This window comes from Macaca nemestrina, chromosome 6 (assembly GCF_043159975.1).
Source record: "Macaca nemestrina isolate mMacNem1 chromosome 6, mMacNem.hap1, whole genome shotgun sequence".
NCBI classification, from domain to species: domain Eukaryota; kingdom Metazoa; phylum Chordata; class Mammalia; order Primates; family Cercopithecidae; genus Macaca; species Macaca nemestrina.
Genome location: NC_092130.1, coordinates 178,251,763 through 178,323,851, shown reverse-complemented (window position 1 = coordinate 178,323,851; position 72,089 = coordinate 178,251,763). Strand labels below are relative to the sequence as shown.

At 45.8% G+C, this 72,089-nt stretch overlaps 1 long non-coding RNA gene across 2 annotated transcripts; it reads left to right on the top strand.

Moving 5' to 3' along the window:
• The first annotated feature begins 20,390 nt into the window (after nt 1–20,390).
• On the top strand, nt 20,391–66,576 carry LOC105489441 (uncharacterized). 2 transcript variants are annotated; one of them, XR_011624374.1, is made up of 4 exons: nt 20,391–20,883; nt 34,567–34,643; nt 65,610–65,679; nt 66,215–66,576. It is a non-coding gene; the product is annotated as an uncharacterized lncRNA (long non-coding RNA). The 2 variants fall into 2 exon arrangements; XR_011624375.1 differs by lacking the exons at nt 65,610–65,679; nt 66,215–66,576 and adding an exon at nt 53,406–53,614.
• Nucleotides 66,577–72,089: the final 5,513 nt, after the last annotated feature.

Sequence of the window (72,089 nt, the reverse complement as noted above, 5' to 3'; positions counted from 1 at the left end):
CCATAAGCATGTGAACCAAGTCCTTACAATAAATCTCTTTCCAATCAGTTCTTTTTCTCTGGGGAACCCTGATAATACACTCGAGATGTTAATAAATAAAAATACTCATCATCATTTATCACTGGGCAAATGAAAATGGACCCTTTTCATTTTACTTCACATTTTAAGTCAGTATACAAATCTTTTACAGTTATATGAGTAAAGGGATACTACTTTTTAAAAAAATAAACTTTAGAAAAATTTTAACATGGCAAACCCAAATTTTTATTTCATGTTTTCCAGGCTTGAAGGTCTATGTATGTGAAATGGGCAAAGTTCTCTGAATATACTATCTGCTCATAAGCCTTATTGTATAAATCTGGAATGCAACTTCCTTGTAAAAATTGATTTCAGATTTCAGGTTCCAAACATTTTGGGATAATTTTTAGCTTGTCTTTATTTCAAGTTTTTCTTTTTTCACTTGCATCATCAAAGCACAATACTTAATACTTAATTCTTTGACAGTTCATAATTTTTTTGAAAAGAGAGTAAAGCTTTCTTATTTGCTCCATAATTAAAAATAATTTTCATTCTTAGTTTTATTATCAATAATTAGAAAAATAAACCCTTTTTTATTTTTACATAATCTGTTTTCTTCTGATCACTTTGTATACTTAGCTACATTTTGTCCACTTAGGAACCATATTAAATAGATTTTGGTGCACAAACAAAGAAGTTGAAAGAATACTGTCACCTTTCCATTTGGCAAAACAAGAAGGTGTATGTTCTTGCCCCAATCAACTGTGGGATGGAGTTCTTCCTACTGAATGACTAAGTGGGTGAAAGTGTCCTATTTCCTTTTTGTCTGTAGAAATAAGTTGCTGATGTAAACATTCTTGAGTTTGAGAAAATTCATCTGGAATATCTAAAGACCACACTCTGAGATTTCACTTATAACATCAATTTCATGATCATCATCAGAGCCTAGAGAGCTGATATACGTGTCTTTGTATTAACCTTCTGATTTGCCTAAGGATTGTAAGATATCCTCCACGTTCTTTTCTTTCCTCTCTACCATTACAGGCAGAATCTGAAAAGTTCTAAATTTTCAAATACGTTCAATAAAACTAAAAATAAACTACAAAGAATGTGCCCCAAGTCATTTTAACGTCTTTGAAAAAGGAGATTTAATATTTTGGGCAACATAAAAAGAAAAACAAAGGATAAGGAAACAACTATTTATTTCATTATTTTTTATCCTTCTATGTGATTGTTTTATTGAACAATCGTTCTTTTATTCTTATTCTCTTGGTGTTTGTCTTTTTAAAGCACATTTGAAAGTAACTAATGAGTAATGATAAAATAGTTCCTAGACTGATAAAATAGTCAAATTCTTCAAAATACAAGGAAAAATAATCACAATCCTTTTATCTTAGATTTCAGAAAAGGACCCAAAGGACCCAAATGTTAATTACACAGAAAACAGAATTTTATTCCATTCAAAATAACATTAAATAATGTCATATAAGAGGAAATAATTTTTTAAATAAGTACATTTTATTTCTTCTCTGGAAAACCCCTACCAAATAATAACGGTTATGAAATATTAATTCATACAAATGGTTAGAAGTGCTCTAAAAAACCTCAAAACTAAAAATGCTGTCGACTGGCCACTGACAGCGCGCTGAGGGTTAGACGTCCCACTTCCTGGCAAGTTGCTTTCACTAAGACTCATGGTGCTTTTTCCACGTGAATTTTAACGGGTGAAAATGTGATAATTCCCTAAAAGAACAAGACTGCCAACAATGTCATCAGAGCATGACAAATGAGCCCTGCACCATCAAGTAAGATGCATTCATCCCAGCAGGAAGCACCGTCTGCGGCACTTTGGCAGGTGCTGAGTGAGAGATGCTGTCCTGACACTGCCCACGTCCAAGTGCTTTTCCTGAGGCCCCACCTCCACCTGGATTTATCCGGAAGCCCTTCTCACTGCCCTGCAGGCAGGGTGGCCACACCCATGCAGGGAACTGCAAAGGAAGACCAGAAACATCTAACTTCCTAGGACATATTTGTCCCTAGTTTCTGTATAATTTAAATAAAACTAGATTTTGGCTCAAGTCTCATAGATTACTTAATTTGCACATTAATGGAATCAAGTGCAAGCATTTTGATTAAAAACTAAATTCTAAGACAAACATTCCTTTCTTCTATCTCTAAAGAAGTGAAGCAAGAAAAACCAAAGGCATCTTGCAGGTACAAACTCGCTTCTTTGTTCCACTGAGCCCCAGCGGGGAGGCGTGGTTGCCGTTGAGGCTGGCAGTCCAGTTGCACAGGACAGGGAGCCAGACACTGCAGCACCTGCCCACAGCCTGGCGGGTCCCCAGGCTGCACACGGGAAAGGAGAAGAGGAGATTTTTTTCCAGCGGTAGCAGAAGGCATGCAGTTTTACAGGTCTGGTACCTGCACACCAGACTGCAGCTGCACACACTTGCTCTCATATGACAAAGTTTTCACAGCTGTTTTATACACAGTTGGTTGGGGCAAAAAAAAAAAAAAAAAATCATGGGTATGACTTAGATGTGTCCAAGAGTTCTTCTAGACAGTTCCCCGAGTTGCTATCAAACAGTTCGAATTTCACCTCATCTTGTGGAGGTGATGCCTCTGCGACAGCTTCTCCAAGACAGTTGATTTGCCAGAATCGCTTTTATGAAGCAAAGAGGGAAGAGAACATAAAAGAACGAATCTGATGCTTTTACGAATGAGTTTAAATGAGCTTGTTTCAAAGAGTCACGTTTCTCCACATACTACCAGGCATTAAGGCCATCTTGCCAAACAGGCCGTCTTTGGAAATTAGTGTTCTTGGAACAGATGCCTTCAGAATCAGGGAGTCAGACTTGCTGGCAGTGACACGCTGTGGAGGAGTGAGTGTCATTACTCCTCAGGGCAAGATGCAAAGAAAAGTGAGACCCGATCCACAGGTGTCCATGGCTGGGTTTCAAACACACTTGTACGAACCGTCCTTGAAGCAGCCCCTCCTGTGCATCATAGATTACCCCAAACATCCCGGGATAATATATACACTAGAATAAATATTGGCTTTATGTAAAACAAAATTGTGTTAACATTTTGGGTAATTAAAAGATAAAACATGTAGGGCTTATTGAAGCCCTACTTACAAGGAGAACTTTTTTTTTTCTTTAAAGTATTGAATGTAAAATCCAGTCCTTTCAAAACACAGGAGCATTGCAGCAGCTGCTTGGAATGCCATCGTGAAAGACAAGGCTACCATGGTGGGGAAAACGTCTGTGTCAGGTCCACGGACTGCTTGTGGCAGGTGCACGTCCACAGACCTCACCATCAACAACAGCCACCCACAAAAACCATCAGTTGGGTGCAATGAGTTGATGACATAATTTCAAAATAAGAAATAATGATACAATTTAGCTTTTGTGTAACTTATCTCTCCTCATAAGCATAGAAAAAATTCACATTACATTTTCATATTTCATATTCATTTTCAATTAAAAAACTGTAGTTTACATACACTTACCATTAACGTTTTTGATATTATAAACATTAAATAACAGTGGGAATATTGAACTTCTATTAAAACAAAGAGAACAGCCATGGACTTTCAGTTTTGCTGCTTACAGTTTTTTTATGAACTAGACATCAATAATAAACAGATAAAACAGACCTGTATAAATAAGTAATTTATTATACTGTATAATAAAAATAAAATAGGTATTATGCAGCTGGGCTAATCTTTCCATTTCTGAACTTTTAAATTTCATATTTAAACAAAATAATATATGAGAATTTGAGATTTAAAATGGCTCATTTTATAAAATAAATTATATTAATTTTACATCTCTCTGTCTCTCTCTTGCTCACTGTCTATATGTATATCTGTAACTATATTTTTAGCTGTATCTGATCTATACTTAAACCCATATATTTCTTACCATCCCTTTCGATTAGTCTGTTAAAATGTTTCTGTAGCTACTCAGAATTATTCCGTTAGCAGAAGCATTTTGCTCATTTTGCTCCTGGCAGTCACGAAGATCAAAATATATTTTGCGTGTGCCTTTTCCAAGGTTTCCAAAGAGTTGGATGAGGTTCCTAATGGAAATCGGTGTTTGCTCAGCTAAAACAAATACCTCTGGGCCTTCTCAGTGCCTGGTCCGGGCATGGTGTGGACATCCACAGATAAAATGAAACGTGGGGCTGTTGGCTGAGTGCCTCGAGCATGATGCTATGCAAATAAGTCATCAGTTTTCTAACAGGTCTGAAACAAGCCGTGTCCTACGAGCTGCCACCTACTTCATGAGGACGTGCCCTGGGAGGCTTTTCCTCTCTCGAGCCTGGCAGGGTTGCCAGACAACGTGCTGCCGCTCTGCAGTGGCTGCCGGTCTTCAGGCATCATTGTTGAACTTTCGGCAATCACCCATGTGCTCAAAAAGCCCCTTCATCAAATCCACTAACCCTGCCCTAAGAGCAGGGCCTCATCTTATCTACACAGGCGTTCCTGGGAGGGTCACACTAGTCTCCCTCCAAGTACAGCTTTTAAAAAAAAACTCGTTTTCAAGCGGATTCATCTCGAGACAGGCAGAAGGAAAGAAGTACGGTTTGCAGTCCATATTCACATGCCGGGCGTGGTCAGCGATTACCCATAAGGGCTTCCTTTTGTTGAAACAACAAAGAGGACTTTTAAAAATTTTATACATGTTATATTAATAAAAATAATAAAATTCCTTTCATGTGAAGTTCAATCTTTCAACGGGATGACTGTATCTTCTCAGATATTACTAAGGTTTCCCTGGAAAGAAGAAATTTGGCCTGGAGACCACAGCACCTGCCTGAGTTTCCAGCCTGTGGATTTCAGACTTGTCAGTCCCACAATCAACCATGTGAGACAATTCCTTCAAAGAAATTTCTTTAAAAAAATACATACGTATGTTTATCTCTGTGTGTGTGTTCATATATAACCTATGGGTTCTATCTCTCTGCAGAGATCTACCCAAGTCAGACAGAAGAGACCAGGCAAAGAGCAGATGTTCCTCACTGTTCTTGGAGGGAACCTCACCTGTTACATTGCAAAGTATACTCAGAGCCCTTGGACTTGGCTGCAGCCATTCAGGACTGCAGAGGACGGATGTCTGGAGGTGGAGGGCAGGTGTCTGGAAAGGAGAGGTGGAAGGCAGAGGATGTCTGCAGAGGAGAGGTGGAGAGGACGGTGTCTGGAGGTGGAGAGCAGGTGTCTGCGGAGGAGAGGTGGAGGGCAGAGATTGGCCACCCTCCGTGTCCCCAGGGACCTTGGCTATGTCAGGGGTGTCCAGTCTTTTGGCTTGCCTGGGCCATATTGGAAGAAGAAAACTGCCTCGCGCCACACATAAAATACACTAACGATAGCTGATGAGCTAAAAGAAAATGACAAAAAAACCTCATAATGTTTTAAGAAAATTTACGAATTGCTGTTGGCCTGCATTCAAAGCTGTCCTGGACTGCATGTGGCCCACGGGCCGTGGGTTGGGCAAGCTTGTTTTATATCAAAGGCTTGAGAAGACATAAGCTGCAGAGCAGGTGGAGAACGCAGCACCCTTTCCATGCTCACAGTCCTGAAGCGCCCCTCAGTCGCTCCCAGACGTGTCTGGACATCCCCCTCTCTTCCGTGGGGAATGCCTGAGCAATGCCTGCAGATAGAATGGACTGAGGATTGACCCAACGACTAGAGGCTGTTTCCAGAAATCCTTGACCATGTATGTTTTCCTGGGCACATGGAACGGAGCTCTTCTGACTCAGGACTCCAGGAAGAGGGAGTCTCATCTGAGCACCCAGGTGTGGCCTTCATATCTACTTGGTCTATCCAAGCCGTACACCCCTGCCTCTGCAAGCCCAACCTGGTTTTATTTCAGAGAATTAAGAGAAACCATGAAAAGATAGAAATGAGTCATTGATTAGGACCAAAAAAAAAAAAATAATCAGATGACCGTACATCTGTGGCTGATGTACACTGCCCCTGCGTACAACACATGTACACTGCCCCCGCGTACAACACATGTACACTGCCCCCGCGTACATCACATGTACACTGCCCCCGCGTACATCACATGTACACTGCCCCCGCGTACAACACATGTACACTGCCCCCGCGTACATCACATGTACACTGCCCCCGCGTACAACACAGGTACACTGCCCCCGCGTACAACACAGGTACACTGCCCCCGCGTACATCACAGGTACACTGCCCCCGCGTACAACACAGGTACACTGCCCCCGCGTACAACACAGGTACACTGCCCCCGCGTACAACACATGTACACTGCCCCCGCGTACATCACATGTACACTGCCCCCGCGTACATCACATGTACACTGCCCCTGCGTACATCACATGTACACTGCCCCTGTGTACATCACATGTACACTGTACACAGGTGACTGTACACCTGTGGCTGATGTAAAAAAATTGCCACAAACTGGGTGACTTAAAAACAGAATTGATTCTCTTACAGTTCTGGAGCCTAGAATTACAAATCAAGGCTTCGGTGGGGCTGGCGCTTTGACGGCACGAGGGAGGCCTCCTTGCGCTGCTGCTGTGCCTTGGGATTCCCTGGCTTGTGGACACAGCTCTTGTCACATGCTGTCCCTCCGTGTGTCTCTGTGTCTTTGTGTCTCTTCTCTGTCTTCTTATAAGGACACCAGCCGTGGGATTAGGGCTCATACTAGCTCTACATAACCTCATCTTAACTAACTGCATTGGCACAGACTCTATTTCTAATTAAGTAACATTCTGAGGTTCAGGGTGGACATGAATTTGGAGGGGCACAGTTTACCCCTGTTCTGTGAGTCCCACGTAGTTTCAAATGTGAATCCTGGGAGCTTCTGCTCCATCAGGATCAGGGTGGAATGAGGAGGCCCCACCTTATTATTTGCCCAGGACGGAAGGGGTCCCAGAGCACGAACTTTTAGTGCTAGGGCTGCAACAATCCCAGGCAAACCAGGACAGTTGGCCACCCCAGCAGGCCCTTCTTAAGCGCATATAGACACAGGCAGTCTCTGTCCAGCCCTGCCCCACTCTCCTCCTCTGGGGGAATTGGTTCTCTCTCTGCCCCGCTGTGTCCCGGCACAGGCCTCTCAGCTTCCTCCACCCTCTGCCCTGCTCTGCCCATCACTGGAGTCTCCGCCAAGCTTTGCTGGTTGGCTGTCGGCATCTGGTTTCCTTCCTGTAGAATTCTCAGCTGCTACTGGAGTTTTCTTTGTCATCCTATCATCTTACCAAAACCTTCATCCCCTTCACGTTTCCTTATTTCCTACAGGAAGGCTTAGAGTCCCGCCATGCTCAGCCCTTTGAATGCAAGGACTTGTTTGCTTATCTGTGGCGGTTGCTATCACAAAAACCATGCGCAGACTTGCTGTTTTGTTTGTAGCTCATCAGCTGTCATTGGTGTTAGTGGATTTTATGTGTGGCCCAAGACAATTTTTCTTCTTCCAGTGTGGCACAGGGAACACCCGTGGCTCAGACCATAGAGTCCATGAACAGATTGAGCTAAAAGAAAGGATAACCTCTCAAATTCTTTCGTCTTCACATTTTCATCTGTTCTTCTTTCATCGTCTTCAGAGAAAGCTAAGGACATATTTCCTCTGTTTTTCAAAGGGAGAGCTTCATCTCTGTATCTAATACTTAGTAATTCCAGTTTAGAGAATGATCAAGACCTAGTCTCTCAGCTCACGGTGCTAGATCAGAGTGTAGAAACCCTGATGAACCCTTGCTTCACAAAAGGCCATTAAAAGGGGTCTTAATATCCAGTAGGTCCAGGCTTCTTATGAGAAGGAGTTCCCTCTCGCCCCAGTTACAGTTCTCTAGGGAGTCACCCCTCTGTTCTCTTGTCCCACCCGCCTGATGTAGCAGACTCTACAGCAATGTACAGTAGGGAATGGAGACCTCATAGGAATTCTGATCCTAGGACACGGGCTTTGGACTAAATAGTACCACAGGCTTAGGCTACTGAAATTACAAATCCTGAGCTCTTAATGGAACTTCTTTAGGGTACGCAGCTTGCTGAGCTGAAGCCCTCCCAAGTTCTTTGACTTTATGGGCTCCTCCCCAAGGTTAAAGAAACCCTCTCGTGGGCCCAGTGGGTGGTCTACATTGACATCCCCACAGCTGGTCCCGGGCACACTCCACTCATATTGAAAGACTGCGTTAGTACTGTGCAGAGTCGGTCGGTGCAAGGTGAGAGCCAACTTACGACGGCTGTAGCTTGTTCAGATAACAAGTCTTTTCAGCTCTAGGGAAATTAAGAACATACTAATTTACATAATGTGAAATCAAGGAGCAAGAACACCTGTGGATAGTAGCTTTGCTGGGTTCTAGCAGGATGCTTCAGCCAATAACTCACCACTGGGGCAAAAAGACCCGACACCAGTGAATCCTAACCGCGTCCTATGCCCAGAGGAGGTGGAGCCACAGGGCTGCCCGCGGCTTCTCACAGGTTAAAGCTACACACAATGCCTGGTAGCAACCAGGCAATCTCTGGAGGTGGCAACCTCTGAGAGCAATGGGCAGAGCTCCTCAGGGCAGTGAGGGGAGGCAGTGGCCCACAGTCCTGAGTAGTCTGCCCGCTGCCGTAAGAGGGGACTCTTTTTCAAACGAAAGGCAGAACTTTCCAAACGACAGTTCCTCCAAACTGCCTTGTAAGCCGCTGGCCAGGGATACTGATAGTGCCTGGAAATCCAGGCCATCTTTCCCTTGGATCAAGTTTACTGTCTGGGGCGGCACCTTTCCCCTGTAGTGTCACTCTGTAGCAACTCGGATATTTCAATATTGACAATTTTTGGTTTGTATTTTTGTCATTTCTACTAATTGCTAAGGTTTTCAAGAGGATTTAGGGACTGCAGATGTCTTTCTTACCTATCACTGTCTCTGGTTCTCTGGACAGTCTGTCTCTAGTGGCCACTTCAAGAGTGAGGCATATAGTTCATGACTCAGAGACGTGATGCAGACAGCAACACCGACACCAGGGCCGCCTCTCCCATGGCAGAGCTGTGAGGGACCCAGCCAGCTCCATGAGCTGCTCACCGTCAATCCCAGGGTGGAAATGGATGGACACAGGCTGCAGCCCACCTTCCCTGTGGCGTGGCGGGAAATGAGTCACAGCTAGGAGAGCCCGGGCACTGACCAGGCCAGGGGCCAGCCTTCCACACTCTGGGAAGTGCTGAGGCAGGCCAGCCTCAGCTCTGCACAGTCCCACAGCCCCAGCGCTTGACACAGAGTCTGTGTGGAGCGCCAGGACGTTCCCACTGCTGGGACCTCGCAGGGACGCATGCTGCTCTGGCTGGCAGAAACGCAGCAGCGCTCTGCCTGGAACCTGCCGTGGCAGTGCTAGCCCAGGCATGGACGGTGGTAAGGGTGTGGGGGCCGCAAAGGAGACCTTGGCCAAATCAGCTCAAGAAACCTGCATTCAGCCTGGTTTGACTGACAGTCTGGCTGCAGGGTTCCTCAGTGCCTTTGCTCTGGTGACCAGCATCCGACCCTCCAAGGGGGTATGGCTGCACAATGCTCTCCAGGTGCTTCAGCTGCGACTCCCGTGGTACAAAGCACAGCCCCGGACCAGGGTGCAGGAAACCAGCTTTGGAGGACACGGGTCCCCCAGGTCTTGCACACTTTGGAAAGCAATGCGTGGCCATGACGTGGTTCTTGAGAGAGGGGAGGTAAAGTGAATGGAAAAGAGGACAGAAGAAAGCAGAGAGACATGGCTCCAGGGTCTCCTGCAGATGGCCAGCCCCTCACAGGCCTTCTGTTGACCACATTTTAAAAAGGACCCAGGGCACCGTCTGTCCTTTAGGCAGCCCCTTTGCTCTTGGTGCTTTTAATCTTCCGTTCTTAAGTGTGAGCGTGTGTGCGTGTGTCTGCAGACAGTAAAAGCTGACGCTTACTGCAACACGAGACTGACCCTCGAACCTCAAAGGGATCGCCAAGAGAAGGCAGAAATGGCAAGGGAAAGCCACAGTTTCCAGTTCTCCCTCCCAGGCACCCGCACCTCCCTTGAGCACAAAGGCTGCTGGGTGTTGTGCATTTGATTGCTGTCACCGAAGGGAAGCCCGCTTGGCCTGGACAAATTATTTGCGACAGACTCTTTCCCCCCAACTCAGACCGTATGAGCCTGACATTGTCAAAAGAGGTGACCAAATCTATATTTTGTACCTGCTTTCCTGTGTATAACTGCATTTTCTAAATTTAGAGCAGCCTTCAGATTAAGATGAAGACCGCTTTGACATTTTTATCTTAATTGTCTCATTTCTACTACGTTGTTTAAAATATTACAATGAAACACTGAATGCAACCGTGGAGGGATTGGGTTAAATTGACAGTAATATAAATGAGTTTGTCCTTTCGGGCAAAGTCTAATTATTGAAGATTAAATACTCTGCTACTTTCTAAAAAATCCTAAGCTGGAATTCAGAAGGAAGATTCCCGGAATACAGTGACAATAGCTGACAGCAAAGTGGGTCCTCCCCTGTTTTCCTCAAGGTGCGTTCTCATTAGAGCATAGATTCATGCTGAACTGGGGAAAGCAGCCTGGAACAGAGATAGATAGAACTCAGCAGATGGTAATGAAAACAGAATATTCTATGGAGTTAAAAATCAATAGATTTTAGCCAGCCTTATGCTAATGAACTACTCTGATTTCCTTACCAATCTCCTGGGGGTTGGAGAAAATTATAGCAGCAAAAGCTCAACCTGAAGACAGCTCAGCACTTTCCCAGTGGGCTCTTCCTAATGCCCCTTTGCAGCCACGGGTGGTGGTGGGTGAAGTCGAAATGCTCCGATATGCCATATTGATTTAAAGACATATTTGTTCTCCTCTGGTCAGAAAGAGTACTGAACCCAAATTGCAGGATTCTCATAATTGGATTCAGCATGTTTTGTACTAACTAATTAGGAGTTTTCCTTTTTGGTACTTGCTTCTTTTTGTCTGCTCAGCTATTTTAATCCTCTTTCTTCTGTGAAGCGTGAATGCAAGATTCATTATTTTCTTTTTAAATATTTGACGATGCAGTTTCAGCCCAATGGGGGTGACTGGGGATACATTAAGAGAAACACAAATCTAATTCCTCTCTCCGCTGTCTATGTTCTTTCTGTAAGCTTGTCCTGTGATGCTCCCCGCCCTCATCTGCCTCCAGCACACACAGGCAGGTGCACGTGCAGTTCCCGCTGAACTCAGGGCACACATTGGTGTGTTTCATGACTCAGTCAGGTCTTAAACAGGTAATCTTGTATTCCATTAATATTATACCCTGGTTTGCAGAAGAGACAGGCATTAGTGCAACCTGCTTGCTGCACCAGTCTCAAATTAAACACAGGAGTGACCTAGCATTCTTTGACCTAGCATTCCAGAGGCATTTGATCTGAGTGGAGCGCATGTTTTGGAACTAAGAAATCTTGAGTCCAATTCTGCCCCACCTTGGTGCTCTCTGAGTTAGCAAAAGCCCAGAGAGCTTTTGAAGTCAACAGATGCCCTGAGCCGGGTTAGTTCTGCAGAGACAGCAGGAGAGAAGAGGCCTTGATGAGGGTCGTGGAGGAGAGAGGAAGAACCGCAAACGATCCCAACTATTCCGGGTCACAGTGTGGAGGTGAGGCACCCTGGAGACACGCCTGCTCCGTGGTGATGATGGCTGGGACGGAGAATACAGAAACTGAAGCTCCCCGTGCAGTGTGGTTGGGGTACCTTTAAGCGAGGAGGACCTTGTAAATCAGGATATTGAGTATTGATGACAATGAAAGTCTTACAACACTAAAATCATCTCAGCATTGCTCTGTGTAGACCACATTCCCGGGGACTTTCATATAATTAAGGGACCATGTATTCCTTCTAATTAAAGTCTGATGTAGCTGTTCAATACAATAAACGTTTACATGCCCCCAAATCAGCAAGTGCTGAGATGTGGCTCTTGGTGTCCCATGTGCCATTTTCCTCCCAGGACCAGGAAACTCCTTCTCTACAGGCGGGTTGTGAGTAGAGTGAAAGGATGGCTGTGCTTTTATTAAAAAGCTCCAAACAACGAACCTTTCAAAATCAAACTGTAATCCTTATACCTCTACAGACAACACAGAAAATGTGGATTCCGTGGCCTGCTTCTGTGGTTCCTGGAGACAGAAAACAGGCTAGGGTGAGGGTTAGGGTGAGGGTTGGGGCTAGGGTTAGGGGTAGGGTTAGGGGTAGGGTTGGTGCTAGGGTTAGGGGTAGGGTTAAGAACAGAGTTGAGGTCAGGGGTAGGGCTATGGGGTAGTAATATTAAGAGTACCATTATGTTCCTGTTAGGTTTAGGGCTAAGATAATATAATAAACACTGTATATAAAAAACCTCATTCCCTTCCAGAATTCAATGTTTTAGCCTAGTGAACAAAGCACAGGACAAGTAGGTAAGGACAAAAGAAAGAAACGGGAGGACAGAGGAGCTTCTCCAGCAAATTCAGCACCTCTGTCTGTGTTGAAGGGACCATCCCACCCGCCGTTGTCTCTGGGCTGGTGCTGAGTTTTGCCTGTGCATGGAATCACCCAGAGCTGTTTGGCGGGACTGTGGATTTCATGTCTTTTACCTTTTCCTTGGAGAAGTAAATTGCACGAGGCCAAACCAATATCTTTGTATGGACTTTAATAAGAGGCTGGAAATACTATAGACTCAACACAAAAACTAAACATGTAAGAACATGGCCAGGTTCCTCAGGATGGTTTACATCTTCCAAGACCAAAGACATTTGTCTCAAAGCCCCATCTCCTGCCACCAGGCGACCGGCCATTTCTGCATCACCCACTTCCTCCACACCGTCACTGAGGGCCCCGGCCTCCTAAGGTGGCCAGCAGCCCCCACAGGAATCCAATGGAAACGGCCTGTCTGGCTTCCCTACTTCCCTCTTTCCAGGTCCCTCCTGCATCCTGTGGCTTGATTTCTTCCCCCTCCCATGAATGTGGAGGAAGCCGACTTTGAGAGATGAATGAACCGTGTCAGCCCTGTCTTGAGAAGCCCCCAGTCTAGCAAAGGACATAGTCATGGAAATTCATCCATGCAGCGCAGCAAATTCCAGGTAACAACCACCCACAGGGCACGAGTGGGGAAGGAATTCACACAGGCTCTGTGGTAGGCTATGGAGGAGTAGGGGTGAGGGGGAGAAAGCAGGCAGAGGCCAGCACAGTGGGAGGAATGAGACAGCCTGTAGCAGGAGTATGCCTTGGGGTCTGGGAGGCACACACCACTGTGATGCATGGTCTGTGTGCACATATCCAGTATGTACCAGAGAGGTGAAATATGTCAAATATTTCTTGCAGAGAAGTATAGCGAAAAACACAGCAAACACCCACATGCCCACCAAGTGCACTTAACATCCTGCAATGTTTCTCCAGAAAAAGAACTCTGATGACATTTGGCACTAGGTTGTGCATAGAGAAACAAACTCCCGTGTCTCTGCTAAGCCTGGAAACTTGTGTGACCACTCTAGAAAACAAGGGCACAGAACCCACCCTGCCATTCTGCTCCCACAGGCCCCCCTCAGTGACTCCAGTGCAAAAGTACCTGAGGTCATGAGGTAAGGTAGAGTCCAGATGAGGTCCGGGTGAGGCTGTGGACACCAGCCAGGTTGGGGAGGACCTAGGACTTGCTTTGGGACTTTGCATGGAAGTCATTGCAAGTTTCCAGGCAGGAAAATACATTATTTACTGTAGTAGTTCATTTTCATATTGCTATCAAGAAGTACCTGAGGGCCAGGCGTGGTGGTGGCTCACGCCTGTAATCCCAGCACTTTAGGAGGCCCAGGCGGGTAGAGCACAAGGTCAGGAGATCGAGACCATCCTGGCTAACACAGTGAAACCCCGTCTTTACTAAAAATACAAAAACACAAAAATTAGCTGGGCGTGGTGGCGGGCGCCTGTAGTCCCAGCTACTCGGGAGGCTGAGGCAGGAGAATGGCGGGAACCCGGGAAGCAGAGCTTTCAGTGAGCCGAGATCGCGCCACTGCACTCCAGCCTGGGCGACAGAGTGAAACTCCATCTCAAAAAAAAAAAAAAAAAGTACCTGAGACTGGGTAATTTATAAAGAAAAATGTTTAATGGACTCGCAGTTCCACATGGCTGGGGAGGCCTCATAATCATGGCACAAGGGGAAGCAAACGTGTCCTTCTTCACGTGGTGGGAGCAAGGAGGAGTTCAGGGGAACTGCTTTCATAAAACACCGGTTCTTGTGACACTGATTCACTATCACAAGAGCAGCATGGGAAAACCTCGCTCCCATCGCTCAATTATCTCCACCAGGTCCCTCCCACGACACGTGGGGATTAAGGGAGCTACAATTCAAGACGAGATTTCACTGGGGACACAGCCAAACCATATCAGTGGCATTTTGATTTATGAAGGTGTACCAGTCAGGTTGTGCCATATTCAGCTGGGTAACAAGCATCCTCACAACTTCCAAACCAGGCAGGAGCACAGGGAGTGTTGCAACATGCAAGGTTCTTCTAGGGGGCTGTTGGAACTCTCATTTTAAATCACCCTCCTGAATTCTATGCATTTTTCCTCCTTTGATATTTATCCCTCCTGCTGTACATCCTGTGGTGCCTAATGAAGTAGTCCCCAGTGAATTCGCAGAATCCTCAGAAAGCGGAGATGACGAGGAGCACAGGAACAAGGGGATGGCAGGGGCTGGGGAATTCCTGAGACCTTCCTAATCCTCATAAGTGAGACCCAGATTCAATTCAAGGTTTGGACAAATGTAGCCGTCTATTTTTTAAACCACAACTGAAGAAATAATTTCACTGTGCTCTATACCTAACAAACGCTTTAATGATGAGGTCTCCTGAAACTGAGTGTTCCTCTCTGGGGACTCCTGCGAAATACATGACGGTGAGCTCATGACGTAGATGAAGTTGGCAAGACAGCCTCGGCGCTGGTCTTGGAGGACTGTGCTCTGATGCCAGGAAGCAATTCCGTCGTGCTTATCTGGAAGGCAGGACAATTTTAGAGCAAATCCGATGAGTCCTTGCTTTTGTGAGAAAATGAGTTAATGTCAATGTACACTGAAATAACCTCAGAGAGTAAAACAAAGGCATAAATACCAAAACTAGACTCTCCTCTCCGAGGTCCAAGAAAGCACATTAGTTTTAAGGTAAGTCGGAGTTCCATTTCTGTCCTTGGGATGTGTTGGCAAGGGGGTGGTGTTTCCAGACAGGACACTGCTTTGCCTGTCTCACTACCTACAATCCAGGGGCTCTCTTTCACACCCACCTGGTTCCTGCTCATTTATTTCTGGCCCCTTTATGTTGCAAGATTCCACTCATCACCCCCGAGTGTCAGCAGCTTTATCCAAATGTGTTATATCACAAGGTTTTTAATTTTAATGGGGAAGAGAAAATGCACACGGGAGAGTCAGTTGCTACTGTGAAGGGCCACGCCTGGGGAGGAGACGGCGCTAATTACCCTGATCGGAAGACGACATTGCCAGGGTAAGGACTAAACAAGTGAGTCAGTGAAAGAAGAGCCAAGATATTTATGCAAATTAGAAAAAGGTAAGAGATGCTTATCGTTTATAAGTCACCAAATAAATCATGTAAATAGGCTCCTTGGTACATGGGAAAAAGAACAGCCCAAATCACAGCCAACACTGAATAAGTTTAACCAGGTTCCTTAGGCAGGCAGGAAAAGCATGCATTTGCTCATGGACAGAACTTTAGCAACGTGCTTATGACGGTGGCTGCTTCCCACCCACAGCTTTTTGCATGACGTTTCTGTAGAGGGCTTGGTGGCCAAAGAAATCATTGTTGCACACCCTTTCTTTCTCTTTCTTTCTCTTCCTTTCTCTCTCTTTCTTCCTTCCTTCCTTCCTTTCTTTTACTCTCTCTCTCTCTTTCTTCTCTTCCCCCCCTTTCTTTCTTTTCTTTTTCTCTTTCTTCTTTCTTTCTTTTTCTTTTTTTCTTTCTTCTTTCTTCTCTTTTCCCTCCCTCCCTCCCTCCTTCCTTCCTTTCTTCCTTTCTCTCTCTCTCTCTCTTTTTTCAGGCTCTTGCTCTGTCACCCAGGCTGGAGTACAGTGGTGCAATCTTGGCTCACTGCCACTTCCGCCTCCTGGGTTCAGGTGATTCTCCTGCCTCAACCTCCAGAGTAGCTAGGACTACAGGCACATGCCACCACACTTCACTAATTTTTTTGTATTTTTAGTAGAGACTGGGTTTTGCCATGTTGGCCAGGCTGGTCTCGAACTCCTGACTTCAATTGATCTGACCACCTAGGCCTCCCAAAGTACTGGGTGGGATTACAAGCATGAACCACTGTGCCTGGCCTCTCACACATTTCATCAAAAGCAAATATCTAATAACACGCAATACATTAATTTATATTAATGAATTTAAAGAAAGCCACAAATAAGTCTGCTAACTTGTGTATTTCTAAGCTGAAATTTGCATTATACTTATGGACACAGCAGAAATCATTAAGTCTCAATGATGTATTCTAACAAATCAAGACAATCTGCATTGTCGTGAAGTCTGAAGTGGAGAAAATTCAGTGAAGATTATTTTTTAATTGATAAAAGAGATGTCTCTTGGGGAATTTGCTTTAATAAAAATGAAGAATGGTTAAGAATGAACTAATGAAGTAAGTTAGAATGTCTGAATGAACGTACTTTATTTTGCTAGGTGCTACACAGAAACTTCTCATCTTATATGCTTTATTGATTTGTTGAGTAAATTGTATTACTGTTATTGGATAGCACTCAAAGCCCACCCCAGACCAGGCATCCTGCACAGCTCTCTGGAGGGCTCACGGTGAGAGAACGGGCTCAGAACAGCCATCTGCCGGGTGGGTCAAGTCTGGCACCAGGCCACAGCAATTTGCTGGGGAGTTCCACTTTGGCTAACAGGTTAGTTTCTAACTCAAGTTTCCATTTAATCTCATAACTGAAAGGGGTTGCCTATTCAATTCAGGGTAATTTGGTCAATCTAGTTCAGGGTTTCCTTCCCATCCTCCTGTTCTCCCACCATAGAATTAGAGTTCCAAGGGCCTTTGAATATTGAGGTGTCAGGGAGAGAGGCCCCTGGGGTGGTCACCACTCCTGTATCCTCGTGCCTGGAGTGCCCATTCCTGCAGGAAGCTCAGTGACTCCAAGCCATGTCTACAACACCCTGGGCCCGGTCCCATCCAGACCTGGGGCTCTTCAGATTGGCCGGTTCTTTCTGCCGATGCCTATGTCCCTCTTGGAGAATACAGGAACACTGGGCGCTCCCCGACCCACACAGGAGACAGGAAAAGCGGGAGCAGGGCATGCTGCCATGACCCCCTCGCCCACCCTCTCTCTTGTGGCACAGACAGAGATCTGATCCTCTCACCTCCATTGCCTGGAGGCTCACCATTGCCTGGAGGCTCACCTTTCCTAACCTCTCAGATCCTCCATCCCTTACCCTCCACATACTCCACCTGCACAAATGCTCAGGCTCCCGCCAGCGCCCCCACCAGCTCAGCTGCTCCCTTCCAGTCCAGGAAGAAGCAAACGGGCTCCTCCTCCTTTTCCCCATGTCTGTGGGTGAGGGCAGAAAGGTACCCAGCCTCACTCCCAGGTGACAGGAACTTGCAGTGCTCAAACCATTTACAAAGCCTTATCTTTCACAATGATTGCTCCTGCCATACATTTCAAAAGCCTACGTTAGAACTCAAAGCCTGGTGCCTCCATGCTTTTCCTGAAGCTGTGGCTCAACAGGTCTCCACCTCCAAGACCATCTGCAATGGGGAGGAGGCCAAGAGGCAAATACCCCAGGGGGTGAGAAACACCTGCATTCACACTTACCACTAGCTTAACTTTGGGACTCTAGTTTCTTCCCCAAAACTCTGCCTTTAAGTGAAGAGCAAATATGTGAAAAAAAGTTTCCATTCATTGAGTGGGATAAATTAGAATATGTTCCGTTCCAACGCAAGGGCCTCAGACAGCTTTCCCAAAGAGAATACAATTCCACAAAAAAGCAAACTTACATAAATGACCAACGATAATTCCAAAGTCAGTGCATAGAATTTCCACATGAGATATCATGTAATAAAGGGAAATTATATTGTTGTTCTTTTTTTCTCTCTGTCCAATATTCTTCACCAATTTTTTAGCCAATTGGGCTCATGGTTATCTTGCCCTTAGTCCACAATGAAAGTGTCAGTGGTGGACGTCAAACGAGTCACATAGCACCAGAACATGTTACCAGTAGCCGGTGTCCCACTTACAGGCGTCGGCGGCGGGTCCCTGTGGGTCTGCAGCAGCCTCAATTCTTGCCTCCTCAGATGAAGAAATTCAACTGACGGGTAGAAGGCAGAAGGAGAGACCAAGGCAAGTTTCAGAGCAAGGGTGGACATTTATTAAAAAGCTCTAGAGCAGAAGGCCGGGCGCGGTGGCTCACGCCTATAATCCTGGCACTTTAGGAGGCCAAGGCAGGTGGATCACGAGATCAGGAGATCGAGACCATCCTGGCTAACACGGTGAAACCGCGTCTCTACTAAAACCACAAAAATTAGCCAGGCGTGGTGGTGGCGCCGGTAGTCCCAGCTACTCGGGAGGCTGAGGCAGGAGAATGGCGGGAACCCGGGAGGCGGAGCTTGCAGTGAGCTGAGATCGCGCCGCTGCACTCCAGCCTGGGCGACAGAGCGAGACTGTCTCAAAAAAAAAAAAAAAAAGAAAGAAAAAAAGAAAAAAAAGAAAAAAAGCTCTACAGCAGAAACGAAAGGAAGTAAAGTCCACTTGGAAGAAGGTCAGAGCGCAGTTTGACCTTTTGACCTGGGGTTTTATATGCTGGCGGGCTGCTGGGGTCTTCGGTCCCTCCTCCGCTGATCCTTCCCTCCGGGTGCACCGTCTGCAAGCGCAGTGGCCGCGGGCGTTTGTGACGGGAGCATGCGCAGTGTGTTTCCTGGAGTCCTACGAATGCTCGCTTCCGGCGTTCTTCCCGCAGCAGCCGAAGGTCCCCGGGAGGTTGTACACAAGTTCAACGCCGTCATTTTGCCTCTTAGTGCGCATGCTTAAGCCCACTCATCCCACTCCTGGGATCTTACTGGAAAGCTGCTGATCACCAGTTTCAGGTTTTTTCCATCTGTAGGGAGGCTGCCTTTCCCTGGCGCTGGCTGCCACCAGTTACTATTTTAGAGAAACAGTTAACAACCACCTGACCATCACCTGATGGCCGTCTGACTTTCCTGGTTAGGGCGGCTTCTCCTGCATCGCTCATGCCTGCCTAATTATCTACCGTAACAAAAACAAAGATTATAGCACAGAAAGTCAGTTAGGGCAAAATAAAAGCACAACGCAAGAGATGTTTTGTTGTTGTTGTTGGCGGTGGTGGTGTCTTCGATTGAATAATTCCATCTACAGGAGTTCATACTCAGACCTCCCATTGTGAAAAGTGGTTCCCAGGCCTCCTTGTGCTGGGGGACCGCGTGCAGACATCCTGGGCCCTGGAAGTCAAGTCGCATCACAGGGTCCCACTCTCCCTGCCCTGAAACCTGCCCTTTCCATTATACGTAAGTGGGGCAAAGACCAAGTCAAATCATTCCACTTTTACCATTAAAAATAAATGATTACAAGTTGTATTAACAAAGAAATGAGGATGCCTCAAATAATTGAATGAAGTCAGAAACTGAACAATCAAAGATTTCTATTGCCCTATTATGGGAACCAATATTTTATGAAATCAACATTCAGGACACATCCCCATGGTCCTTTTGAAGGACCAGGAACAGAGACAAGGGTCAGCTTGGAGTGGCTGTGTCCACGATGGCCTTGTTGCGTGCTCTCAGGGTGGTTCCTTGTGATGAGCACAGGTCTCCTTCCATGCCCCTGCAGTGAGAAGGCCCTGTGCTTCTGTAATTGCACAAGGGTGCACGAGGCTGAGCCTCGCAGTCCCTGACAAGCTTATTGAATATTTGCATCTTAGCTACTGCAATAGCCATTAACATGGGAAAAGAAAAATCAGTTTGGCTCTTCTAGTTAGGAAAATTGTAGAACCCGGAACTGAACTTGGCTCATTTATGTCTGAATTTTCATGAAGACTCCGAGCTCTGTTGTTTCTCTCTAGTGACATCATGAGGCAGTTTAGCCCAATTTGAATAGCTCTGGGTGTTTGCTTCTAGCTCAGAGTAAAGGAAGGTTTCTCTCTTGCCATTTCCTCCCCTCGGCACTGTCCCTCCCCAGAGACCAGGAGCGCTGGTCTGAGCAGCCGAAGGCAGTCAGCTCCAGCCTTCTCACATTCTCCTGCAGCTAGAAACCCAGGCGCACCTGCCTCTTGTAACAGACGGGTGGGGCCTTCCTTACCAGAACCCAGGTCTATGACCTCTGAATGGTTCTGGAATTCCAGACTGTTTTCTAGAGCATTGTTCCTGGAATGATCCCACCGCCCAGGGGGCTTGGACACAGGGAGGAGGCAGAGCAGGCCATCCGCCTGCTGTCCAGGTGCATCATTCTCTAACACAAAGGGGAGGAGCATCTTGGCTGTGAGCAAGACTTGCCTTAGGAACTCTTTGTTCTAAAGCCTTCGTGGCTGTACTATCCCCTCTTTACCTAGGAAGGGGCTAAAACATAGCAGATGGGGAGAGATTTACCGGAAGAGGGTTGGAGACCCACAGGCTGCTGGTCACCCTCTCAGAATGAGGGCAGGATATCTCAGCCCCCTGACTGTGCTGCACCTACATGGCAGCAATTCAGGGAATAAATGCACTTGTGGCTAAAGTACCTAATCTTGGAACAAAGGTGTGCCAGCATCATGAAGAACCTGGGCATTTCCAAGAAATTGGATTAACTCATCATAACACAGATCTTGGCATCTATGGAGTGACTGTTTCAAAAACTTGAAATTGACCCTTAGGGGCACACGTGACCTCATTCAGCAGGAGAGGTGAGAGGGAACCACCTGTTCTTCTCATTTGCATGGCAGTTCCAGGATGGAGTGCCATGGTGAGCCCACACATGCACAGGATCAAAATGGACTGAATCCTGGGAGCAAAACACATACTCTGTAACTTGTTTTGCATATTTGGTGGTACTATTGCAAAGAAACACTACCTTAAATGATAAATGCATTTTTAAAAAGCTAGTTTCACATTATTATGGAAATATAATTGGTAATAGCTGTCCTCTGTTTTAGGAGAAACGTATTGATAAGGGTAGGATGCAGCAAGTTCTTATGTGATCACAGGGTTTGATTGTCCTAATTCCAAGGACAGTGCGAGGCATTGTTTTGTGGGGATGTTGAATTTATGTATCTGAATAAAGGTAGAGGAAGAGGACCTCACAACTGGGTGCAGAGAGGAAAATGATTGACAGACTTGGCTTAGTTCATTTTAATCTTTGTTTAACTCAGAGAAGTTCTAGGTAATTAACGGAATGGGTTTAGAGAGAGAGAAAGCGTGTGTGCATGCGCACAAAAGCACACGTTTCCCCTGGGGCCTCAGCATTTTGTTCTTCATGAGCAAATACAGTACAGAATTCCATCTTCTCCATGGAATCTCTTTGGACCAAGCACATCCAAAATTAGGGCTTGGAGGCTCTGATGGCTTTGCTCTCATGTGTGGTGTATTCTTCCTTAGGTGTTTCCTGTGTGGATTTATTTTTAATGGATGGTTTTCTTTAAAACCAGGTTTTAAACCCCTGAAGTACAGATGTCTTTGACCTTTGTGTTCTTCAGCGGGAGACCACAGAAGGTGCCAGTTAGTTGGGTCCACGGTGCTGGGCCGGGGCTGGGCAGATCCTCCGTAGGCTCTGGCCCATCTTACTGGAGCAGAGCCATCTACCTGCGCACAGGTGACCCTTATCACATCAGTAAGGGCAAAAGCAACCGTTTGGAATTTTGCTCATTCTTTTTAAGTCTGTTTGCCTGTGATTTAACACTTAGCCTTCTTTAGCCTGAGGATGAGTTATGGTAACTCACTCCAAAGTTCATGGGGGGAAAGGAAGACCCATGTTGAACTTAGAGCGGGAGGGCCTTGGGAATATACCTGTGACTCGGGCACCCCCAGCAAGACCTTATTGCTGAGTGGGCACCTTGGCATCAGTTGGCCTGATGTCAACCTGGTATGGTCATCACAGCCCCTCTTGCCTTGGTTTTCATACCTGGAAAATGGGAAAAAAGATAGACCCACCTCAGAGGATTAAATTAAGTAATACGTAAAACATTAGAGTAAAAATAGCCCCCTGAAGAATGGTCATGCCAATCCCCACAACCTGTGAATATGTCATGTTACATGGCCAAGGAGCTTTGCAATGTTATTAAAGTTGTGAGCCTTAAAAAGAGAGGAGCATCCTGGGTGACTCAGGTGGGCCCAGCCTACGTCCTGGGTCTGCTGTAACACAGGGGGCCGCAGGCTGAGGACTGAAACACTGGAAGTGTGTTATCTCACAGCCCCAGAGGCTGCACGTGGAGGTCAAGGAGTCATCACGGTTGGGGCCATGACGAGGAATCTGCCCCAGTCCATCCCTGGGCTCTGCTGGCTGCTGGTCATCTTTAGAGGTCCTTGATGTGTAGAAGGACCACTCTGATCTCTGCCTTCGTCTTTGTATGACGCTCTGCTTGTATGTGAGTGTGTGTTTGTGTCCAAATTTCCTGTTTCTATTAGAACACCAATCATACTGTATTAGGGCCCACCTCAATGACCCATTTGATTTGGATCATCTACTATGACCTTATTTCCAAATGAAGTCATAGTCACAGGTCCTGGAAAATAGACTTCAATATCTAGGGGCAAAATGCAACCCACCACAAGCCCTGTAAAGCAGAGAACTTTCTCTGGCTGGCGTCACAGAGATGCAGCAAAGAGAAAGGAAGAGAGACTCAAAGAACGAGAGGGGCTCAAGGCACTGTTAGGTCTGCAGATGGAGGGAGCCGTGTGACATGAGGTGCAGGTGGTCTTGAGTTTCAGGCTCCCAGCTGACAGCCACAAGGAAATTGGAACTTTAGCTCATGGGCTCGGAGAACCGAAAGCTGCCAGCAACATTTCTGGGCAGAAAATATGTTCTCCCCAGATCTGCCAGATGCTGACCGACACCCTGATTTTGACCTTGAGGAGCCCAGAGCAGAGAAACCAGTGAGCCCACGTGGCACTCCAACCGGCAGACCGGAGGAGAGAAGAAACTCAGGCTGTCTTAAGACTCTAAATGTGTGGTCACTTGTTATGGAACAACAGAAAACTAATGCAGACAGTATAGAAATATTTTTCACAGTGCCTGACTCTACAAATGTCAACTACTGTTATGTAATTATTCTTTTCTGAAATAGGAATGCATTGCCACTTGCTTAAATTCCCTGGATTTTTGTTTTTAGGATAAAGGTTTCTATGTGCACATACAACACACCAAATCTACACTGATGTCCTAAAAATATAGATGGAATAATTTGGTCTATTGGCATATGTCCTGTCTGCTTTTAGAAGAAATGGAATAAAATAATTGCATATGTTACTAAAATGATTCTTTGATGATTAGATGCCCTAAGCATGTTCAAGCTATTATTTATCGAACATGATCTTAGAGAAAAGCTGGTATCTCCTCTTTAAATGCCATTTCTTTCTAGAGAGGGAAGCCTGCTGGCCTGAGGGCTTGGGTTGGATGTTTGTTTATCGCAGTCATAATTTCCAAGTTGAGAGGCACTGTCGTTGAGTGCCCACGTCATGACACCTGCCGGGGAGGTACCTAGGCTCCAGGGAGGTGAACTCAACTAGGAGTCAGGACCAGATTTTCTCATTAAGCACTTTGGCTTCCCATCAGCAAAAGGGCTTAGGTGTTTGTGAGAAATAATGACCACACAACATTAATCCATATTTCCAAGAGTTAAAGGGAACAACAAGTCTGATGAGGCTGAGAAATACATTTCTTTTACTGAAGAGAAGCCAGAACAGATCCGAGCAGGTCCTACACATTCCTCAGCTATGGAAACTTGTTCTTAATGGTGCCCAGCTTCCTGTCCTGTGCCCACGCAGTCCCTAATGTTCTAAGCCCTCCCCACACTCCCCAGGCTCAGGCGTAAACCCTCCGCTAGTTCAGTAAAATTAAAAGATCCACCACACTTCAAGGAAAAGTGAGCTGCGCTGAGTCAGCCTTGTTGCCGTGAAGTGGACGGTACTTTCATAGGCACCTACTGTGTGTTTCAGGTTAAACTCACAGCTTTATTCACATTATTTAATGTAATCCATTGATGACAAAGACGGAGTTGCTCTTCCCTCCCTGAGCTAAGCCATTTCCTCTTTCTATGCTGAGAATACTGAGACCAGATGTCAATCACTCCACTGTTGGTTCTAGGAAGACTTTCTCCTGGAAGGCAAGACTGCTAACTGATTGAAGTAGCTTATTATGGAGACTAACCACTGACCCTCCAATGCCCTCTCTTTGCCGTATCAACCGACACAAAGCTACTGTGCCTCCCTGGTGCCCATGTTCAGCCAGTTCCCTTCAACGCAAGACCTGCCTCTCAGGTGCCCAGCTCAGGGTTCTGACCCCTGAACATCTCCTGCCTGATATCCCCCGTCCTTTGGTCTGTCAAGACAGCTTCCTCCCTCCCTGCACTGAGCCTAGTAGCCTTGCTTGACTGACAGATTCTCTCCTGGCCTTATGGGAGGTCGGCTGTGGACCTCATCTGATGCTGAGAGGCTAATGCGATTGTCCCCACTTCACAGGGATGGAAACTGAGGCAGAGAGAAGAAAGTCGCTCACAAAGCCTGGGTTCTACTTCTCCCTCACACCTGGTTTTGGTGGCCCGGTTTTTGTTTCCTTGAGCAAGTCTAAGTTTTCAACAGGCCAGTCTCACCTTTGAGTCTGTGTGTCTGCACCTCCGGCTGGGATCCCACTTCCTGTGCACTAGACATGAGTCTGTCTCTGAAGCCCAGTTAGGCTGGCCCAGGGCACACCCCTTCCTGGCAGCAGCCTGCCTGCTGAGTGCCAGCCCGTGGCCGCCTGCCTGCTCCTCACTGCAAGCTCTGATCTGGGACTCACTCTCTTCCGTGGTTCCCAGTGCTGGGCATGTCTTGGAGCAAGGTCCAGTCCTTGTGGTGTGGCCCCAGACAAAGCCTTGGTTTTCACCTTCTGAATTTTTAATGCCCAATGCTGGAAATCTTGACAATAGTCACTCTCTAGATTTCTGAACCAGATCACACTGTAGCAGCAATGGCAATAAAGTTAACATTTTCTTATGCTCTTAACTTAATAATTTTGGGACAGTTTCTGTGCCTTGCAACCTTGATAATTGCAGTATTTTTCTGTTGCTGCTAAACAAACTACCGCGATTGTAACAGCTTTAATAACACCTTTATTATCACTGAGTTTCTGGGGACTGGGAATCAGGATCTGACTCTGCCAGGTCCTCCGCTCGGGCCTCAGCAGGCTGTAGCCAAGGTGTTGTCCACGAGTGGGTTCCCATCAGAGGTTCAACCGGGAAGGATTTGCCTCCAAGCTCTCTTGGTTGTAGAATTCATTTCTTGTAGCTATAAGATGTTAAGAGTGTATAACTCTGTTTTCTGAGATTCTGTATTTGTCTATTTGGCATCCATTCATCGCAGGGCCAATTTATATTAATGAAATTTTCTTATTTTCTGTGTTCTTGATACCAGGGCATGTGAGGGCCTTACAGACCTAGGGAAAGACTGCCCTTCCCATGGCTGGCTAGTTCCTAAATATAACTATAACCAATAATAACCTGCCCACAGCGTGCCTTTCATATGCAAATCGATCCATCCCGATTCTACAGACACAGCCATCTGTTTATCAAACACCCGCATGCCAACCCAATAATATTCCTGCCCTGAATTAACCCAAGGCCAACTACCAGGCAACTCAGGACAGCCCCTGTGACCCAAGGCCACCAGAATTCTGCAAAGTAGCCAGCTCTAAACTGTTCTCTTCGCTTTGCTCCACCTTGCCTTTCCCATGGAGCCCCAGCACAGGGTCTGGCTTTGGCATTCCCTTGCTCCTGCTTCTGCCTCCCTACGAAATCTGTGCTTCTCCCTCCTGTGGCCCTGTGTGGCATGGCATGGCATGGCATGGCATGGCAGGGTGGGTAAAATAATAAAAATATTATTTAGTGGCATTTGCCTCTCCATATAATCACTCAGTCGTACCTCTATAAACTAAATCCTGGGTAGCTTTATAACCAGGATTCATGGCACCTTGCATTTTGAAAGCCAGATACAGAAAGGGACTCCAGGGTGAGTCTACGGAAGATGAGTCTGACCCATGGCAAAGCCATCAAAGGTCAGGACCAACAGCCCATTGCCACTGCCAGATGCCATTGGCTAGAAGCACATCACGAGTCCTCCCAAATTCAAGAGAATTGGGTTCCCACTGGGAGGCAGGGATTGGGGGGCCACCTTCAAGTTTATCCAGCCCAATACATGCATTTTCAGCAAGATCATGTGAATTGAGTTTTTTAAAACAAAGCAAAACAAATACATACATTTTACCAACTAGCTCATTAACTTCTTAATGCTTATGGTTTAGTAAATCTAAGCTCTAAAATACTGTGCACTGCTAATTTGTTAGAAATACATGAGGCTGCACGGATGCATGCAATTGCACAGTCATGTGTCTAACTAGGTGATATGCCTGGCTCAGTAGGTGTTCACTTTGATTTAGTAGATTACATGTCTGATTCAGCAGAAAATTCATGTTGTGTCAACAGGTAACGAGCACATCTGATTTCATTCTTGATATATATGGCTCAATTGGTGATCTATTTCTTTTTAGTTGGTGTTTATTTTTCCTATGAATGATTTATCTGTTTTAGAATGAACTGTGTCAACTACTGCACATGGTATATTAATTTCAGTGTGTTATGCAAACATTTCCTGGGTAATATACCTTATTCCATCTTTATTTGCTCTCACTAGCAACGTCATATCTTTTCTTTATTTGAATTAAATAGCTTTTCAAAGAAGGCTATTCTCCTTGGGGACTGCAGGGTGATGGGTGATGCAGGGTACATGGAAAGGGAGGTTTCATTTAGAGAACATTTTTTATTACCTCTGGCATGAGAGTGTTTAACACATTAAGCATTTAGCTCCAAACACTACAGAATGTGCCATCATGTAATTATATAAAGTTGGGTTACATATTTTCTCTATAGTTCCAACCAAAGATTGAATTATTGAGATATTAAAGGAGTTTTAAACTATTTAAATATATATAATATAACATGTGGCTTAATGAAGACACAAGAGAATAGATATGACTATTCACATTTCACAGCAGCAAGTGAACACAGCAGCAGCCACGGAGAAACACGACATGGGCAGGCGGCTCATCAGAACACCAGATCCCTTCCATTGAGGGAAAACTCTCAGGCCTGTTTCCCACTGCCATTGTATGCTTTCCCGCTCCATCCTCCAGATTCCAAAATCACACTACTGCCTGATCCAGAGCTATCACTGTGCATCAGGCTAGTGCCTGATCTGGAATCGTCAATGTATACCAAGCAGTACATGATCTGGAACCATCGCTTTACACATGGCAAGCGCCTCATCTGGAACCATCACTGTACACCAGTCAGTGCCTGGTCTGGAACCATCAATGTACACCAGTCAGTGCCTGATCTGGAATCGTCAATGTATACCAAGCAGTACATGATCTGGAACCATCGCTTTACACATGGCAAGCACCTCATCTGGAACCATCACTGTACACCAGTCAGTGCCTGGTCCGGCACCATTACTGTACACCAGTCAGTGCCTGATCTGGAGCCATCACTGTGAACAGGGAGCACCTGGCCTGGAACTGGCTAGTGCTTGATCTGGTTGCATTTAGGAAATAGTAAAGGGGTTTTAAACTGTTTAAACATAGCCTTGACTGCAGACACCACTGAGTGGCTGACATATATAACATAACACAACATAACAACACAACACCACACCAGAATAATGTCAGATCCAGAACCATTACTCCACATACGGCAGTATCTGATTTGAAACCATTACACTATACTAGGGCAGTGCCAGGTCTGGAACTACAACTCTATCCCAAGCTGCTGATCAAACTCATCATTATTCTCTGTGTGTGTGTGTGTGTGTGTGTGTGTGTGTGTAATTTCTGGTATAATTTACATACAATAAAATGCTCTGCTCAAGTTTAAGTGCATCATTTGATCAGCTTTCATAAATGTGCTTCTAAATGCACAACATATCCGTCACCCAGAAAGCTCCTTCATGCCAATTTCTACTCGATCCTGCTTACCTCACAAACACTCGTATATCTGACATCTACTACCATAAGTTAATTTTGCTTATTTTAGAGAATTTCATGAACATTGAATCATGTAAGTTTCTTCTCATGTTCAGTTTTTTTCATTGAGCATAAAAGTGTTGATATTCATCTATGCTGTCACGTGTATCAATGTCGTGTTCCTTTTGATGTCAAAAGGCACCCCCTTGCATAGAACCCACAGCGGATGCTTCCGTGCTACGGTGGTTGTCATTTATGGTTTAGACTAATATGGGTAAAGCAGCCATGCACATTCTTGTGTAACACTTTCTGTAGGTGTAATTTTATTTCTCTTGGATGAACACTTAGGAATTTAATTGTTGAATTACAGGAGAGATGTATTTTAATTTTTTTAACTGCCAAAAAGTTTTCAAAAGTTGTTTTGACATTTTGTACTCTAAACAAATAAGAGTTCTAGTTGTTCTACAGCCTCTTGAACATTTATTGTTGTCAAACTATAAAAATTTCATTCTTTCTAGTGGATATACAGTCACATTTTATGATGGTTTCAATTGGCATTTTCTCGAGACCTAAAGATATTCATCACATTTTCATTTGCTATTTTTATATTTTCTTTTGTTTGTTCCTGTTCAAGACTTATGTGTATTTTTATTTATTTTAATTGAACTGTAGGAGTTCTTTATGTAAGTATTTTTGAAGTATAGTATTGCTAATACATCCACCACTTTGTGACTTTATCATCAAGATTTTTTTTTGATGAGCAGAAGTTTTTAATTATGATAAATTTTAATTTATCATTATTTTAAGATTCAACCCTTTTATTTTAATTCTGCAGGAAATCTTTGCCTGTCCTAAATTTAAAAATAGACTATTCTGTTCTGATTTCTACTGGAAGATTGAATGTTTTCACTTTATATTGTGCATAGTGCAAGATAAAAATATACATACTTTCTTTTTTTTTTTTTTGCTTTTACATATTCAGTTGTTCCAGAATCATTTGTTGAAGAAATTTTCTTTTTTCCATTGAGTTTCTTTGGCACCCTTGTTGAAAATTATTTGATTTGATAAGTGTTGGTCAATTTTTGGATTTCCTACATTGCTACATTGTTATATTTTTAAATCACTTTTTTAATCCCACATTGTCGTAATTACTGTACCTTTGTGTTTTCTTCAATGTATACAGATGATGTCTTTTAATTTTGTTTTTCTCTTTTAATCTGGATATCCATATGTTAATTACTATTTTTGTCCTTTGTCTTTCCAAATAAAGTTGAATAATCTTGTCGATTTTTAGAAAAAAGCAATCTGTAAAAAATTTTATTGGAATTGCATTGAAATAAATCAGTTTTGGAAAACCTGACATCATCATAATGAATCTTTCAACACATGAACATGGTATATCTCACCTTAATTTAAATTTCCTTTAATTGTTCTCGTCAGCACTTTACATTTCCCAGTATAGAGTCCTACATAATTTTTTGTTACTACAGAGTTGACATTTTTGATGCTATTATAAATGATACTGAGTTTTCCATTTTATTTTCTAATTGTTCATTTCAAGTATATAGGAATTTAATTTCTTTCTTTTTTTTTTTTTTTTTGAGACATAGTCTCTGCTCTGTTGCCAAGCTGGAGTGCAGTGGTGCGATCTCAGCTCACTGCAATCTCCGCCTCTCAGGTTTGAGCAATTCTCCTGCCTGAGCCTCCCGAGTAGCTGTGATTATACGCATGCGCTACCACATCCAGCTAATGTTTGTATTTTTAGTAGAGACGGAATTTCACCATGTTGGCCAGGATGGTCTCGATCTCTTGACCTTTTGATCTGCCCGCCTTAGCCTCCCAAAGTGCTAGGATTACAGGCATGAGCCACCGCACCTGGCCGGAATTCAATTCTTAATACTGAATTCTGCAACATTGTCAAATCTACCTATTAGTTCTAATAATCTTCTTAGATATTCATTAGCATTTATGCTACACAATTCTGGGCTCTGTGAATAAATCCAGTTTGACCTCTTTCCAACCTGAATGTATTTTATTATTTTGCTGTCCTGGCTAGAGTTTCCATACTCATGTTGAATAAGAGCAACGAGTGTGGACCTCCATGTGTTGTCCCCGAACTTAGGTGGAAAGCACTTAATTTCTCACCGTTACGTGTGAAATTCGCTGTTGATCGTTCAGTTAGTGCCTTAATCAGGAATTAAAGCAAGGCTCTTTTAATTCCTCACATGTACAGTGTTATCATAAACACTTTTGTATTTTGGTAAGTGCTATTTTTCTACATTTATTAATATGATTATATGACTTGTTTCCCTTCTCAATCTATTAACGTGGCAGATTCTATTGATTAACTTTGTTAATATGATTATATGACTTGTTTCTGTCCTCAATCTATTAACGTGGTAGATTATATTGATTAATTGTGTGCATTAAACAGATCTTTCACCTTTATAAAGGGCACCCAGCTTGATCATGGGACCTATTGTTCTGTACATATATTACTGAGCACCCAGCTTGATCATGGGACCTATTGTTCTGTACACATATTACTAAGCACCCAGCTTGATCATGGGACCTATTGTTCTGTACATATATTACTGAGCACCCAGCTTGATCATGGGACCTATTGTTCTGTACACATATTATTGAGCACCCAGCTTGATCATGGGACCTATTGTTCTGTACATATATTACTGAGCACCCAGCTTGATCATGGGACCTATTGTTCTGTACATATATTACTAAGCACCCAGCTTGATCATGGGACCTATTGTTCTGTACATATATTACTGAGCACCCAGCTTGATCATGGGACCTATTATTCTGTACATGTATTACTGAATTCAGTATCTAGTTTTTTTTAGGGGATTTTTTGTCTATAATCATGAGAGACACTGGAGTTTAATTTTTTGGTTTTGTTATCAAGGTTTTATCTGATGGCCTCACAAAATAAGTTAGATGTGTTTTCTCTTCCTCTGCGTTCTGAAAGAGTTGTCTGTGCTTGAAATTATTTCTCCCTTAAATGTCTGATAGAAATATAATCAGTAAAACAAGCTTGTTTAACCCACGGCCCATGGGCTGCATGCGGCCCAGGATGGCTTTAAATGTGGCCTAACACAAATTTGTAAACTTTCTTAAAACATTATGAGATACTTTGGTGATTTAAAAAAACTCATCAGCTGTTGCTAGTGTTAGTATATTTTACGTGTAGCCCAAAACGATTGTTCTTCCAGTGTGACCCAGGGAAGCCAAAAGATTGGATACCCCTGCAGTAAAACCTTCTCGGTTAGAAGTTTTCTCTGTGGTAAGATTTTTAATTAATAATTTAGCATATTCAATGGACATGTGGCTACTTAGATTTGCAATTTCTTTTTCATGTTTCTTTAATTTATCAATTTTCTCTACGTTGCTTAATTTATTTACATTAATAAGTTACTTAGTTGCTGTTGTATATCCACTAAGTTACTGCTATATACCCACTCTTATCATTTTCATTTGTGGGATCTCTAATGATATCTTCTCTTCATCATTTGTACAGAGAGCTTCATCATAAATGCTGTGTCCTCTTTTTCCCTTTGGGAATCTTGCTAGAGGTTTCCCAATTTCATTTATATTTTTAAGGAAATAACTTCTGGCTTTGTTGAACTTTCTCATTGTTTTTCTGGTTATCTTTTTACATTTCATTGACTTCCACTCGTATTTGTAATATTGCCTCACTCCTTTGTATTTGGAATTTAATTGTTTTCTACCTCTTTAGGTACAAATAGAAGAAATTTATGTTACACCTTTCATCTTTTCTAATATAGGCATCTAAAGCTATAAATGTACCTCCGATGACTGATTTAGCAGCATTTCAAAACTTTTGATGTGTTATGGTATCATGAATCAATTACATTTTTGTCTCTTTTCTGTTGTGGTTTCTTCCTTAATTCATGAGTTATTTAGCCTTTTAAATATTTAATCTCTGAATATTTAAGATTTTCTAGAAATCTTATGATTATTGCTTTTTATATGACTGCCACTCTTTCCAGAGAACATGCTTTCTATTATTTGGATGCGATGTATGGTCTCTGTAGGTGAACATTCCCTGTGACTCTACTCTTGCTGGGTATGGCGTTCTATCATGAACAGATCAGGTTAGTTGGTTGATGCTTTACTATTTTAGACTTTTGGAAAGTTTTGGTTTCGGGGTGCTGTCGCAATCTTTTATTGGCCAATTTATGGACAGGTAAAGAAAGCTTTTGTGAAAGGGGGCGCAATCCGATGTGGTGAAGTCACTGGCTGATAACAGAAGGGAGGTGTGTGGTGAGGTGGAGAGTGGAGTGGCCCCCATCCCTGAGGAGTGGCCCCTTCTTCCAGGCACAGATGACCTTTCTCCACCCATCCCTGGGGAATGGTCCCTTCTACAGGCCACAGATGACCTTTCTCTACCCATCCCTTAGGAGTGGGCCCCTTCTACAAGCCACAGATGACCTTTCTTCCCCCTTGTAGTCTGCTCTAGGGGTCAGCAATCCTTTTTTTAAAACAGCCAGGGAGTAAATATTTAACATAGTAAATACTGTGGGCCAAGAGGCAAAATTAGGGCTGTTACATAAGGTACTTATATAACCCTACATACATAGGGTGCTTTTATAATTTTAAATATATTTAAAATTTTTAAACAGTAGTCTGTAATAAAACAGATAATTGGCCAGGTCTGGCCCACTGGCCATAGTTTGTCAACTTTTGCATCATGTCCTGAGAACATTCTGCTCAATACTGGATCAAAAGGATAAAAACAGATGACAAACTGAATGAGTTTTTCAGCCAAATTTGAGATTTGGGTGAAAGGCAGTTAAATAGAAAGTTTTTATTGTGGAGTTTTCTGGGTCTAATATGCAACATAAATTGGGAATCTCCAAAAGGGACTTAAGAAAGTACTGGCCAGGCGTGGTGGCTCACACCTGTAATCGCAGCACTTTAGGAGGCTGAGGCGGGTGGGTCATCTGAGGTCAGGAGTTCAAGACCAGCCTGGCCAACATGGAGAAACCCCGTCTCTACTAAAAATACAAAAATTAGCAGTCGGGCGTGGTGGTGCAGACTTGTAATCTCTGCTACTTGGGAGGCTGAGGCTGGAGAATTGCTTGAACACAGGAGGCGGAGGTTGCAGTGAGCCAAGATCACATGACTACAGTACAGCCTGGGCAACAAGAGTGAAACTCTGTCTCAAAAAAATAATAAAATAAAATAAAATAAAATAAAATAGAAGAAAGTACTTCCACTGTGGTTTGAATGTGTATGTCCCCTCTGAAATTCATGTATTGAAACTCAGTCACCAATGCGATAGTATTAAGATGTAGGGCGTTTAGGAGATGATTAACCCAGGAGGTCAAAGTGTAGAGAAGGGCATCCGGGTCTTTGGAAAGGGGCTTCACACAGCACTCAGTTGTCTTCCGCCTTTCTGATACAGGAGGTAAAAAGAAATGATTTAGGCAGATAGTGAGGGTAAGAGAGTTCTCAGTGAAATTTCCTTTTAATAAAAAGCAGCCTCGAAATCATTTCTTTCCTAATAAAAAGCAGCCTAAAGTATCAAGCAGCAAACATAGATGAGCAAGCTGGAAGCCTGCATGGGTAAATGCCGGCAGCTGCGCCAGGAGAAAGGGGTACCTGAGAGCCAGGTATGTTCAACATGGAGGCTCCCTCTGCTCTTTTCTTTGGTGCCACATGTGCAGAAAAGCAGCAGGGAAGATGGTGCAGGCCAGTTAGAGAACGCATCTCCATCATCAAAGCTTAGGATGGGGTGGCCAGCTTCTTCTCACATTATAAATGGCACACCTGGTCCAACCAATCCTTGGTGCCCTATGTAAATCAGACACCATCTCCTCAAGCTCATCTGTAAACCAACCACAGTTCACCGTGAGCTGGGGAAATCTGCTCAGATCCCCCTCCCTCTGCACAAGGGAGCATCTCTCTTTTGCCCATTAAACTTCCTTGGCACGAGGCAAGGAACTTCGGGTATTACCCCAGATGAATGACGCCACGGCACTTCCATCCCTTCCACCCTGTAAGGACCCAGCGCTCCTCCCTCCTGGGGATGCAGAAACAAGGTGCCATCTTGGAAACTGGGATACTGATACATTTCTGTTGTTTATAAGTTACCCAATCTCTTTGTACTGTTTTGCTGTAGCAGTGCAAAGGGCAAAGGCAATAGATTGGTTTTATTTTGCTGAGGTTCTTGTGGGTCTGGGGGTCTGGTGTCCCTTTAGACAGTCTAGAAAACATGAGTGGCAACCTAGTTTTCAAAAACTAGCTCTCCCTTTTCACTCTTGGTATTCTAAATATGGAGATTGCTGTGATCTGTTGTGTTTTGTAAATTTTAGAAATTAATTTCTCTTACTTCTAATAGGATATCCTGTGCTGCAAAATGTAAGCTATGACTGGATACAACAGGCAGAGACACAAACAAGGCTACTGCTGAATCTCGTAAGTTGATGATGTAAAATACATAGAAAATGACAAATCCTTACAAACTGAGTTATACAAGTCAATGCCAGCAGTCTCTCAGCTATTATGTTTCAACCACTTCACCTCGTCTGTATTTCACTTGGGGTTTTAAGTTTGGGTGCAGGTTTTAAGGTAAATAAAGCCTGAATTCCAAGCTGCTTCTGTACTCATGATGACCCTGACTTTATTAGTAATGGGATCTAATGACATCACTTTTTGACAGTCATGATCTTTAACCTAGTTTGATCTAAACCAGACTCCTTGGGAATGATATCATTAAGGTAAATCCCTGAAAGGAGACCCCAGTCACTTTAGTATGAACCATTTAGAAGTATTAGGTTACTGGGAGTGACTTCACCTATCACTTTTTTTCTTCCTTGGGCAATACAGACCATATCAAAACTGCAGAGAAGGGCAGCGGATAATTGTTGTTTTTAGTAATAACGCTCCCTCCAGGTCATACCAGAATTCTAATTATGCATATGGGTAGACTTATTTAAATGTGGTTTATATATTTTTTTCGTTAGGCCGATCTTAACTCTTAGAGTCTACACTTCCCGCAACGTTTGAAAAAAAAAAAATGTGTAGCATTAATGCAAAGGTAATTTTAGATACACCTTGTGTTCACGTGTATAGGATGAAGTACCAGTGTCTATATGAACATGCTCCTCGCTGTAGGAAAAAGTTGTGAGAATTATCGGCAAATATTTTATATATGAACCAAATCTGTACATGCAAAAGGGTACGTCGGGGCCCCTACCTGCCTGTCTTCTTCGCTGCTGTCCCAAGATCTGGTCATGTTTTCTGTTCCTGCTCCCAGAAGCCTCCTCTCTGGTCTTCTGGTTTCTACTGATGTCCCCAAAAACCATTCTCTAAAGAGCAGCAGAGTGTTGACCTCACACGTCAAGACTAAGATGAAACTACCTCCACACCCAGCTATGCCAGCCAGTCTTACAACATTTATCACTGTCGGTGTTAACATGTATATAAACCTAACACTTGTCAGTAGCATCAAATACTACCTGGGTAAACTATTTCCAGCAAGAATTACCACTGTTTTCTTGATCTGACAGAGGTATCAGACTTCATTTTCTTCCTCCTTTTAAATCTCTCACTAGTTCATACATCTGATTCTGGGGAAAAAAAAAATCAGCAAACTCTTCAGAGAAGAAAATACATCTCAAATTATTACTAGAAAAAGTACTTTATATTCTAGATAAACGTGAACTTCATCATCCTACAAAGATACACTGTAACTCATGGTAAATTATCCCATCCACCTTTGCAAGGCTACTGAGTGAGTGCTATGCTAAGCTGGTTGGGTAGGACAAACCCCTCAACGTTTGGCTTATGTAAAAATGAAGGTATGAGCTCCTGGGTGTGCCTGGCTTCCGGTACAGGTGGCCATGTTTCCAAGAAGAGAACCCAGGTTTGTTTGCCTCAGCTCAGTTCGTGCTGCTTCTGCCCCGGGTGCTGTGTGTAAAGGAGAGGGTGGTCGGGATTCAAGGCCTGTGGGCCACAGCAGGAGACCTGATACTGGGAACCTGGACAAACTCCCATTTCCCTCATTGGCTCTGACTGGGCCCAGCCACTTTCTCACCAAACACTCCCCGTAGCTGGGCTTGTGATGAGCTGGTTTCCTCCAGGCTGCTCCTGGCTTCACCTGTGGGGCGTGGTTGGGAGAGTGGACGCTGGGATCAGGCATGGGGAGGGCTGGGTTCCCCACTGGCGCTTTCAGGAGCTCTGTTAGGTGTTCCTAGCAGAGCCAAGTCTCACCCACAAGACCCACTGGGAGTGGCAAGCTTTGGCGCCACCTCGCCAGCACCAGGGCAGAGACCAAGGTGGCAGCCACTGTCTGCCGGCCCCTGGTTAGGTGACGTGGTGGCAAGTCACCCAGCGTCCCCAGGCTGAGTTTCCCAGTTTCCTCCTCTGTGAAATGGGAATGATGCTTCCCATGGATGCCCCTCTAAGAAATATAGTGAGACTGGGGGGACCAGTCCATGAATCATATCTGTGAACTGTCAATTGATGGCTGTCATAACCTTCTATTGGAGGACTGAAACAGAATTCCAGGAGCAGGAAGGCAGGAGGAGGGAGGTTAATATGTGTACGTGAGGCTTTGTCTGTCTATGGCTGGCTGCAGCTCCTGGATTGGTCTGCCGTTTGCCTGTGTTAACATGAGTTCCCTTCTTTTAAAGTCAGGAGTTTCCAACACTTAAAAAAGTGTAACGGGAGGTAACTTAATAATGTGTGATTTATGTAGCCATCAGAAGAAATATCAACGTCTCCATCCTGGAAACAAATCAAAGTTCAGATATGGATGCAAACACTAATTACTTTTAACAAGTGCAAGGGAGAGGTGAGCGGAGGGCAGGATTGAATTTTGCACAGCCAGACAGCCGGGCGCGTGATAACCTGAGCTTTTGCAAGGCCCAGTGTGGTGTGCACAGGAAGTATCAGGATGTGGGCCATGTCGGCCGGGCCCTCATCCGCCCTTTGAAGTTTCCAGAGTGAGAAGGGACGAACATCCATCTCCAAGCGCCCCAAGTCCTGCGGGCTGCTTTGGGTTACTGAGGAATGTGCACTTATTAGAAACCTGAGCCCACGGTCCCTAAAAAGTTGGGCTGTGGCGGGGCAAGGAGTGACCCTGTCAATTTAGACAGCTGCTAGACCACTGCTCCGAGCAAATTATTACAGCAGCGGTGATTTTCCTGATGGGAAAAAAGCAAAGGGCATCTCTTTAAGCCCCATTGGGTCAGCTTTTGCCTTGAAGATTCGTGTGAGAACGAGAGCCTCGGGAGAATTAGAGCCATGCCAGGGCCGAGGCTGAAGGACGAACAGGCTGCTAGGTAGGGGAATGGAGACTCAAACACGGATAAACCTAAAAGACACTGGCCTCTTTCTGCGTGCATCCATTACTGTCCCGCGACAGTCTCACGTTTGGAAAACTCCAAGCTCACAACATAACTCACGCAGCAGTTCCTTAGGAGTGATTCTGCACCGGATGGTCAGATGGTTCCACCCACTGTGTCCCAGTGCCCACTCCCATCCACCAGCACCTGCAGTGCATTTAAACGTGGAATTCCTTCTGCATGCAGCTCAGCTGCTGCAGAAATCAGGGTGTGGGTCTCTCATGTGTGTTCACTGCAGAGCAGCTTCAAATGGGTGTGAATAAAATGCTTCTTTCAATCTTAAGGCTTGAGAATGAGAAGCAAGCAGGATTTTACAACACTACTTTAAAGGTTTAACAGTTTGAGAATGGGAAAAGGCAGGTTTCCCAAGGGAGCCAAACTTGAAGCAAAATTTGTTCCCTCACAGCTGGTGGTAGAGCAGGCTGGGGGCCCCTGGGCCAGCAGCACGCACCCCTCACAGACCAGCCCCACCCCCCACCCCACCCCACCCCCCAGTACATGTGCTTCATACCTGGGAGAGGCTGCTGGCTGCACAGTCCCATTGCTAGCTTCTCCCCAGGCATCCTCTCCCTTCAAGAAATGATAGGGAATTCTAGTGAGCAATTACATCCTTCAGCAGATGAGGGCCTGGCCACAGCAGTGTTCTCACTGGGGAGGGAAGCTTAGTGGGTGGCGGCAAGAGAGGAGAATTCCTTTCACACACATTCTCATGCCTTTGGAACTTGGTCCACAGATTGGCCATTTGAAGTATCAGGGAACTCAAATGTTTAGAAGTTAAACTTCACATGCTTAAAATATTTCATATGAGACCGTATGACTGTCAGTGCAGCAGTGCCCAGGGGACCCAAGCCATGGAAGTTTCAGGAACACTTGGAGAGGGGGAGCCAGGCCTGCTGCGTGCAGGTGCTCCAAGCGGAGTCCGTGAGCACCCCCAGCAGCGAGGGCTGGACTCTGTAGGCACTCAGGCTGCCTCAGACCATCATCCAAAGGCCTGGAGAGAGCCGGGATGCTCACTTTCAACAAGCACCCAGGGGATTCTGAGGGAGAAGTTCCCAAGACTACTCTGGGAGGAAATATTACTCTTTATTCCAGTTGGCATAATGTTAATGACAAAACCCACGTCACAGGTTGCAGTGAGGCACAAATTAGAATAAACGTGATAGCACTTTAAAAAGTGCAGGGGTGTCCTGCAACTGCTGTAACAAATGACAAAAAGGTGGGCAATTCACAAAAGCAGAAGTTCATCCTCTTGAAGCTCTGGAGGCTGGAAGTCGAAAAGCCCCATGTCTGCAGGGCTGCAGTCTCCAAAGGCTCTGAGGCAGGAAGCACCTTTGCTTCTTCCAGCTCCCCTTGGCTGCCGTGCTCCTGGGCTCCTGGCCATACTGCTCCAGGCTCTGCCTCTGGGGCCACGCCGTCTCCTCCTCTTCTGTCTGGGTGAAATCTCCTCTGCTTTTCTCCTATATAAATATTTGTTCTTGAATTTAGGACCCACTTGGATAATCCAGGGTGATACCCCCACCTCAAGATCTTTAACTTAACGTAACCTTTTTTTCTAAATAAGGTCACATTTACAGGGATTCAGACGGGGACATGTCTCTTTGGGGCCACCAACAACCCACTATACTCAGTGCAGGACACACAACTGCAACAATACGACTGTGGCTACTATCCCGTCACATTCTTCGGTCATGAAAGCCGAGCCGTGTGCACTCCTCTCTGACATGCTTGGCTTGGCCAGTTGGCTTCTTCCTGCAGACCGCAGAGTGGCTGCTCTGGGAAACTCCTTTCTGCCGCAGAGACACAGCCCTTCCCGCACCAGGCGAAGGGTCAGCTCAGCAGGGGCCTTTTCTGGGGAGGGTGCAGTACTCCAACGGTCAGCCGGGCTCCCAGCACTGTGTCCATGGCTGGCTCTGCCTCCTGCTCACCCCTGCCTGCCTGGCCTCTCCCTGCTTCTCCTCCTGCTGACCCCTGCCTGCCCCACCTCTCCCTGCGTCTCCTCCTGCGCTCCCCCTGGCCTGGCCCTGTGCGTCCTGTGTGTGCCTCTCACTCATTCTTGGGGCCTGCCCTCTGCAGACCTTGCTTTTGAGCCCAGTGCCCCACTGTGGGATCCTCACTGTCCTGGTGGAGGCTGACAATCATGAAACTGCCCAGCGACGTCTCGTGGTGGGGTGGCTGCTCCGCAGGGCCTGTGTGGTGTCCCCTCACCATGTCGTGACCTTCCCTTCCATGGGTGGCACTGGCATTGGAGACAGGCCCAGCACCCTCAGAGACCTCCACACACGCGGCCCTGGCTCCCGTCTCCGTGCGGAGCCGCCTCACCTCCCTGTGCGCTCGCGGCCGTCTCTCTCCGTGCGGAGCTGCCTCACCTCCCTGCGCGCTTGTGGTCGTGATTCTTCTCTCTGTGTGGAGCTGCTTCACCTTGCTGTGTGCTCGTGGCCGTGGCTCTCCTCTCCGTCTGGATTTGCCTCACCTCCTTGCGCATTCGTGGTCGTGATTCTTCTCTCTGTGCGGAGCTGCCTCACCTTGCTGTGTGCTTGTTTCCTCCTGTGGCTTACCAGAAACTCCACTGTGAAGGAGCAGAGAGGTGTGTGGAGAGGGAGGACGAGGTGCATCCCACGGGCAGAATTGCCTTTCTACCCACAGGGCCATTTCTCTGCACTCTCGGGAGACCCGTCTGCTGACTGTGACCTTACTGAGCCTCTCTGTGCCCCCTGCCTCCAGCCCTGAGCGCCTGTTCCAGGGGAGGAGATGGGCCCCATACCTCAACCGGGTCCTAGAGCAGCTTTCATGGCACCCAGGGCAGAACGTGACCTGAAAGGCCGCAAGTTCGTCGTGGTTCCCAGCAGACCCCTGCCTGGTGGCCTGAGCTCAGACCCTAGCCCTGCCCTTACTGTGGGCTTGTTTCCTTAACTTATTTGTGCCTCAGTTTCCTCACCGTAAAATGGGACAATTTGCTAAGAGGTTTAATGAGTTAATTCATGTAAAGTGCTTTGAAGAGTACCTGGCTCAGAATGCACACAAAACATCATCTGTGGTGGCGGTGATGGCTGCGATGGTGGCTAATAGGCATGCCAGTCGCAATGACATACAGAGAGAGGAATGGAGAGCTCAGAGGAATACGGAAGGGCAGCCCCCGTTGCAGGGAAAAGTCGATAGGGGGATGTGAGCAGGAGCAAACGCACACCCAGCAGTCGGGAGGGGGAGTCTCCTGACCCGGGATTCAGGAGAGAGAGCCCCGGACCACACTCACGGCCTTGATTCCGGAGCACGTTCTCGGTTTCATTTTCTGGTGTGAGTTTATGGAATTCACCGCTTTCTATTTGTCTCAGTTTCTTGTGACAAATAATAGCTGCCTCACCGAGATAAGAAAATGACAAAATGAATGAGAAACCAAATTGAGAAGCTAAAAGCATTGTGTAAATTTCTACCATGAAGGCCACAAATTTAAAATCATCCATCAACACTTTAGACAAAAGCATAAAACATCCGTGATGTGAAGCCCCGGTCTGCGCCTCCCCTGAGCCCCCAGGCTCTGCCAGGACGAAGGCTCTCTCCCTCTTCTCAGGAAGTCATGCCCTCTCCTGGGTATGGTGCTCCCAAGTCACGAGGGGCTGCTGCCAATGGCCCCAGAGTCATCGGGAGGTCGCGGGGCAATTGCAGAGAAAACCTCCTCCCTGATCCAAGGACCTCGGTGGAAACAGGCCACCTCCTTCGTGCCCTGCACACCTGAAGCTGTGGGCGGAAGAAGCAGAAGAAGTGAGGAAACTGGAGCTTGGGCTGGCCCGAGAGGGACAGGGACCGATGCCTGTCTTGGTCATGGCAGAGTGAAGATTGGAGCTTTCCCTGCAGAGGATGCGGGTGGGCCTTCAGGTGTTGGAGTCCCTCAAGCCCAGAGGCCCGGAGATGGTGCAGGGTGCCCGGCTGAGGACTGTTCCCCCTGGGAGGACTCTGCAGGTGAGCAGCAAAGGCAAAAGTCGACTGGTGTGGGAGTGTGGAGGGGGCTGTGCAGGAGTGGCTCCTGGACTGAACAAAGACAGCAGCAGAGGAGATGTTAAAAGGGAATCCAGCTGGGCACAGTGGCTCACACCTGTAATCCCAGGACTTTGAGAGGCAAGGTGGGCAGATCACCTGAGGTCAGGAGTTTGAGACCAGCCTGACCAACATGGAGAAACCCCATCTCTACTAAAAATACAAAATTAACTGGGTGTGGTGATGGGTACCTGTAATCCTAGCTACTCAGGAGGCTGAGGCAGGAGAATCACTTGAACCTGGGAGGTGGAGGTTATGTTGAGCCAAGATCGCACCATAGCACTTCAGCCTGGGCAACAAGAGCAAACCTCAAAAAAAAAAAAATAAATAAATAAAAAAATAAAAAAATAAAAGGAATTGAAATATGCAGACCTCCAGGAAGGGCTGCCAGCACCATGAGAAGCTCTCCTTTTCCATGATCCTGCCTTTCAGTGGGAATGCAAACTGGCACAGCCTCATCGGAAGTCCATTGGCAGCTTCCTACGGAACTAAGCACACTCTTACCACACACTCCAACATTCCTGCTCTTCGGAAAACTTCTGTCCACCCAAAACCTGCCCATGGATGTTTATAGCAGCTTTATTCATAATTACAAAACTCAGAAGCAGCCAAGATGCCCCTCAGTCAGCGAAGGGGTGAATTAAGCTGCGCTGCATCCACACAGTGGAATGTTACTCAGCACTAAAAGGCACGAAGGAGCCTCTCATGAGCACCCCTAAGTGCTATGGACTAAAGGTTTGTGTTGCACCCCAAATTCCTCTGTTGAAATCCCCATCCCCAAGCCGATGGTGCTAGGAGTGTGGCCTCCGAGAAGTCATTAGGTCATGAGACTGGAGCCCACAGGACAGGGTTCGTGTCCTTCTAAGAAGGGGGGGCTTGTGTCCTTAGAACACAGCAAAGACGGCCTCCTGCAAACCGGAAGCCCTCACCAAGGACAGGAATGGCAATGCCTTGACAGTGTCCTTCCAGCCTCCAGAGCTGCCACAGACACACGTCTGGTGTTTAACTTACCAGCCTGTGGTATTTTGTAACGGTGCCCTGAGCTAAGACACTAAGCGGAAGAAGCCAGTGTGAAAGGACAGCATCCCGTACATTGGACGTGCCCGTGATGGTGAATCTTACGTGTGTACTTGTCCATCTGTGGGGTGGCCTGATATCCAGTTACGCACTATCTTGGGTGTATCTATGAAGGGCTTTGGAGGAGAACAACTTCGGAATCAATCAATGGGGTCAAATAGATACCCATCCCAGTGTGGATGGCCTCATCCCACCCCTTGAAGGCCTGAATAGAGAGAAAGGCCAATCCTCCAGTGGGTAAGAGTGAGCTCCTCCTGTCCTTCCACTCCCTCCCTTTCACTCCCTTCCAACACCTCCCTTCCACTCCCTCCCTTCTACTCCCTCCCTTCCCCTCCCTCCCTTCCATCCCCTACCTTCCAGCCTTTCCCTCGCACTCTCTCCCTTCTACCCTCTCCCTTCCACTCCTTTCCTTCCAACCCCTCCCTTCCACTCCCTCCCTTCCACCCCTTCCTTCCAACCCCTCCCTTCCACTCCCTCCCTTCTACTCCCTCCCTTCCCCTTCATCCCTTCCACCCCCTCTCTTCCACCTGCTCCCTTCTACTCCCTCCCTTCCCCTCCCTCCCTTCCATCCCCTACCTTCCAGCCCCTCCCTCACACTCCCTCCCTTCCACCCTCTCCCTTCCACTCCCTCCCTTCCACTCCCTCCCTTCCCCTTCATCACTTCCACCCCCTCCCTTCCACACCCTCCCTTCCACCCCCTCCCTTCCCCTCCATCCCTTCCACCCCTCCCTTCCACTCCTTCCCTTCCCCTGCCTCCCTTCAACCTCCTCCCTTCCACTCCCTCCCTTTCACTCTGGCCTCTCCACTCCCGAAACAGCAGCCTCCCAAGCCCCACCTCGCTGACCACAGAGCTGTGTCTCTTCAACCTCCATAACCACAGGAGCCAGTCACCTGTTGAAAATATGTATGTGTGTGTGTGCATGTGCGTGTGCATGCATGTGTCTGTGTGCATGTGTGTGCACCTGTGTGCACGACTGTGTGTGCCACGTGCATGTGTGTGTGCACCTGTGTGTGTCTGTGTGCCTGTGCGTGTGCCTGTGTGTGTGCGTGTGTGTGCCTGTGTGTGTGTGCGTGTGTGTGCCCATGTGCCTGTGTGTGTACACGTGCATCTATGTGCATGCCTGTGTGTGCACACGTGTGTGTGCACATGTGTGTCTGTGTGTGTGCCTGTGTGCCTGTATGTATGTGTATGTCTGTGTGCCTGTGTGAGCATATGTGTGTGTGCGTGTGTGCCTGTACATATATGTATGTGTAAGTCTGTTTGCCTGTGTGTGCATGTGTGTGTGTGCATATGTGTGTGTGCCTGTATGTATGTGTATGTGTATGTGTGCCTGTGTGTGCATGTGTGTGTGCGTGTGTATGCCTGCATGCCTGTACATATGTGTATATGTATGTTTGTGTGCCTGTGTGTTCATGTGTGTGTGTGCATGTGTGTGCCTGTGTGCCTGTTCGTATGTGTATGTGTATGTCTGTGTGCCTGTGTGTGCATGTGTGTGTCTGTGTGCGTGTGTGTGTGCATTTATGTGTGTGTGCCTGTGTGTCTGTAGGTATGCATGGATGTGTGTGTGTGCCTGTGTGTGTGTGTGCCTGTGTGCCTGTACCTATGCATGGATGTGTGTGTCTGTGTGCCTGTGTGTGTGTGTCTGTGTGTGCGTGTGTGTGCCTGTGTGCTTGTATGTGTGTGTGTACGTGTGTGTGCCTGTGTGCCTGTACGTATGCGTGCATGTGTCTGTGTGCCAGTGTGTGTGTGTGTCTGTGTGCATGTGCATGTGTGTGCCTGTGTGCCTGTATGTATGTGTGTACCTGTGTGTGTGTCTGTGTGCCTGTGCGTGTGTGCATGTATGTGCGTGCCTCTGTGTGTGTGTGTGTGTGTGTGTGTCCTATTGGCTCTATTTCTCTGGCTAACCGTGACTCATACACCAACTTGATGACTTTCCAACAAAGGCAGAACGATAGAAACGGAAAAGAGATCTTTGGCTGCCAGGGGTTGGCGGGGGAGGGGTGAGCAGGCCAAGCACGGAAGGTTTCGAGGGTGGTGAAACTGTTCTGAGCAACAGGTAGTGGGGGACACATGTCATGATACATTTGTCCAAACCGTAGAATGCACAGCACCAGGAGGGACCCGCATGTGCACTGCGGCCTTTGGGTGACAATCGTCCGTCACTGCGGCTCATCCATTGTGAACAAGCTGCTGCACAGAGCAAGGTGTTGATAGAGAGGGGAGGCTCTGCTTGTGTGGGGGCTCTGCACCTTCTGCTCAATTTTGCTGCGAACCTCAAAGTGCTCTAAAAAGTAGTCTATTAAAAAATGCTACTGCCCTTAACCCTTTGGGTCATGGAAGTTTCTGGAAGAGAGGGCATTGGGTTAGATCTTCAGGGGGGAGGCTGCATCGGCATGCTGTGTGCTGGGGAGAGCGTCGGCCATGGAGGGGATAGGCAGGCTCACACCTCCCACCCACTGTGTGCAGGTGAAGGGGGAGACAGTTGAACACTTTTAGTTTTCTTAAGAGAAATTGGAGTACCTCCGGCCCTTTCTCGGATCTTGGAAATTGGGGGAAAATCTGGAATTTATTTCTTAGGTAACATAAATGCATTGAGTCATGTTATCCCAGAAGTAACTCCCTACGTTTGTCTGCACTGAAGTGTTTATCATACCTGTGAACAGTGATAGAAAGAAAGCATAAAGCTAATATTTCAGAAATTTGTCCAAACAAATGTATTAAGATGGATTTATCTGACTTATTCTCTTTCCAGGAAGTAGAGGTCCTAAATTTTGCGTTTGACTTTTCCTTGGCATCCACATTCCTGGCCGCTAAGCCCCCTGTCAGATTGGAGCTGGGTAATCGCGCTGTGCGGCATGACTGTGATATTTTACACCCTTTTAATTGGACACACAGTGGCAATCTGACTGCCGTTAGCAGGGGTGGCACTGCCAGAAGTGTTTTGCTATAATTTATGTGTAAACAGCAGAGCGCGGCCTGGATCTGACCGTGTGGCCTCCACTCTCTCTGCTAGGGTGAATAAAACAGTTTTGAGAAAGCTATTTGTTTTTAGCTTTTTGAAGCCAGGGCAAAATAAATACGCACCATTATCAATTAGTGTTTCTTACCACTGGTGCTGACGAAAATGGAGAAAATAACTGGAAATTAGACCGGATGTAGGAAATGGAGGCAGAGTAATCGCACTCCTCACTGCCCTGAGTGCCGGTCGATGGCGGTTCCCGACCCTCATTTAAACAGTTTGGTTTCATCCGAGCAGTGTGTTTTGAAATAAAAGTTTTTCAGTGCCATTTTCAAATTGATTTTGCGTAGTCAATTCTAACAAACGACATTGCAGCACAGCTTTTAACTCCTGCCAGGCTTCGGTTTCATGTTGTGTAAATAGATTGTAGTGTCTGTGTTATTGTTGTAACCGGAGCTGGTGCTTGCAAGGTAAAAAGGTTTTAGGCCGCTCTGCACACACCCAGCCCAGCCGTTGGCCCATTGCAGCCTCTTCTAGCTTCCAAGGGAATGGATCTCAATCTGTCTGACTACAGAGGTGTGTATTTGTCTCTTCACTGGCTTAGACATTCTTGCATTACATTAAATATCCCTGGTGGAACTGGTGGGTTATCCGGGGCCCTCCTCCATCGATTATTCACACTTCCTTCAGTCTCCCTGTTTACAGAGTCCCTTAAGGCACAGTCACCTGGCCCCGTGTCAAAGGAACTTCTCCATGCAGGGCAAACTTGGGAGTTTGATTGACGTTCACTCAAAGCCCACCCTGAGAAACCCTGAACCTCCCCCTTCTGGCAAGCACCTGGGGATGCCGGCATGCTGCTCAGATGCAAGCCTTGTCCACGGACCCCAGTGCTCAATACCGTTGCGCTGTTCCCATTTGGCCAAAGGCAAGGACACGTATCATGGTGACTTTGTGGTCTCTTGATCACCAACCAGCGCACACCAGTGAAATGGGATCAAATAACTTTCAAGAAATGCCTAAGACGACTGCCTGGGTTTAGAATTGGGAATGAGTGATGGCCGCACAGCACAGTACTTTACAGTATGTACCTGCCGTCAGGGTCCCAGCAAGGTAGGTTGACCGTTATCTTTCTACACCTGGGACATAGCTCTAAGAGATCACGTACTTGGCCCTGGGCTCACAGCACACAGAGAGGAAGCTGGATACAAAATCCAACTCCTGCAAGGGAGTAACTTAGCTTAATAGATGTACAAGAAACATCCATTGAATAAATTAATGAGGGATCATTTTACAATATAAATGTCCCATTAAAACAGGTTTAGGCCGGGCGCGGTGGCTCAAGCCTGTAATCCCAGCACTTTGGGAGGCCGAGACGGGCGGATCACGAGGTCAGGAGTTCGAGACCATCCTGGCTAACATGGTGAAACCCCGTCTCTACTAAAAAATACAAAAAAAAAAAAAAAAAAACTAGCCGGGCGAGGTGGTGGGCGCCTGTAGTCCCGGCTACTCGGGAGGCTGAGGCAGGAGAATGGCGTAAAAACCCAGGAGGCGGAGCTTGCAGTGAGCTGAGATCCGGCCACTGTACTCCACCCTGGGCGACATAGCGAGACTCCGTCTCAAAAAAAAAAAAAAAAAAAAAAAAACAGGTTTAAAATGACATTCCTTATCTTCGTGGATCTTTTAAGGGCAACACCTGTTTGTCTCTAATCCTAGTTAATTTAACAAACGTGGAATCTATCTTATGTAGTCCGGGCTCTCCAAAATGTCATTGGCAAAGTTAGGAAAGAGACCAGGATAGTGTTAAATCCACAGCCCTGTTTAGGAACCAGCCTGCTCAGCTGCTTTCCATGACTTGGGATGCATTCCCAGAAACAGAGTGTCAGATTTCATGTCCTCAGCCATTGTAACACCTTTATAAAAACTGTGGCACACTTAATGTATAGTGTTTTTAATCAATGCTTATTTCAAAGTTACCATTGAAAGTGCTTGTGATATTATTTTAGCACGTGGGTCCCCTGCAGATCCCGGTGGAGGTGGAAAAAGGGGTGGCCCTGGCTAGGTGGGGTCATGCCTAGGTGAGGTCATGTCTCTGTGAAGATGGGTCCCTTGCTAGGTGGGGTCATGTCCCTATGAAGGGGTGGTTCTTGCAAGATGGGGTCATGTCCATATGAGTATGGTGAAGATGGGAGCCCTTGCTAGGTGGGGTCATGTTTCTATGAAGATGGGTCCTTTCTCGGTGGACCATGTCCCTGTGAAAAGGTGGCCCTTGCTAGATGGGGTCATGTCCCTATGAAGGAGTGGTCCTTTCTAGGTGGGGTCATGCCCCTATGAAGAAGGGTCCTTTCTAGGTGGGCCATGTCCCTGTGAAGAGGGTGGCCTTTTATAAGTGGGTAGTGTTTCTGTGGAGGTAGATTCCTTGCTGGAAGGGTCATGTCCCTATGCAGATGAGGCCTTTGTTAGGTGGGATCAAGTCCCTAGGAAGGTGGGACCCTTGCTCTGTGGGGTCCCGTCTCTATGGAGGTGGGGTTCCTGCTTCCTGGGAGCCTGGCTGAGCTACTCATCCTCCATGTACCTCTGTTGTCTTATCCTTGGAATGGGGTGATAAATATGCCTTTCTCATTTCCATGGATGACCATCACATGGAGGATATTTGAAAAAGTATTTCATTCCTCAGGTGGTTTTTCTTTTCTTTTTCTTTTTTTTTTTTTTTGAGACGGAATCTCGCTCTGTCACCCAGGCTGGAGTGCGGTGGTGCGATCTCAGCTCACTGCAAGCTCCACCTCCCGGGTTCACGCCATTCTCCTGCCTCAGCCTCCCGAGTAGCTGGGACTACAGGCGCCCGCCACCTCACCCGGCTAGTTTTTTGTATTTTTTTTTTTTAGTAGAGACGGAGTTTCACCGTGTTAGCCAGGATAGTCTCGATCTCCTGACCTCGTGATCCGCCTGTCTCGGCCTCCCAAAGTGCTGGTATTACAGGCGTGAGCCACCGCACCCGGCCCTCAGGTGGTTTTTCTATCCATGATATAAGAATTTAGCCTAAGGCACAAGTGACATTCAGGGGCATTGAGGCAATCTTCAGGGTAGGCACTCTTCTTTCTTTCTTTAAACTTTTAATTTTTATACAGAAAAGTGCACAGACCAAAGGGTGACTGCATTTGTACATGGCGAGGACACCCATGTAGCCATCTCCTTATCAGAAAGCCCCAGTGTCCTGCCCCCAGCCACCACACCAGCCTGGTTGCTGTCCTCACAGCTGACACTATCCAGCAGCCATGCCCCACCTGGAGTGTATTGACTGGGATCTTGCCATACGTACCTGGTAGGTCTGAATTTTGTAGCCAATACAGTATCTGTGCCGGTGCGCATGTCTTTGCTATTGTAGGCAGCTCGGTCTCGTGGATAGTAGAGACTATTGTGGAAATAGACCAGGGTGGACACCTCAGGGTTCTGTCTTCTACCACCCTTGACATTTTATTTTTCCTGTGTCCTGGTGTTCCCCTCTCCTCCCTTCTTCTGCCCGGTCCCTCATCCTGGCCTGCCTGCACTGCCTAGGCCCGGGTGTTGCCTGGCCAGTTACACCCAGGGCTGCAGAGTGAACACGCCATGCTCTGTCCCCTCTGACAGGGTGGGTCACAGGTGACCCTCAAAGGCCTTGTTTCAGGAGAGCTCTTTTCATTTCACTTTTCTCGCACGTGGATGTCCTGTTGTTCCAGCACCATTTGTTGAAAAATACTCTTTTCTCCATATTATTGTCTTTGCTGCTTTCCCAGAGATCAGTTGACTCTATTTAGGTCAGTCTGTTTCTGAGCTCTCTGTTCTGTTCCATTGGTCTATCGGAGTGTTCTTCCACCAGTACCACACTGTCTTGATTCCTGGAGCTTTATTGTAAACCTGGAAGTCAGGTAATGCTCAGTCCTCTCACTCTATTCTCATATATTGTACTGGCTATTCTGAGTCTCTTGTACTTTCATAAAAAACTTAGAAAAGTTCTTTTTGTCGATATTCATATGATAGTTTGCTGAAATTTTGATTGGGATTGCATTGGTTCTATATATTCAGTTGAGAAGAACCAACATCTTGACAATATTGAGTCTTCCTGTCCATGAACATAGAATACCTCCTTATTGATTTAGTTGTTATATTTCTTTCATCAGATTTTTGTAGTTTTTCTCATATAGATCCTGTACATATTTTGTTAAATTTATACTTAAGTTTTTCATTTTGGGGGGTGCTAATGTAAATAACATTGTGTTTTAAATTTCAAATTCCAATTGCTCATTGCTGGTATATAGGAAAGTGATTGGCTTTTGTATACTAACTTTGTTTCATTTAACCTCATGAAAATCCCTTGTTCTGTGGTTGATTATTTCAAATTTTCTAAATTGATAATCATGTCATCTCCAAACCAACAGTTTCATTTCTTCCTTCCTAACCTGTATACTTTTCTTTCCTTTTCTTGTCTTACTGTATTAGCTAGGACTTTCAGTACGATGTTGAAAAGCAATGGTGAGAGGGAATGTCCTTGCCTCATTCTTCATCTTCACAAGCAAGCTTCCAGCTTCTCACCCTTAAATATGAAGTTAGTTGTGAGTTTTTGTAGATGATATTCTTCTTTAAAAAATGTATTTTAGGTTCAGGGGTACATGTGCAAATTTGTTATGTAGATAAACTCATGGAGACTTTTTGTACAGATTATCTCATCAACCAGATATGAAGCTAGTACCCAACAGAACTAAAGATAAAAACCACATGATCATCTCTATAGATGCAGAAATGGCTTTCAATAAAATTCCACATTCCTTCATATGAAAAACACTTAGTAAGCTAGATATTGAAGGAACATACCTCAAATAATAAGATCCGTCTATGACAAACCCACAGCCAACATCATACAGAATGGGCAAAAGCTGGAAGCATTTCCCTTGAAAACTGGCACAAGACAAGGATGCCCTCTCTCACCACTCCTATTTTCCATAGTACTGGGAGCCTTGGTCAGAGCAATCAGAAGAGAGAAGGAAATAAAAGGCACCCAAATAGGAAGAGAGTAAGTCAAAGTATCCCTTTCCTCAGATGACGTGATTCTGTATCTAGAAAACCCCATAGTCTCAGCCCAAAAGCTCCTTCAACTGCTGAACAACTTCAGCAAAATTTCAGGATAGAAAATCGGCATACAATAATCACCAGCATTCCTACACACCAACAACATGCAAGCCGAGAGCCAAGTCAGGAAGGCAATCCTCGTCACAACTGCCACAGAAAGAACAAAATAATGACGGGCATAGTGGTTCACGCCTGTAATCCCAGCACTTTGGGAGGCTGAGGCGGGTGGATCACGAGGTCAGGAGATCGAGACCATCCTGGCTAACATGGTGAAACCCCGTCTTTACTAAAAATACAAAAAATTAGCTGGGCGTGATGGCAGCACCTGTGGTCCCAGCTACTCAGGAGGCTGAGGCAGGAGAATGGCGTGAACCCGGGGGGCAGAGCTTGCAGTGAGCTGAGATCGCGCCACTGCATCCAGCCTGGGCGACAGAGCGAGACTCCGACTCAAAAAAAAAAAAAAAGAATAAAATAACTAGGAATATGGCTAACCGAGGGGCTTGAAGATCTCGACAGTGAGGATTACAAAACACCGCTCAAATCCATCAGAGATGACACAAACAAATGGAAAAACACTCTGTGTCTTGGTTTTTAACGAGAAAGTTTAAAAAGTAAAAAGAAAAATACAGAAAAAGCTTATAGACTAAGAATATAAGGAAAGAAAATATTTTTTCTTCTTAATTTTCTTAGTCTATAAGCTTTTTAGACTAAAGCTGTGCAGTGTTTGTGGTTTAAGCTTTAAGTATATTACAAAGGAGTAAAAATGTTAAGAAATTTAAAAAGTTAATAAGGTAAAAAAGTTACAGCAAGCAAGGGCTGATGTAATCTTGAAGAAACAATGGTTTTGATAAATGGAGTGTGGCCTAAGTGCCCAGTGTTCCTGAAATCTACGGGCGTGTGCAGTAACGCCCCAGGCTTTCACAGTCACTCCCCACCCACCCCCTGACTCTCTCAGAGCCCCTTCTTGTCCTACCAGCTTCATTCACGATGAGCGCCCTTTGCTGTATTTTATATTGTATTTTTATTGTGACTTTTCTATTCTTAGATACACAAATACTCACCATGACATTATAATTGTCTGCTATTCAGTACAGTAATATGCTGTATAGGTTTGTAGCCCAGGAGCCATAGGCAACGCCATAGGCTATGCCATCTAGCCTAGGTGTGTAGTGTAGTAGGCTGTACCATCTAGGTTTGTGTGAGTTCACTCTATGTTTGCACAATGATGAGATCGCCTAATGAGACGTGTGTCTAGAATATATCCCTTTCACCAAGGGACACATGACTGCAAATCTGTTTGTGTGTGCGTGTGTTTGGGTGTATCTGTATGTGGTACATGTGCATATATATATATAGGTATTATATATGTATAGATAGTAGATGTTGTATCGATATGGAGATAGATGATCTCCCTACTGGCCCTGTTCTCTGGAGAACCCTGACCATACGTAATGGCTGACCAGATGCCGTGGGCCATCTGCATGCACAGTCCATGTTGTGTGTGTGTGTGTGTGTGTCTGTGTGCATGTTTGGGTGTATCTGCATGTGGTACATATGTATAGATAGTAGATGATATATAGATATAGAGATAGATGCCCTCCCTACTGGCCCTATTCTCTGGGGAATCCTGAACAGATTCTTTGGGCCATCTGCATGCATAGTCCATGCTCTCTTCATCTTGTGGTTCAACACATGCCGTGCACACATCTCATACACTTTCCTCATCTTACTCTAAGGCAACTCATCACCACACATATGTGGCTCAGTATTTCACTCACCAGACCTCTGCCTTTACTGCTCGGGCTTCCTGGGTCTTGAACGTATTTTCTGTACTAGAAAGTCTAAGATCCTAATTGGATGGAATTGTATCTGTGACTTGATGGCTTCTCCTTGGAAGGGTTTGTACTGAGGTTAAGTATGCGGCCACCCACAGCACTTGAGGTTGCAGTGTGCCCTGCAAAGACGTTTAGAGGAGCTTGCTGTTTGGCTAACAAAAGGCCATATAATGAATCAAAACTTTAGGAAATAATGAGAACCTAAATAGAGTTCAACAGTTTTATAACTGAGCGAAAGCTCTTTTTACAGAGGCAGCTGAGAAACTGGTTTGAACTGTTTGGATACCATTTCCTGACGTGGGGAAACCTGTCTCTATGATGTATTTTGAAATTCGAGGTAAAATATGATGCAGGCTGCTGGTTTATGACTGCCCTGTTATTCATCCTTTCATCTGCTCCGAGGATCAACATTTCTGAATTTATTGGATACATATGTCTGAGCTCTCACTCAGTGGGGAACAACACAATTTAAAACTAGGAAACGGGACTGCAGCTTTGGCAGGAGATGAATTCTAGTGTGAGGAATATGCAGACACCATTGGTGTGTTTTAAAGAGATGTACTTAAAGCAGTAGGATTTCAACTTAAAGGCTGATAAAGCACAGTGAAGAGTTACCAGAAAGGCTTATCTGAAAACAGTTGGATTTCGCTACAAGCTGGGTAGATTTGCCGGGTCGGTTCTCGTGGCCACTTCGAACTCACTCCGATATTGGAAAGCATCTACAGGGCTGGAACTATGTGATTCTTATATATTGACTTAATTTTTCAAGTGTGCAAATTAAGAATTTGGGGAGAGCTAAATAAATAAATCTCTCGTTTTTCCTCCCAGCTCTGCAGTGGGAGTGGAGTCAGCATTTCTTCTTGCTGTTGAGCTTCGGGACAGGCATCTATCTCTTGCACTCACACAGTTCTTTCGGTTGAACATCTGCAAGGCGACACAGATTTGAGGGACTGTCACACTTGACTAGAGCTCACTTGGGTGCTCCTGGAACCTGGAACGAACAAACTCTAAGAGGAGATTGAAGATTGCCCGCACGCTGGGACTCCAGGCCAAATCACTTCAGGTGGCCTCAGAGGGAACACCTGTCCAATGCTGCCAAGAAATAAACCTTTCAGGGAAAAGGGATTTTGGTCATAATTCAGTCGCAATTTATTTTGTTGTATTTTGGCCATTTCATTTGCTCGACAGACTCTTATTCAATGGCCCTGTGTAAGCCACTCGTGTTCTAAAGACCAGTGTGCAGGGGCTGGCGGATAAGGAAAAAGAACATTTCTGTCTACGAAAGTCCAAGGTCCCATGAGGTGTGGAGGTAGGGCTTCCTCATTCCACTCAGACATGTCTAGAAGGCAATCGTTGAGGCAACAGTTGGTGGACATGGAGACAGGCAAGGGGCATTCTAGACAAGGGAGGGCACTGTGTTACTTTCACCAGGTAACTCATGGAAGAACAATCTGCAGTGACATCATCAGTTCCACACCTGTCCGTCAAAAGCCTGAGTGATAGACCTATGAGATGAACCAGGGCTCCTGTACTAACCAGAAGGTCGGTTCAGGGAAGGCACATGCTTTAGAGGCATGAGGCTGTGAGTGGGTACCATTGGCTGTGGGTCTCCCTAGAGTCAGGAAGCACGAACTGACACCCCCCAGCCCCCTTACTTGGGAAACCAAGTGAACAGTGGTCAGAGATGAGGTGCCATTGGGAGGGGCTTTGGGAACTGTGGTGTAGTTTTGGGAGTCACTGATGACAAAGGCATTGGGAATGAAGATGATTGTTCAGAGCCCATAAAGTGAGCAGGGAGGGCAGGGAGGCCTCAGATTGTTCTCGGAACCCCAAGATGGACAAGACAGACAAAAGAAGATGAGTCCTGGAAGGCCACCAGGAAGGCTGGCCAGACAGAGAGGAGCAGGGGAAGAATTGTAGCCCAGAAGCCACATGGTAAATTAGCCCAGTGAGACAATATGACCAACCAAGATGGCAAAATGACAGTGGAATAACTCAGCTGATGTCTGCAAACATAATGGACTCTGCTCCTGGGTGTGTTCATTCCTATTATTTCACTTTATATAATGATCTCAAGTTCATAACACGATTTCATACAAATGGTCTCTCTCATTTGAGCATTCAATAACCCTATGAGATGCATTGGGAAAGCATTTTTTTCAATTCCAGTTTTTGATAATGTGTTCACTGAGACACAGTGTTTAAAAGATCATTATTTCACTTGAAGAGTTGTGCTGCATGAGCAGCCTGAAGCGCGGCTTCCTGGGTTTTCATTCCTGAGCTCCGTGAGGCTCCAACTCTGGAGGAGGAAGAGAGCAGAGAGGCGTATGCAGCGAACCTGCCTGGGGCGCTCAGTGCTGGGCACGGGAGGTGGGCAAACCAGCGATGACAAAGACGCCTGTCCCCAGAGAGTGGGGGCGGGAGGGCTCCTGGAAAAGCCACTGCTTATGTGGAGATTTACAGATGGGAAGATGCACAGGCATTTACCAGACAAGACCAAGTGGGGGAAACATGCTCTGACAGAGAGGAGACAGATGTGATGATGATGAACCATCTTCTCAGGGGAACAGAAAGAGACACCCAGGGACCCATGTTCATAATGGGTAAAATCAACGCGAGATTAGACCCAGGACTCCTTGATGCTCACTCCAGGGTGCTGCTGCTTTTCCTCCTCTGGTTTCATCTGTCAACTTGACTATCTGTCATCTGTCTGTCTATCTATCTATCTATCTATCTATCTATCTATCTGTCTATCTATCTATCTATCGTCTATCTCTCTATCATCTCTATCTCCATATTTAGCTCTCTGTCTCTCTATCCTGTCTCCATCTCTTTATCCATGAAGATATCTCTGTCTTTATCTCTTTATCTATCTCTCTATCTCTTTATTTATCTATCTGTCTCCATCCATGTCTCTATCTCTCACATCTCATCTCTCTATCAACGTATCTCTCTCTATCTCTTTATTTGTCTATCTGTCTCCATCCATGTCTCTATCTCTCACATCTCATCTCTCTATCAACGTATCTCTCTCTATCTAGTCCTCTGTCTCCATCCCTGTCTTTATCTATCTCTCACATCTCATCTCTCTATCTCTATCAACATATATCTCTTTATCTAGTTCTCTATCTCCATCCATCCACATATCTCTCTATCAATGTCTTATCTGTCTATCCACTCTATCTATCTATCTATCTATCTATCTATCTATCTATCTATCTATCCATCTATCTATCTATCTATCTATCAATCATCCAGCTATCTAGTTATCATCTATCTATCTATATGTATCATCTATTTAATTATTTGAAACTTAAGCTTATAACATCAAATGTTGATGAAGTATGGAACAACTTCACTCTCAGACATTTTCGCCGAGTATAAATTGGTTCAACTACTTTGGAAAACTGTTTTTCTCTAAAAGTAAACCTACATCTACCCAATGACCCAGAAACTTCACTAAGTATTTACTCAAGAGAATGGAACTTGATTGATTGGAAATTGATTGATTAATGCCACAAAAACACAAAATTCTCAAGGAAGCTATCTGGCCTTTTCAACAATGAAAGCAGTCAACCATAGGAGACATAAAAAGAGCATGTGTGTGTGTATGTATGTGCGTGTGTGTGTGTGTGCATGTGGGCATGCACATGAGTGCACACACAGGATCATGGCAGTGGAGGACAAGCACACAACTGCTATCCATGGCTGCAACTAAGGATGGACTGGAAATGACATTAGGGAATCAGGGAGAGGTGGCAGGCACATTTGAGGTCACTGCTATCCCGACCACTTGGGAGATAATAAAAACACAGTTCATGGCAGGTTTCATGACGGAAGGATATTGTGAACCGTGGAGTGGTGGGGATTGAGTATGGAACTTCATGGTGAGGAGAAGACAGTGGACCTGGTCATGGCTGATGATGGCCAAACAGCAGCTGGCACAGCCGGCACCATTATCAGACCTTCCCCTTCTCCTAAAGAAGCTTGCTGAGAAAACAGCCAATCATGAGATGTCTTCTGTAGTGGGGTGGCTCCTTCTGTGAAAAGGAACCAATGGATGGATGGTAGCAAGAGATTTTGAGTATCTACACCAACTTAGAAAAAAAAAGACTTTTCCATTGGAGGTGATGGGTTTGAGGATAAGTGGCTTTTTTTTTGTTTCTTTGCTTGTTTTTGTCTTTTATTTTTATTTTTCCCTGTCTACCTCCTTTCTTTCTTTCATGTTTGTGTTATTGTGTTATGTAAATTTCCTGCAACAAACATGTATTGCTTTTCTAAGAAACATATACAACAGAATTTCTTGCAAGTTAGGAAAAGATTTTTTATTATACTCTGATGCTCTATTCATTATTTTAAAATATAAGGAATAGAACTTGAAAATATTTCAAGAGAACTTGTATTCTTAAGTGGTCAAAACAACTAGGAAGGATGACCAGATGGTAGAGGTAACGGGATTTTGGAAGCCCTTAGGATACATTTTAGGGCCACAGACACATCCCGGTTGATCACAGGCCTTCTGCAGGCAGTGATGTCTAAACAGTCCTGCAGGGTGGGGGGCTCAGAGGGGCCAATAACCAGACCTGGGCAGAGAATGAATTTGGGGCAAAAAAATTAGAGACAGATTTTTTTATGGTTGGAATTAGACCTATGAAAGAAAAATAAAGGGAGAGGAAGAAAAAAAAGGTTATTTAGACTACACCGCGAGAACGATGTAGTTTTCCCATCAGGAGCGTATCTGCTTCACATGGTGCCTTGTTGGCTGACAGACATATCTTAGCATCTCACCAAACGCTGAGGCCATCAAGAAACTCCCAACCACGTCTGCAGAAGGACGCATTCTGAGAACACCTAAAATGCGCCTGGTGGTGTTAATTAAAGATGGAACCACTTGGAGGACGCCACTCACTGAAGCAAAAATATGTGTTCCCACATGGGGTAATTTTCCTGTAGCTCTCTTTATTTTTTATTTGCTGATAGGAGGAGACTTTTGATGAATACTTATGGGACACTTCAGGCTTGAGTAGGGTTAATCTCTTTAGTTCAGGTGAGTTCATTTTAGCCGTGATTCACTTCATTGGCTATCTGTAATGATTATTAACAAGCTTAAAGACCTCTGGGAGATTGTGGATAAAAATGCAGAGCCAGAGAAGTAGGCTATCATTATGCTAATAGGGTCGGAATAATAATTACCAGGCGCACACAGTTTCCATAGGAATCCCTGGGATGGGAATAGGTCACCAGGTTAGAAAATCTCTCCCCAGCTTTACATCCTGTGGTTGCACCGTGCACACGTACACACGCACACACACCCCACTCTGACATAGAAAGGCAGTAAATAGATGTTTATCTACATTATTTTGCCATTGCACTTAGACGAATTCATAGTCAGACAAAGAAAGATGTGAAGAAATAACATTTATGCTTTTTGTGCATCAGTGACACATTCTAACAGCCTTAAGTGTGGATTTGGTTAAAATATTTTTTACCTTTCTTTTCAAATATATCACATGCATTCCAATTGCTCATTTCATACAAGTATTTCTAGCGGTATCCTTATAACAACAGAAATGGAACGCATCTACCACCTTTGTTGGATTTGTAGGTGAGAGCTTGTTCATCTCTATTTTTCTCTTCCCTGTTTCTTTTTTTCTTTCTCATGCACAAACATCGCAGTGCCTCCCTCCATGTCCACACCCTTCCTCCGGCACCCATCAGTCACACCACTGTTTTCCGGCGTCCTCCTCTGTCTGTGCATTTGGCTGTGTGTTCTTGAGGGTAGGAATTGTGCCTTATTCATCATCATGCACTCTTTTTCTGGCATAATATGTTGCTCACAGATATTTAACATAAAACTTTTTTTCTAAATGCATGAGTAAGTGGCCAGGGACATTCGGTTAGCTGTGTGTAGGCTTCCCTGCACCAAATCCACAACCTTTCTCAGCATACATCCAATTCCCAGGCCAACCTCAGGGTAGGTAAAGAGTTACCACTTCTGGAGGGAGGATGCCCGACTCCATGCACCTGTTGTCTTGGCTCACCTGGAATCGTCTTCAATGGGAAAATGTCCAAGGCAGAGGGCTGCGTAGGCCAGAGGAGGCTTCCCCCATCCTACTGATTTGAAGAAGTTGGCACCCAATTCAAAGTGCTTGTGTGGATGGATGAAAATGTGACAGGTTTTAGGGAATGATGAAGACACACACATAGAAACGGATCCTCATCTTAGTGGAATTCTGTGGGTGAGGTAGGGGTCATGGTTGATACTCACGTTAGGAAGAGAAGGGTGGGTGGGGCAGGAGCCGCCAGCTTCAATGTCCTCCCTGAGTGGATGGGCTCCACCTCCAGACCAGGTGGCAGAGAGGACTGTTCTCATCTGGAGGGAGCCACCGTGCAGATGCTGCAGAGCACAGCCCTGGGGAGCGGTGTGCTGGGACATGGGGCAGGGGACGAGGGGAGCAGCTTCCCCTTCAGGGAGTCCCTGTGGGTGCTCAGGTGAATAGCTCCAGGAGCCGGGATCCCTCGGGTGGTGGCTGTCTAAGGCGTGACAGCCCACGTACCCATAGATGATAAGTTCTGTCACATCCCCCCAGGTGGTGTCCCCCTTTAGTGAGGCTGTGCTGCAGGCAGGGTGAGGCCAGACTTGGTGGGGTCAGGGGGCCCAGCAGGGAGCCAGCAGGAGGCAGATCTGGGACCCAGGCTTCAGGGCTGAGCAACATCTGCCCTCCACGGGCTACCTCCTGAGGCTCCTCAGCACACACTGGGAAGCCAGGCCCTCACCTGGTGTCCTCCACAGTGCCAGGACCCTGGTGACAAGGCGTTCGGAAGGGACGAAGCTGAGGGGGTGCTGCGGGGGCTGAGTTAGTCTTGAAGGAGCCCTCAGGATCCCTGGGACCCTGTTCCCAGCTGAGGCCATTTTGTGGTGGTGTTAACAGACTGTTTGCTTCTGATCTTCAAAACCTAAAGTGAGCTCTAATACCAGTGAAAAGCTGGGAAGAAAAGGAATCCCTCTCTAAGACCAGCTTTTTACACTGTATTTGTAACACCTTTTACATCTCAATATGGTGACTTTTTAAATCTCAATTGATAATGCTTTTTAAATCTGAATATAACCAAATGGTTACACTGCCTCTCAAAAATCATCTAATGAATACGAATTTACATTGCTGCCTGGCTACTTTTCAATCTTAATACAACGTTTCAAGGTACAACCAGCTACCTTCATCAATAACTTATGTGCAGCTGATCCATCAGCCTCTCAAGGATCATTGTTGCAAATATTTAAACCTGGATTATTCAGTCTCAGCTCCTGCTTCCAAAGGCGACTTGTCCTATATTACAACTCCGAGATTTCCATTAAAAACCTGTAAGGTCAGTGAAATGAAATTAATTAAATTCCTGCCTAGTTCTGTTTTAAACGCTTTAGCTTAGCATTCTCGGTGGAGAATTGTTCATTGTACTCCACTGGTGCCTAATGTGGAAAAAGTCTGAGTGAGGAGTTCCTGCCACTGTGGAAAGGATGGTGGGATGGGGGGTGACACGCCCAGTTGTGGTCCGGGGGAACCTCCCTGGAAGCCACCGTCCTGACTACCTGCCCAGCACATGTGTGTCTGCTCAAGTCGACTGGGCTCTTTTCTAAGCACATCCCAAGGTGCATCACGTGCTGTGTGTCTGCAGTGTGGCCATCGACCCTCAGGAACACTGTGTGGGACTCAGAGACTTGTCCATCAGCACTGTGTGTTCCAGCAGAACAATGCGAGCCACCCACGCATCACTGATGTGTCTTTGGTGAAGTAGGCAAGTGTGGACAGGAATTTGCCATCATAGCAGATGCGTCAGATCCCATTGTTTTTAACCCAGAATTTGCCCCCTTAAAAAATGAATTTTAAACAAAACTTGGTTTCTGTAACTAAATTCTTTATGAAAGATGTTTCAATACATACTTAGAAAGTTTATCTAAATGTGTTCATGGAAAATGTAATATATTTGATTAAAAGTTCATGAAGCTTCTTTTTAAGAAAGTTTATTTTTGATCAGTTAGGTCAACTATAAATACATACTGTTCCAACTGTATCCATGTCATACAAATGCAACTATATAAGCTTTACCTTTCTCTCTAGTCATAAAAATACCAGTGAGGGGTGGAATATTTAAAAACATATCATTTTAAGTGTATTTTTTATTATGATGTAAATCTCAGAGACCCCATGTAGACTCAGCCAGAGGATTAAGAGGAGAAAGTTTTGTGTGGGGTAGGGCATCAAGGGTGAGGAAAGTGGGACGAAGACTCTCAAATCCTTTCTCCTTTCTCCAAATCTGACAATAAACAGATCGATCAGTGGGTATTTTCCATAAGTGTGTTCTTTATGTTCCATTGCTCCCTGGTACACACACATCCTCTTGACTAAGTGACAAGATACTTACTCTTCCTCCCCATCTCTGATGCCCCCAAAAGTAAGCCCCTTCCACAAGCTTCCCCCACATCACAGCACATGATAAATCTCTCCTCTAATACGCAGTTGCAGGGAAAAGTTGAACAAGATGAAGATTATCTTGAGTGCAGCTTCGTTATATTCTAACAGTTCTGTTTCTCCATCTGGCAACCATCTTTCATGAAGATCAAAAGGCTGTCCAGCCTTCACTGGTTCTTCCTCACGTGAGATGGGTGGGCTGCCAGCAGTGTCCTATGCTAACCGCAGGACAGGGACAGGGAACGGCCATGTCTCAGGTCACAGGAGCACTCCTGCGGCCAGGTCCCTGCCATTCCGGAGAGCCCCGCCTGGGTCCCACCGACAGAGCTCCCTGGATCCCAGCTTCTGAGCTGTGTCATACCCAGACAGGAGCATGCCTCTCTCTCTCTGTGTTCATCCTCTTAACATTTCCCTCTGGGGTATTTGCCCTAGGGTGCGTGAGAAGAACAGAAATACAACTCCGAGACCTATAGTTGTACTGGGGTTCCAGTGCCTCAGTATGCTGGTGCCAGCTGCCCTTGGGGCCTCAGCTGCTGACCAGAGGTCCGGCCTCTGTTACCTACCTGTCCCTGCATCTGACATGGAATGATGGTAACTCCATGAATGATGTGGACCCGTCAGGTCAGTGGGATAATCAGTAAGCTTTAAATGTCACAAGCAGAAATGTGCATTGATAGTGTTGGTTTTCTTAGACAATCGCCACTTTTAGAAAATGTCATGTTTTTAAATTGTACTATCTTATATTAAGAAACGTGTCCACACGATGTTTAGAACATGTTTAAAAAATTTTTTTAAAAAGCGCACACACGGCCGTACATAAATTCTGATCGACTGAAGGGCTGCTGTAAGGTGTGTTCACAGAAGCCGTCTCCTAGCTGGGCTCACTTGGCGGGATTAGGAGACTCTAGGGCAAGGTAGCAGGAGACTGCTGAATAAGAGAAGGTCCTCTCCTGTGGGTTCTGGGGCTCTTGAGTCTTCACGGCAAAGGTGCGTCCCGTCGTCTGAGATATCCCCGCTCCCACAGAAGGTGGGATTTAGCCTGTCCGTGAGAGTAAGAGCATCAGTGAAGACTCCAGAGACCAACCGTGAGGTCACATGCACTTGTGCAAACGAGGCGGCCGGGCTCCAGGGACCACAGTGTATGATTTCCGGGAAATGGGGATCCTGAAAGCTGTGAGATATGCGCACATCTGGAGGGATATAGATCATAAATGTTCCCTTTGCTGTGGCTAATGTACGCATTTTAAAAGTCTCCTCTATTTACAAACTATTCAAGAATACATATTAGTGACTATTGATTGATAATTATTTTTGATTGATGAATAGGTACTTGTCGTCCATATCATGAAGAGACATTCCTTTTCAATTGTTTAAATGTAAATGCTATATTCTGTGCCTGGCCACCTTGAACAGAGAGTGGTTTTTCATCTGCTGTGGGAAATGCTTGGAATGCTTGGGGAAAAGGATTGATCTTAATGATCACTTATAAGCAGCTCCATCAGCCATGTGTTCCTGCAAATAAACCCAGTCAGTCCGTGATTGTGTGTGTAATACCTGTCCAAAGGTCTACAACCATGGAGCGACTTTGTGAAGTGCAGCTGGAAGCTCGGTAGTCCTCCATGCGAGGATAAAAGCACCGAAATTATAATATCACATTCAATTATTTGAGGGCTGTTTCTCACCAGATGGTGTTCATGTGTCAGATGCAGGAAACTTGCTTTGTTCTGGCTGTGTGGTTGGATCAGGGGTTTGCAGGAGACTGGGTGGAGTGCTGGCTCAAAGCACTGAGGACTCTTGCCCTGCCCCGGGGGCACTAGCCCTGCTGAATCAGGGACACTGACCCCCCTGATGAGCATCGCTCAGGACCAAGGGAACTGGTTCTCCACACACAGTCAAGCCACCGGCTGCGTGTACTACTGCTTGGGCCTCTTGGTAATCACAACAAGCCCACGGAGGCCTTTTGCTTCTTAGAGAGGTCTTGGCTGGAGGGCTGGCCCACACCACTGTTGACACACGGTGGGTCTTGTGAGGATGCCCAGGGTCTTCTCCTGGGAAGGTGACTTTGCCAGGGAGAACTGTGCACGCACTCCTGTACCCACTGCAGGCGCCCAGCCTGGCTTTCCCTTTGCTCCTCGAAAGTTTCTAGAAATACAGTTCCTAGGAGCCCCTTCACAGCTAACATGTTGACTCTGATATGCGTCTCCCTGACTTTGCAACAGAACACTCAAGCCCTTTCTGCTGACGGACAGTCCTGTGCAGTGGAGAGATGCCCAGGAAACAGGGTCAGAATAAGTCAGGCCCGAGGCCATGGTTCCGCCCATGCATTCAGGGAGGTTTGCTGGAGGATTTCCAGGTAGCAGGTGGGATTTGCAAGGCTGCTGTGTGGGAGACTTTCGTCCAGCAGGCCTGGGCCCCACGTCTATCTCAGCACTGGCATGGCAGTCAAGCCCCCCATCCTCCATCACGTGTCGGGTGGGCATGGTCAGGGCCGACACATCGAAGGTTGGAAGGCCAGGGACCATGGCTCACACGGGTGACATTTCCACACACGGGCTCTCTGTGGTGTCCTCACCCTGGAACACATAGCCGTGATAACAAAGCCCCTTGGCCTTGGTTTCTAGTGCCACCTCTTGCCGGGAAACTAAGTTGTCATCACGCAGCCAGTCAATGATAGGGTTATTCGTAATGGTAATCAGAAAATGAAAGTTTTTGCTTATAAAAAGAAAGGGGGAGAAGGGAGATTGTGAGAATCCGGGACAAATTACCTCCCACATACTTCGTGTAAATGTCGGGAATGAAACTGATAGAACTTGACAAAATGCTGTGGAAATATAAAAATGGAAACAAGCTAAAACGTTTTCAAAACCCTATTTCTGACAGTTTCTGGAGCACATCCAATGCTCATGGAATTGAAAGAGAAAGGGATACTCAAATGGATTTGGGCTTATTTGAAGTCTTGGTTACACATAGATTGTGAAGGTGGTGACTATGTGTGTCTCACAGCAACTCCCGAGGAAGTCACTGCTGTCCTGACAGTGTCGGCACCAAGTCCAGCCCCCACCAGACGCAGGTGTCGGGCCTCTGCATGGATACAGAAGGGCTGGGGACAGTGACTCAGTTGACCTTTGTCTCTCCAGGAGGCTTTGTCCTGCCTAGTCCATCCCAGCCGTCCTGGAGAACCAGCTGGGCCTGCTCATCAGCCTGAAAAGTGGGAGAGGAGGCCCCTGGGGACCTCAGGAAGACCCTGTCCTTGTGCCGCCATGGTCATTTTGGAAGCATGGGCCGACTTCCTTCATTACACATCCTTTACTCTCTCTCTTTTTTTTTTTTTTTTTGAGACAGAGTCTCACTCTGTTTCCAGGCTGGAGTGCAGTGGTGTGATCTCTGCTTACTGCAAGTTCTGCCTCCCAAGTTCAAGTGATTCTCCTGCCTCAGCCTCCCAAGTAGCTGGGACTACAGGCACCCGCCACAATGCCTGGCTAATTTTTTGTATTTTTAATAGAGGCGGGGTTTCACCATGTTGTCCAGGATGGTCTTGATCTCCTGACCTCATGATCTGCCCGCCTCGGCCTCCCAAAGTGCTGGGATTACAGGCGTGAGCCACTGCACCTGGCCTATAATTTTTTAACAACTACATCTTTCCACACACATGTTCATGATGACATTTAGAATTTTCCATTGTATTTCAGTAGTTGCAAAGTATGTACTGTCTGTCAAATCATAAAATGTTCGCATCTTAAGCCAAAATTATCACATAACTCTTTTAACTGATTGGATGCCCACCAGCGTCTATGACCAAAACCAATCAGCAGCCTTGAAATTTAGGATTGATAGTCATGTGATACCGAACCTCATCTATTCAAAAGTGTGTGAACAATCTAGAATTTGTGACATGACACTGAATTGATATCTACCCACATCTATTTAACAACATGTAGCAATCTTTTAATAATAGTTAAAAATGGTGCCCATTTTTTCTTTAGCTTCTATTTCCATTATGTTAAAACTGTGAATTTTATCTACTGTACTTTTTTTTTAAAGTTTTTCATTGATCACTCATTCTTCTTTGCAAGGAAAATACAGATAAAATTAAAATTTCATTTTTTCATAATTTTTGATAAACTTTTCTTCTGAATTGAGTTATCATTGGAAACATTGTTAAAAATTGAATAAAACAATATAAATATATCATACACTTAAGATTTATTAAATGTAAAAATTAAATGCTATTGGAAACAAATCCTCTAAAACAGATGTTCACTGATAATATTACTTATGGCTAGAATGAAACATGATTCAAATTTATTTATTCTGTAGTTGTTATAATTGAGAGCATGCATAAGTAGATGTGAATAAAAGCAATTTGGGTATAAAAATATCTTCAGGTTTTCTGAAACTCTGATTTAGAGACCAAAAATTACAGAGCAATCTATCAAAAATTAGTCTCGATGGTCACGTGACAATTAGATTCATTCTTCCCTGAAATTTGATGACCACGAAGAGCTGGTAGCTACCAGACGTGCAGAAATATTGTTAATACTGTTTTCCCCCTTCACTTTTTCAGCCTGGACCTCTCGTTTGGTGTCTTAGAGTCTCCTGGGACAGGACCAGGCTCCACTGCTGGGCTCCTGGTGGTGAGACGGGGCCTTCCTTTTCTGATGTGCCAAAAGGGTGACTTGGGAGCTGGGATTCCAGAAAGCAGTGTCTTCAAGCCCGTCTGTGCAGCATTCCCCTTGGAAGCCTCTTCCTTGGGGTTTTCACACTGGGCTGAACACTTGGGCTCCAGATTACCTGGAATGACGTCAAGGCTTTTAGCTTTTCCGTATGACTTTTGTGTGTTGGTATGCTGGGACAGAAGTTCTCAGCATCCTAACACACTTCCGGACAAAGGAGGGGAAATAGCAATTCACCGTGAGCAGCCATCCATGTGTAACTGAGGAAGGCTTAGGGTGAAAACCTCACTTTTTTTTTTTTTTTTTTTTTTTTGAGACAGGGTCTCACACCATCACCCAGGCTGGAATGCAATGCCTCAATCACTGCAGCCTTGACCTCCCAGGCTCAAGCGATCCTCCCTCCCCAGCCTCCAGAATAGCTGGGACTAGAGGTTCATGCCACCTGCTCCCCCACCCCTGGCCCCAACTAATTTTTCTTTTTTTTGTATTTTTGCAGACATGGGGTTTCACCATGTTGCCCAGACTGGTCTCAAACTCCTGGATTGAAGTAATCCACCTGCCCTGGCCTCCCAAAGCACTGGGTTTATAGGCATGAGCCACTGCACCCAGCCTGAAGCCCCCACTTCTGTGTGACCCGTGAAGGAAATGGCACCAAAGAGCTTGTGCAGCTGGACCCTAGGTTTGCTTCCATTCATGCAAGAGAAGCAGAGCAAAAGTGTAGACAGTCTGTACCAAGTAACACCAGATGTTTCTAACAGGTTCATAAGCACATGCTTTGGGGGTATTTGTGTAAAAAGCAGGACTGCTGTATGGAGATCCTTTGGTCCCTGGTTACATATTACATACTTCATGAGCATAATAAAGAGATTAATATAAAGAAAATATGGTACACTCTTAAGTAGCTTTCCAACAGGAAAAAAATACTTAGCGATACTTTTCACTGTCCATTTCGTTTCCTTTTTCGCTTACAGATGTTGAAACTAGAAAAATAAAAGGGCTTGAATCTCCATAAATTATTACCAGCAGCATATGACATGGAATAGAGTATCATTCAGAAGAAAAAGAAATCATGCCTTTAAAAAGCATTTTGTGAGCTGAAATGGGACATACGTCAATGAGGAAAGATGTCCGCATTCCAGGGGCTCAGTGGACAACTGTCCCCAGCAGCAGGCAGAACATTGTAGAAAAGTTTGCATGATTCAGTTTCTGTTACATTGGCCCAGTATTTTAGAAGACTATTTTTAATCTAATTTTTTGAACCAACTTTTTAAAAATCAGTTTAACTGTATAGACATTTGCAAAGACAGTTTCAAGAATTCCCGCATGTGCTTTCCCTGATGCTCACATCTCATGTAACTATGAAATCTTTACCAAAACTACGAAGTGAATGCTGGTCTAACTCTATTAGCTAAACCCAGACTTGACGTGGTGTTCACCAGTTTTTCCACCACCATCCCTTTTCCCACCCAGCATCCGGTCCAGGACATCACACTGCATTCAGTCCTCGCAACTCCTCGGCCTCCTCCAATCTGGGACAGTTTCTCACACGTCTTTGTGTTTCCTAAACGCCTTTGATGGTTTGAAGGATGTTGGTCAGGTGTTTTGTAGACCGTCTCTCAATTTGAGTTTGTTTAAGGTTTACTCATGGTTTGACTGGAGTTATAGGTTGTGAGGAAGAAAACCACAGAGGTGAGGTGGCTTCTTATCACATAGGACTTTGTGTAGGATCTCCACAGACACCTCTGGTGATGTCACCTGGACATCACAGCTCACTGCAGCCACGGACAGGTGGCTAGGATGCTGCCAACAGTCACTGGGCTTCCCTTCCAGAGTCTGTTGGGAAGGATCACAAAATCCAGTGGACACGCACAGAGGAGAGGTGGAGAGGGAAGCTGCAGCTCCACTTCCGGGAGAGAAGAATATTTACATCTATTATTTGGAATTTCTCCATAAAAGGGGAGGGGGAAGCTGCAGCTCCACTTCCTGGAGAGGAGGATATTTATATGCATTATTTGGAATTTCTTTGTAAAAGGGATTTGTCCTTTTCCTTTTAGTTAATTTATGAAATTCACTCTAGCTAAGAAATTCCCTATGTATTTCATACATCAATAAAATAAACAAAACCCATTCTACATGTGTACTTAGAAAAGGTTAGGAAAACTTAACTCTTCAGTGCTAGCGACTGTGCTCCTTCTCCCCCGGCGTGGGGGTGGGGGACTCTTCTTTGCATATTTCCTTCTTAGAGGTCCACACTGAGCACACAGACCCACACGAGGTTCAGATGCCAAACTTCAGGTGAAAAAGGCATACGGGCAATGCTGAGAATGAACATGACAGATTATGTCTTTTCAGTGAGTTTTTTTTAACCATGGAAACTCCTCTTTGTTCCATAATGCTTGTTTTAATTTGCAATTTGCAACCCTTGCATTGAGGTGCAACAACCTACTCTGACTTTTGGTTAACTCTTGACCAGAATTGAATCCTGCTGTTGGCATTTCAACTGGAAGTGAAGGTAATATTTAATATTGCTAGGATTGTATTTCACAGCTCAAAGGTTTTGCTGAATGTTCACATCGCCAAGTAATGTTTTGTTTAGAGGTGGACGCGAGCCCCACCGCTCCCGGCTGAGCAGATTCTCTTACAGAGTGCTCTTTGGGAGGTGTAAATGAGGCCTGAGTGTTAAAAACGTGGATCCTGGTACCGGGCGATATTTTAAACAATTACAGATGGTGGCGGGCTGGCTGTAATTGACAGCAGTGTCAGTCCCAGAAAGGGACTTGACAGGCTTTGGCATACGATGATTAATTACTGCGCTCTGTCTCTGGGCGTTCCAATTTCCTCTCGTGCAGCTCATAGCTGGAGTAAAATCTGTAGCTCCTATTACACCACACAGCACAGGAAATGTCTTTTCACTGCCCTATCCAAGGACCACTCGTGGCTGGGAAAGTTGCTTGAGCAAGTCTCTCCCTGACAGGTTGTATCTGGAGAAGATTTGGCACAGGGAACCCAGAAAGGATGCGAACAACGGGAGCGTCCCCTCGCTTCTGCAGTTACTGAAAGCTGGCAACGACTTACAAATTGAGTCAGGCCAATGACCATCAAGCAGACTGGTTCTACTTCTGAAAAAATACAATTGCCTGAAACAATGATGGCTTTGAGGATGATAATAAAAGGATAAAAGAGTCATCTCTTTGCTTGCTTTTATTTCACCAAAATCACATTTGCACTAGCATAACAGATAATATAAGGACACATGCACTTAGATCATAGGCTACAGAGACACAACTCTGCATTCCATACCTGTTGCTATTTCTCTCCTTTGCCAGTTGGAGCTGGGCACCTCCATCAGCTGGGAGAAGTCATGAAGCCTTGAGTTGAGGGCCAGCAGGCTCTCCCCGCGGCCTCGGCTGGTGGTCACTGTGCGTGGGTGAACGGAGTGGCCCCAGGCTGTCTGCTTTGGGCAAATGAAGGTGATCACTTTGAAGCTTGGCCTTTGGGCAGATGCTTTCTATAACTTCCTAAACCTTGTACTAAGTTTGACTTCTGGGAAAGTCGCTTTTTTCTTTTACAACTTTACAAGCAGTGATGAAGTATCCCCACCCTCAACAGTCGGACTCAGCGGGAAAGAGGGTGTTTCCAAGAGGATCTGGGTGTACTGGGAGACCAGATGAGGTCAGAGGCACAGGGCGGGTGGTGAGGCCAGTGGAATTGGGCAGGTTTGGTGGAGGGTCCAAAGGTGTTCTAAATGCAGCACTGTACAATGCTGGGCTCATTTGCAGAATGTTAGGAAGCAGAAGCAGCCAGCAGCCAACCTCAGCCTGTAGAGGTGGAAAACGGAGTGATCATATTGTAACACCAGGGCTAGTGGAAAGCCACAAAGGAAGGAGCAGAGCTTATCTCCCCCCTTCTTAGGATCTGTCAGGAGCCTCTGCCCCTGCACCAGGCAGCAATCCAGACTCTGCACCCTCCTTCGCCTCACCCTACCTGCAGCGTTCCATGTTTTCCTTTCTCTCTCCCTTCCTTCCTTCCCTCCTTCCTTCCTTCCTTCCTTCCTTCCTTCCTTCCTTTCTTTTTTCTTTCTTTCTTTCTTTCTTTCTTTCTTTCTTTCTTTCTTTCTTTCTTTCTTTCTTTCTTTCTTTCTTTCTTTTTTCTCCTTCCTTCCTTCCTTCCTTCCTTCCTTCCTTCCTTCCTTCCTTCCTTCCTTCCTTCCCTCCTTCCTTCCTTCCTTCCTTCCTCCCTTCCTTCCTTCTGTCTGTCTGTCTTTCAGCTCCCCTGGCCAGCAGAACTGGGGAATCTTCAGGCATGTGGTTCCTACTCATGCCTAACACTGGCTCCCTCTGGATAGCAAAGCCCAATATATGGGCTGGACCCCAGTGCAACTCCCTGGCCTGGTGCAGCTCTGTGGGTGCAGCAGCAGAAGGCCTGAGTTCTGAACAGGTTCCTGTGACAAGTTCTATCCTTTTCCACTCAAATCACCACATCGAACAAACAGAGCATCTCCGCAGATGCTTTTCAGGGTCACACCGGGCCATGCTGGTTTCTAAGTTCATTTGTAGGCATTCTCATCCATGGAGCAGGAAAAAGGGAGGCAGCTCCATAACATCCAGCCAGGCCTGTTGCTTGTGTATGCCTGGCCCCTCCTGGGACAGCTGGTGGCTGCAGAAGTGCGGCCCCACACACGAATGGGACGTCACAACAGCGAGCACCACACACCCAGGACCTGCGTTCGAGGGATGCACAGTGAGAAAGCTGATCCGATACCCAGACACTGACACAAGGCACAGCACACCCAGGCTTGCAGGGAAAGGGCTAACACTCTATCAACCTCGTTGCATATTGATAAGGACAACAAACCAAAGAAAAACGAGGAGGGGAACAATTCAAACAGCCAAAGGTACAACCACAAAAGAGATTCAACTGCAGCTCCCAGGGAAATACAAATTAGAACCTGCAGATGAACAGCTATTCCAAACCCGACCGAAATCGGTGTGGGGGAGCTGTGTGTAAGGATGGGGCGCCAGGGTCAGGCCATCAGGCGTCTGCTCCTGCTGCAGCTCTGAAGCCTCGCAGGAGCCAGCTCTGGAGAGCAGGGCCCTGGCTCAGACACCCGCGGGCTTCCTGCGAGTACTTCACTTCATCACATGCCTTGAATAATAATGCAGAATGACACCTCCACGCAGGGCTGAGGGGATCCAGCGTGCCCCGCATCCTCCCGTCTAGACCGCCTGGGCACGGGGGAGTCTACACTTCTATTATTTTGAGGAAACACATTCCGTCATGAAGAAAATCTTTTTTGATCAAATTCTAACATCCAATTCTCCATGGCGCTTCGGTTCTGAACAGTATGAGCCCTGTTTCCTTTCTCTGACAATTAACATCCAGACTTTTAAATCTGAGTCCCAGGAGCTTCCCCAGGTCTTGCAGGAAGCTTGCAGCTCCCCACCACGTCTGACCCCAAGGCCAGTGCTGATCCCGGGGTCCAGTCTGTGGGGCGCACCTGACCTTCTGCCGTCTTGGCATACCTCCTAGGCCTAGCTGGGCCACCTCCTCAGGAAGTGAATGACAGCACGGGTCCAGTCTCCAGAAAGCAGCATTCCACAGCCTTGAAAAGGAAGCAGCCATTTTTCCCGGCCCACTTGCTAGCACACCTCGCAGGAGGACGGCACTGGGGACTGCATCTTGTGATCCTTTGTCTGTTTAGCTTGTGCAGCTTGGTCATCCTGTCCTCCAGCAAGGTCAGGAGGAAGCGCATGTGAATGGACTGCAAACCACACTTTGAGTGTGGTGTTGCCTCCTGGCCAATCAGAGCTGCAGCCTGCAGGGAGACGGCTCAGGTTGTCCCTTGGCACCATGGACAGGTGAGGGAAATAAGCTATAGAATTGGGGCTACTATTGCACTCCCATAAAGGAGAGGAGAGAATCCCCAGCCAGCATTGAAACCTGGGTCTGCAGCCTCCAGGTGTGGCTCTTTCTACCCTAAAGCCCTTGATCTATGCTGAGTCTATTTCAGATGCTACTAGAATGTATGGCCACTGCTTAGGTGACCAAATATTTTCTACATGTTTTACTTGGACTAAAGAGAACTCATACTTTATGTGAATTGCAAGTGATGATTGGCTGACTTAGCCCGTTTGACAAACTAGGGAAAAATGAATTTGTAAACAACATGATCGTCAATGAGTTAATACCCTCAATATACAAAGGACCCAAAAATAATAAGGAAAAGCAAAAGTCCAGGAAAATAGACAAAGGACATGCACAATCTACAAAGAAGAAACATAAATTTCAACTAAATATTTAAAAGGCTTTGCTGTTCACTTGTGATTAGATTTAAATTGATGTCCATTTAGCAGAAACAACATTTTTCATCA